The sequence below is a fragment of the Benincasa hispida genome, chromosome 5 (assembly GCF_027475165.1).
Source record: "Benincasa hispida cultivar pf3 chromosome 5, pf3_genome.v1.1, whole genome shotgun sequence".
Lineage (NCBI taxonomy): Eukaryota > Viridiplantae > Streptophyta > Magnoliopsida > Cucurbitales > Cucurbitaceae > Benincasa > Benincasa hispida.
The window spans coordinates 47,493,942-47,566,030 of record NC_143482.1 but is presented as its reverse complement, the minus strand read 5'-3'; the positions used below and the strand labels follow the sequence as shown (position 1 = coordinate 47,566,030).

General features: G+C 33.2%; 2 protein-coding genes and 1 long non-coding RNA gene across 3 annotated transcripts; 1 reads left to right on the top strand and 2 right to left on the bottom strand.

The window, feature by feature from the left end:
* Nucleotides 1–35,068: 35,068 nt before the first annotated feature.
* On the bottom strand, nt 35,069–44,863 carry LOC150036195 (uncharacterized). Its single transcript, XR_016529879.1, has 3 exons — nt 44,229–44,863; nt 42,994–44,144; nt 35,069–42,884 (listed from the first exon to the last, which is right to left on the bottom strand). It is a non-coding gene; the product is annotated as an uncharacterized LOC150036195 (long non-coding RNA).
* A 3,740-nt stretch (nt 44,864–48,603) lies between these two features.
* On the top strand, nt 48,604–49,623 carry LOC120077820 (Mitochondrial transcription termination factor family protein). The gene has a single exon (XM_039031881.2). It carries the CDS (start codon nt 48,682–48,684, stop codon nt 49,525–49,527), a length of 846 nt encoding a protein of 281 aa, XP_038887809.1. The 5' UTR covers nt 48,604–48,681; the 3' UTR covers nt 49,528–49,623.
* Nucleotides 49,624–50,185: 562 nt separating this feature from the next.
* LOC120077818 (transducin family protein / WD-40 repeat family protein) lies at nt 50,186–66,772 on the bottom strand. The gene is made up of 22 exons (XM_039031880.2): nt 66,553–66,772; nt 66,053–66,375; nt 65,594–65,697; nt 64,466–64,534; nt 63,443–63,503; nt 61,257–61,396; nt 60,229–60,418; nt 59,919–59,980; nt 59,379–59,467; nt 58,407–58,479; nt 57,725–57,784; nt 55,408–55,554; nt 55,279–55,317; nt 55,080–55,117; nt 54,226–54,312; nt 53,839–54,004; nt 53,641–53,715; nt 52,766–52,902; nt 52,223–52,299; nt 51,115–51,184; nt 50,890–50,955; nt 50,186–50,668 (listed from the first exon to the last, which is right to left on the bottom strand). The coding sequence occupies exons 1-22, from the start codon at nt 66,610–66,612 to the stop codon at nt 50,528–50,530; spliced, it is 2,274 nt and encodes a 757-aa protein (XP_038887808.1). The 5' UTR covers nt 66,613–66,772; the 3' UTR covers nt 50,186–50,527.
* Nucleotides 66,773–72,089: the final 5,317 nt, after the last annotated feature.

The window sequence follows — 72,089 nt, the reverse complement described above, 5'->3', positions numbered from 1 at the left end:
AAAATAATCAATCATCCAATGCTCTCTCGATTCAATGATGGATAATGTAAACTTTTGTTGAACCACTATAATCTTTTGCGTTTTTTTTCGTCTCTAATTTTCTTTGGTTATGTTACATGTATTATATATATTTTGATTTTTGTTCTTCACATCAAAATTCATAAGGATTTTTAAGTTTCACACGGGAAGATTTTTAAAACGAAAAATAATGGAGGGCATAAATTGATATACACTTACAAGAGTTTAAGGTTCAAATTGATACTATTATTAATTTAGGACATTTAAATTGATATAACCCATACAATCAAGGAGTATAAATTGATAGTTGTTCTAAAAATTTTGTTATGTTTTGTGTGTGTGTTTTTGTGTATGTGAGTGAATTCGAGTTACTTAGTTTTTTTTTCATTTTTTTTTTTGTGAAACATGTGTATGCCTAGTAACAAGTAATGTTGTACTCATCTACGCACCTTCATCCATTATAAATAGAAAAAATTAAAAAAATATATATCATTTTCAAAAAATTATCATATGACAATTTGAGATCGAACACTTGTGTGAACTGCACAAACATGAGTGTAACTCAAGATACACCCAGATATTTTTTTCTTAAATAACGTTGTAAGTTTTCCTATGTTCAATTTGTGTTAATTAATTTATCTCCTAATTTTAATAAAAATTTCTAGATTCATTAATTTCAACAAAAAACAAATTGTACCGATTAATCACGAGAGCCATTGAAGATATGAAATTCGGAGAATGGTAGATTTTTTTCTCTTCCAAAGCCTTATGGATAATCGAGTGTGTCAAGAAGTTATATCGCAATGGACATGAATGTAGGAGACATCCTCGATACCAAGAACTTATAAATTAGTCTTATCAATGATGAACAAAACTCTAAAGAGATCAATAATATCCTTATTGAGCAAAACCTCATGTACTTCATATATTTTATTGAAACTTCTAGTCATATAAATGTTACTCTTTTTCACGATATCGATCAACCATACATTTTTAATGTTGTTCCAAATCCTAATCATCAACTTATAAATTAGGTCAATGAGAGGAATAATATATTTTAAAAATTGAATATTTTCAAATCTTGAACTCGAAGTTTTCCCTAATACAAAAATAAATTTTGAACTTGAAATTACTCCAAGAAAAAACCTACATAATACAAAAACAAATCAGCATAAACCCTAAGCCTAATTAGCCCTATAAATACATTGTACTAAAAAAAAAAACGAGTATTCAAAGAAATCAAACCATCAATTTCAATGTGATCAAGTTATTTGCTCTTTCGTTAGTAGGAGATCCAAAGTCATCATTTTCTAGGATCCGTCCTCCACCTTTGGATCTCTATTTGTTATCTGATACTCTCACTATTGGCTTTTCTGCTTTTTCATTAGTTTATGTAATTTGAATTTCAGATCCGTATGGATGTTCTCTATGTCTCACTCTATGGTGGGTTACATTTCGTATTTGTTTTTTGTGATAATTCAAACTAAAATCATTGCAAAAGCAATCAATCGATTCCATTGTGGGATTTGATCCTTTCATTAACAACATAAAACTAATTCAATCAAGTCTCGTTTTCTTCTAGGTTGATCGAGTTTCACCAATGTGAATGACCTGAGGTGAAAAATGATATACTTGCAACTAAATTTGAAACAATATATATATATGAAATTGATTAAAAGTTGCCATATGGTCAATTTCCCTATAAAAATTATAGACCACCCTCATTTAACTAGCGTCTCAATTAATTTTAAGGATTAACAAATAACATATCCTTGCATAAATCATATGACCCAAAAATAGATTTCCATCAAGTTATAACTCATATTTTCTAGAGTATATACCACTTTTATCTTAGTCATGTCTATCATATTATTTCGTGCTTTATGTACACTTTTTTAATCTGAGAAAATGTGGAAAAATAACTTTTTGATCCTTATGTTTTTGAATGTGTGCATTTGGTATCTAAGGTTTTTTTAAATTGGTCATTTTAGTCACTAAATTTTTAAGAATAAATTTAAAAGGTTTTTCGACTGATAAATATATTAAATTTAAATATAAAATTGATTAAACAAGCGATGTGGCAAAATGACTTGATAATATATATATATATATTTAATCTTGTCCACCTCTCTCTCCATCCTCTCTCTCCTCCCTCTCCACCTTCTCTCTTTTTATATAATTTCTCCCTCCAAATGCAAAATTTTTTCCTAGTTTGCTGCTCCTCCTCTGTAATTTCTCCCACACTGCACTTGTTTTTCAATTTCAAACTCAGGAAGACCTTTGTCAAATCTTTATTCTACAAAAAAAGATATATATGTATACAGTATATTGAATCATATGAATGAATTTAAATCTTATTTGTTTTCCTTTATCTCTTATATTTTTCTTTCTTCTTTAAAAACCATTGCATTTAGATTAGATCTTATTTGAATTGTTGGAACTGCTCCTGAAATTGAAAGTTGAGTGCATTTGAAGTTGGAATTGGAAAATGTGAGATTCAGATTTTGACAATGAACCAAACCCTAGTGGAAGCAGCCATTATCAACCCGAATGGGTCATACCAAAAAGAGAGAAGATGGAGAGAGGAGAGAGAGATGAGGGAGAAAGAGGGAAGAAAGAAGAGACAGGCCACTAAGATTATATATATATAACACATACCAAGTCTATCTTATCACATCATCTATTTAATCAATTTTATATTTAAATTTAATAGATTTATTAATTATTGGTTTCAAGCAAACAAACCAAACTCATGAAAATAAGAGAAGCTTTGCAAGAACAAAACAAATTAAACAATACCGAAGAGAAAGGAAGAAGGAGAAGATAGGATTTATAGTGGGTCAACCAAATAAGGTCTACGTCCACTGACAGGATTTATAGTTACTTTTATTAGGTAATTTTGCTGCTTACTGAGAATCCACAGAACAATAACAATGAGATAACTCGATATTTTCCTGATTTTGGCAAAGGATCCAATTACTTCTTTCAACATAAAGAAGACCTTCGCATCAACTTATTCAGATTCACGTCATCTCACCTTTTCAACTTCTTTGTGATTACTCTCATATCACGTTCTTCAGCTTCGTCTTGGGATTTTATATAAAGCAAAAATGACAATCACGCACTTAGCTCTTTGACGCGCTTTCAGCTGATTCCCTAAAACAAAATTTGTTAGGAAGACACGTGATAATATTCTGTTAGTTTGTAAATCATCCCATAGAAATAACGAGGCTAGCATCTAGAAAAAAGTCAAATTAAGCTATCACCCTTTCACAAACCTCTACCATGATAGCTTATGTTAACTCAAGCAGCAAAGATACCCAACAATAGTGACCACCACAATCAAACTTCATCAGATCGGGTAAATTTTGAGAGTTTTAAGACAACTGTCAAACTTACCCAATGGAAATGGCTTCATAAAAAGGCATCTGCAACATTATCAATAGAACTAACATTTTCCAAAGTGAATTTTTCTTGGTTAAGGACATCTCTAAGGAAATGATAACGAATATCTATGTGCTTAATTCTATTATGAAAAGTCTGGTTTTTAGATAGATACACAATACTCTAGCTATCACATAATACTCTAATAGGATTGTTATCATGTATTAATTCATTTGTAATCTCTTTTAGCCAAGTGGCTTCTTTAATCGCATTAGTCACTACAATGTATTCAAACTAAGTTGTTGATAAAACAACAATAGATTGAAGAGAGATTTTCCAACTTACCAAGTTCCCAAGATAAGAAAATACATATCCTGATAGTGACCTTCTCTTATCAGTATCTATTGCTTAATCAGCATTACATACCCTATCAAGTGACTTTGATTAACATCGTCTTGAGTATACAAAAGACCTACTGAAGATGTGGCTTTTACATACCTCAAAATCTACTTGATAGCATTCCAATGGTCTTTTATGGAATTTGCCATGAAGCACTACAGGAAAAGAAGGATCTCCCGACACTTAAATCCGTCGTCGGGAGAGACAAAGGACACGTCGAGAGTTAGGAAGAATTCCCGACGACATATACTATTCGTCAGGAGATTAGAATTATCTCCTGACGGTGGAACATTACCCATTGAGAGTTATGTGAACTTCTGACGAGTTATTTATTCGTCGGGAGTTCCTACGGAGTTCCTTAGGAACTCCCAACGACCCTTGATAGCCGTCAAGAGATCTGGTATAAAAACCAGATCCGGCAAAAGACAGATCGACTGCTTTTCTTCTTCCCCCAAATTGAAACCCTAGGCGATACTGAGTTAGTTCCGCCGCCGTCGTTCGCTGCCGATAAAGAGATAGTGCCATCGTCGTCATTTGCCGCCAATAGAAGATAAAAAAGAATATCCTTAAAAGGGAATTTCAAAATTTTCTCTCATCTTTGTGTTTTGGAAAATCCAAGATAAAAAATAGCAAGAAAACAAGTTTTAGTTCTTGAATATACATATTATGATTGAAAGTTTGCTTTGATTATTTTGGTGGCATAATCAAAATCAAAATCCAAATACACCTTTGTAGGAAGTTGAAGAGCTATTTTTTTTTTTCTGTTTTTACTTTTTATTATAATTATTTTTTTGTACAGAGGTTAATTTCTTTTGATTGTGATCTCATAAATATCATTTTTTTGTAATTTTAATGTGTTTGTATAGGGGATTCAAGTTGCCTAATGGATGATATAATTTTTTGTTACTTGAATCAATAATGATATAGTTCGTTGTCTTGCAAAAGAGGCCTTTAATAGTGGATGTCCTAGAATATTGGTTCTTTCAATATAAAATTAGACATATTGGTTCGTTCAATTTTGTTTTCAGTATAACCCATTTAAAAAATCATCGAATAATGCTTCGTTGTATCTATATTTTTTTAAAAAATTATTTATGGTTTCTCTCTAATGAATTTACATTTATGTATGGTTTCTCTCAATTTAAAAATTATTACTACATTATGTATGGATTTTGCTTGACAATTTGAATTTTAATTCACCTCCTTTCTCCTACCATTCAACAATCAATATTTTCAACAAATAGTGGATCCAATTTCTTGTAAAAGACATCTTTGAACCTTGTTGTTTTGTTGGATAAATAGAATATTAGACATTAGGTTTCAATTTTACGTACTCTTTTTCCCTTTTCACCTTCAATAGTTTTATGGAACATGAATATCAATAGTTTTTTTTGCCTATTTTATGATGCATTTCTACTGATTAATAGTAGGAGGGAATTGAAGATACAATGGACTATTGTGGATGAAGAGAGAGAGTTGAGAAGACATTTCATTATTTTTTTTTTAATTAATTTAAAGGCCCTCCAAGTTTTATGAGTAGTCTTTGTCCTTTGTCCTCTAATACAGATTATTTTTTTAGATTACAAGTTGGTCAGAAAAAGATTTATTTTTAAGGATGAATAAAGAATGGATCAAACTAAGAAATAAGTTATCAATGGAGTATAAAGAAGAAGTATCACAGTTTTTAGATTTGGCGAAGTTTCATGTTAATGATTTTAGACGAATAAGATGTCCATGCAAGAATTGTATGAATTCAATTTGAAAAAAATTAGATATCGTGGAGCGACATCTATTAACATATGGAATATCTCCCTCATACTGTGAATGGGTGTATCATGGAGAGCCAGTAAACTTATCTAGAGGTTTTGAAAGTCATACAACTCATTCAATACACATTGTTGAAGTAGATAGTATAGAGGGTAATGTTGTCGAAGAAAATGAGATGTTGAATCTTATAAACGATCTACAAGTTCCAATTGAAAATGAAGATGCAAATGAAGAAGGAATTAAGAATGAAATGTCCTCTAATGGTCAAGAAAGAGATACCATGAATTTATTCGAGGATTTAATGACCGAAGCACATAATGAACTATACCCTGGTTGTTCTTAATTTTCGTCTTTGAACTTTTTAATGAATTTGATGCATATCAAAGTTCTCAACGGTTGGAGTAACAAATCGTTTGACATGTTACTGGAATTGTTAAAAGCAACGTTTTCAACTGGCACCGTTATACCACTTCCTTTTATAAAGCTAAGCAAATATTGCGTGATTTAGGCCTAGGTTATGAGTCTATTCATGCATGCAAATATGATTGTTTATTGTATCAGAAAGAATTTACAGATTTGCAACAATGCCCTTTTTTTGTGAGTCTCGATACAAAGTTAATGATGGAAAGGGTAAAAAAAAATACCACATAAGGTATTGCGTTATTTTCCATTGATACCGAGATCAAAACGATTGTTTGCATCAAAAGAAGGTGTTTTTGACATGAGATGACATAAAGATAAGCGAGTTGAAACAGAGGATGTATTGCAACATCCAACTGATGCAGAGGGGTGAAAACATTTTGATCGTGAATTTCCTCATTTCGCTTTAGATCCCTGAAATGTTTGTTTGAGATTAACTTTAGATAGGTTCAATCCGTTTGGAAATATGAATACTTCTTATAGTATGTGGCATGTGGTGATAATTTCTTATAATTTTCCCCCCTTGAAAATACATAAAAGAAACAAACTTCTTCATGTCTTTGCTCATACCTGGTCCAAAATCTCCTAGAAAGGAAATTAATGTTTACTTGTAGCCATTGATTGAAGAGTTGAAAGAGTTATGGACTATTGGTGTGCGAACTTATGGTTCTGTGCTGGTGAGTTTTTTCAACTATATGCCACCTTATTATGGACTATTAATGACTTCCTTGCGTACGGTGACCTATCTGGGTGGAGTACAAAAGGTTATCCAACATGTCCCATATGCAAAAAAGATAATTCGTCCTTCAAGATAAAAGGGAAAATATCATTTATAGGACATCGATATTATCTTCCAGAGAATCATAGTTGGTGCGGAAGTAGGCAACATGATGGAAAAATTGAACATGGACCTCCTCCAGTCGTAATGAATGGAGAAGAGATCTTACAACAAATAAATATGTTGAACTTTTATGTGCTTAGCAAACATCCATTGAAACAAGATAAAAAAAGAAAACGAATTATAAACTGGACTAAGAAAAGTATTTTTTTTCCAACTTCCATATTGGTCTAGACTATTGTTACAACATAAATTGGATGTAATGCATATTGAAAAAACATATGCGATAATTTGGTGGACACAGTATTAAATATTGAAGGAAAGATAAAGGATACAACGAGCGCTCGATTAGACTTACAAGATTTGAAGATAAGAAAGAACCTATACTTGATACAGGTCGATAATAGATTTGTAAAACCACATGCAGTGTACAAATTAACTAATAGTGAATGGATTTCGTTTTGTAAGTATTTGAAATTAGTAAAATTTTCTGATGTGTCTAACATATCACGATGTGTGAATGAGAAAGATGGAAAAATATCAGGACTGCAAACACACGATTGTCATGTGTTGCTTCATAGACTACTCCCTATTGGTATTCGAGCATACCTATCGAAGAACGTATCCACTTCTATTGTTGAATTGTGTACATGCTTTCATGACTTATGTGCAAAAACAATATGTGTAAGTGATTTGAACAGATTACAAGTAGACATCATAGTCATACTTTGTAAATTAGAGAAAATATTCCCGCCTGCCTTCTTCGATGTAATGGTATACCTTGTTGTTCATCTACCATATGAAATCAAAGTGGTGGGTCTGGTTAGTTACAGTTGGATGTATCCTATTAAAAGAAGTTTACGGACATTAAAACAATTTGTACATAACAAAACATGTCCTGAAGGGTCTATAGTGTAAGTGATTTGAACAGATTACAAGTAGACATCATAGTCATACTTTGTAAGTTGGAGAAAATATTCTCGCATGCCTTCTTCGATGTAATAGTATACCTTGCTGTTCATCTACCATATGAAAACAAAGTGGTGGGTCTAGTAAGTTACAGTTGGATGTATCCTATTAAAAGAAGTTTACGAACATTAAAACAATTTGTACGGAACAAAACATGTCTTGAGGAGTCTACAGCGGAAGCATATGTAATGATTGAATCATGGAACTTTTGCTCACGATATCTAAGTGGGATTGGAATGAGATTCAATAGAGATGAACGAAATGATAATAACATTCTTGATTATGAGATATTTGATGAATTTGAATTACTTAGGCAGAGGGTATGACCATTAGAGGCATCAACTTTACGGACACTATCGGCGGAGGAAAAACGTATCGCACATTGGTACATTCAGCAATTGTAAAGAAATAACAGATTATAGAAAATACGTTTCAAACTTTATAAATTTCTAAGTTCTAAGATAAATTCTTTGATATAACTTTCAAATGATCAATTTTCTAGGCAACACTTGAGGTTAATTCGTTGTGAAGCTCAAAGCGCCTCTGATTTATATATTAGACATCAACACAAATTTCCAGATTGGTTCAGATGATATGTATACATAGTATTGGAAATTGAGAGGTAATTCATTTTTTACAGTAATTTTTAATGTATAATTAATTATCAGGTTCTGCAATGACACGAGAGAGAAGATCTCTTCGATGATCTCTTTTCACTTACAATGGGACCTTTGTCTAGAGTGCGCTCTTACAATGGATGCATTGTTAATGGGGTAAGATTTCACACTGTAGAGCGTGATAATCATTGAGCTACAAAAAATAGTGGAGTTCTAGTGGTCAGGGAGATCAGTGGGAACCAAAGTGTGGATAACAATTTCTACGGTGTCATATACAAAATATTAGATTTCCAATATGCGAACAGAAGACGTGTTTTTATGCTAAAGTGTAGATGGTTACTTTATACAGAGTTGCGTTGATCCTATAGTTGTGGAAAGACAAATTATTTGACATGGCGATGATGACTTCATAAACGGTGATGACTTCATAAATGATGATGAGAACAATTATCTCCCAATAACAGTACAAGTGTTGATGAATAATTTGATTGAGATGATGATGATGAGTAATCATGTATCTACTCAATTCTCTTTCTCTATTTACACGTATTTCATATTAATTTTATACTGTTTTGTCTTTTTTGTTTATTCCAGGAGTAAGAGATATATCTAGGCAACACGGGATCTTCTATGAGTGACACTTTAGGTTAGTATATTTTGAAATATATTCAGTTGATTGAAATACATCCTAAACTGTTTTAAGTTTTTTATTCCTTAGATAGTAGCTCAGCATCCACTCAGAGGAAATGCGAGCATTTGCAGAACATCGAGTTGGAAAAATACGTCAAAAAACATGGGAGAATTCCAATCGTGATAAATTAGGAGGAGATGAAGCTAATTTCTCAACATTCAGTACGATTTAGTAATGCGATTGGTATCGCCGTTAGATCTGCATTTCCAGTACGATGTCGTACTTTTGCTGAGGTTCCAAACAAGTTTATAGAATTGACTAATAGTCAATTGTTGGTAAGTTATAAGTTTATTCTTTTAGAGTCAATTGTAGGCTAAGAGTCATGAACATCATATATGCTAATTATTCCTTTATTCTTTTATAGCCTCATTTCATGCTTGATTTATCCAGTCAACCACTCAATTATTTTATAGAAAATAAAATGCAAAACTCCTTCAAAGAATTTAGAGCAGATTTGCATAGACATTACAAGAAATGTAGCAATCCTCAACAAGCACGTGCCGATTTGCCTAGCTGACTTAAGAATAGACTAGAAGATTGGTATTTTTTTGTGTGACCACTTCGAGAGTGAAGCGTTTCAGGTTAGAATAATTTAAGGCGCGTATCATTTACTTTATTTACTATTATAAAATATCTTTTTATTTTTTTCTTTGTTTGAATGTAGGAAATTTTAGAGACGAACAGGAAGAATAGAGAGAAATTACCGTTTGACCACGTAGGCAGATTAAAGTCGTTCTTGCAAATTCAATCAGAGCTATAGGAAAAGGAAGGTCGAGAAATGGGACGTGTTTACCTATTTAGGGAAACACACTCTAAAGGTGGCAAGTTCGTGAATCAGGCAGCTGAAAATGCACATGTAACCATTTTTGTTTTACTTTTGTCTTGTTTTTCACTTCTAAGTTCAATTGCTCGTACTTACACATTGAATTAATATGTCCAAAATCAAATGTTAGAATTACAATCCAACCCCAATCTAGAAGATTTCCAACCACTAATAGGGGATGAAATCTGTGAGACGATTTTGGATAAATGACCCAGATATTCAAAAGGCGTAGGTTGGGGCCTTAAACCTAAGTCAAGAAGGGGTAGCAGGTCATCGAGTTCATTATCTACTCGAGGAACAGATAGGGAGGTAAGGGAATTGAGAGTCAATTTTGAACAGCCTCAATCGAGGATTAAGGAACTTGAAGACGTTAAAAAACAAATGAGAGAGGATCATGCAAGACAAATGGAAGAAATGAAAAAAAAAATAATTGAAAACATGATACGATCATAGAGAGGAGGGCCACCGAATTAGGTATGATTACTTCATTATTTAGTTGTCTAATATGATGCTATCCTACAGTTATGGTAACAAAGTAGTTATGTCTTACTAGTAGTTTTATGATAAAGAATGGTTGGCTATCCTGCAGTTATGGTAGCCAAGCAACTGGATTTTGATGTGTTTTTTGCAGTTATTATGTGTTTGTCTATTAGCATCAGGAATGTCATGGGGGTGGATAGAGTTTGGTTATACTTGTTTTGCTCGTTTTACCATTGAACTTGGAGTTTTTGTGTGTTTATGGATGTTTATGAAGTTTGAACATGTTGTGGGGGATGGGTCAAGTTTGGTTTAGATTGTTTTGGGGGGAAAGTTTGAGTTTGTTGTGTGTTCGTTGATATTAATGAAGTTTGAATGTTGGGGGGTGGGTAGAGTTCAGTTATAATCATTTTGGAGTTGAACTTGTAGGGTTTTTGTGTGTTTTTTTTTTTTTTAATTTTATGAGCGTCGGGAATGTCATGAAGGGTGGGTAGAGTTTAGTTATACTCGTTTTTCTATTAAACTTAGAATTTTTGTGTGTTTATGGATGTTTATGAAGTTTGAACATATTGTCGGGGATGGGTCGAGTTTGGTTTAGATTGTTTTAGGGGGAAAGTTTGAGTTTTTTGTGTGTTCATTGATGTTTATGAAATTTGAATGTCGTGGGGGTGTATAGAGTCAAGTTCAGGCTTGGGGACGGGGTGTGGATTCCCTCCCCATCCCCAACTGTAGACTTGATTTAAATCCCTGATTTGACCTCATCCTCCAAGTCAAGAGATGTATAATCATCCGCTGGGAAGATATATTTCAAGAAGAGGAATCTAATATCACATTTCCCATTATTCATTATAAAATACTTCAGCAAATTAACATTTCAATTATGAAGAGAACCACTAAATTTGGAGTGATTAATTAGGGTGTACCAAGATTTAGAAACACACTTAAATCGAACTAAAGACTAATAAAGAATAATACAAAATCCTTTGAATGTGCGTGTAACTTCTAAAAATATATATAAAGTAACTTAATGTGTGTGTTTTTCATGTTTAAAAACTTCTAAAATTATATTTTTTGGATTATTTTTTATGATAATAAAATGAGCAACCTAATTTATAAATATAGCTGAAAAATGTCACTGTCTATCATTGATAAACAATAACATTTTTCTATAATTAAAAATATTTTCAGTAATTTTTTCATTTAAAACATTTACCCTATAAAGTAACCAAATGCTTTAATTAGTATTTCAAGGGACCAATTAGCTAGACAATAACCTTATTAAGTACTATAAGTAACTTTCGACATTTGTATCTAACAATATTGATGAGCAACAATAATAGTTCATACTACCATGATGCTTCTGATAAGTAAAGAAGCATGTTGCAAGATATTTTGCCTAGACATTTAAACCATTGCTCTAGAATCTCCAAAGACTGAATTTACTCTTTGTTTCTTGTTAGTTTTAGACTAGTTTAACTCAAAGCCCAAGTACATTTGACCTAATCCTTATTTAATTGGTTGGCCTGATAAAATTGAGGATTAGTAATTTGGTAATTAGTAGATTTCTTGTGGAGAATGATATTGGTGCTCCAACTACCATATTATTTGTAACCACTCCTACCATTTAAAATATTAGGAAGCAAATGCACCTATTCTAGAAAACGAGCTAAAAAAGTACTTTTTCCCCATGGACTAATATTTAAAGATTTTGAATATGTTAAAAAAACTTATAAATAAAATTATTGTAAGTTTGGAACATGTTAAACACAAGATTAGAAGTTTTGAAAGGGCTCCAAAATAGAACATTATTTTATGTTGGCTTTTACCGGTTTCTTCTGCATGAATTAAGGAAGTTGTTGCACCTAACCTAAGGTTTTTTTCAAACACATTTTGTACCCTAACTTAAGTTATTAATACATTTCTTAAAATAAAAATTATTAATGCATTTTTCATTATGCACTAAAAGAAGAAAAAACACAAGTTAGAAAGAAAAGTTCATAGTCATTAGGATCCATGCTTCGCTTCGTTTTGCCCTGGGCGTGGCCTCCATTCGGAAAGTATTTGCATGGGTAAATAACAAGGTGAATAGGGGAAGTTGTTCATAGTAAGTGGGAGAAGAAAGTGTGTCAACACATCCTACAGTCTCCTCCATTAGGTTGTACTGTGAGATCCTCATGTTCTTCCTACATGTCGTCCTAGAGTGACCACCTATTTGGAAAGCCGTCACATGGGGTCGGAACAACGCAAACTTCAGAAATGAACAAGGTCTTTTAGGTCCATTCTCAGCACTGTCTTTTCATTCAGTAGGACAAACCTCTAGGATCTGAAAATGAGGGGATACACTTACAAGAATTACTAAGTATTAGTAAGTTCTTGACCAAACGAGTGATAACTAAATGCTATAAGAACAAGAGTTATTCTAGTATTAGTGTTTAGTCAAGAATGTCTTGGTTCAGTGAAGGAGTTATTGACTACCCTCGATAGCGGTTATTCTGACTCACTGAAGTATCGTTGCAAAATTAATAAATTATATGGGTACATTATTAATTTTTCTAAAATCTGATTGGATTTAAGCAATTCACTAATAGAACTTGTTTATTTTTCAATTCAACTACTCGCTTCTGAAAACTTAAATAGAGACAACTATGCAACTTGGATATCAAATTTAAACATGATACTAGTACTCGATGATCTTAGGTTCGTTTTAACAGAGGAATGTCCTCCAAATCACGACTCGTCAACAAACCGAAATGTTCAAAAATCTTATGACAGATGGATTAGGGCCAATGATAAGGCACGAGTATATATCTTAGCGAGCATATCTGATGTTCTGACTAAGAAACACGAGAGCATGGTCACCGTTAAGGAGATCATGGATTCGTTGCAGGAAATGTTTGGACAACCATCCTCATCTGTTAGACATGATGCTCTCAAATATTTTTACAACTCCCGCATGAAGCAAGGAACTTCTGTTAGAGAACATGTTCTGGTTATGATGGTCGACTTCAATGTATTAGATGTAAAAACGATATTGTCATTGATGAGAAAGGTCAGATTAGTTTCATTATGGAGTCTAGTTTCATTATGGAGTCTCTTCTAAATATTTTCCTAGAGTTTCACACAAATGAGATGATGAACAAGATTGAGTACAATTTTACTACTCTTTTAAATGAGCTCCAAACATACCATTCTCTTATGAAGACTATGGGACAATAAAGGGAAACAAATGTTGTTACCTCAAAGAAGTTCCAAAATGCATCATCATCAAAAACTAAGTCTGGACCTTCCACTTCAAATAATAAGAGTATTCAAATAAAAAAAAAGGGAGAAGGAAAAGGTAAGGCTTATAAAACCCGTAAAGGCAATGAAAAAGCTGCAGGCAAAGGAAAGTGTTTCACTACAATGAAGATGTGACCTAGAAACGTAACCGTCCAAAATAATTTGTTAAGAAGAAAGCTGAAGAAGTAAAACAAGGTGAATATGATTCATTCATTGTTGAAACATGCTTAGTGGAAAATGATAACTCTATCTGGGTACTAGATTCAGGGGCCACTAACCATATTTGTATTTGTTATCAAGAAACTATTTCCTAGCGGTAGCTTAGTGAAAACAAGACAACTCTCAAAGTTGAAATGAGAGAAGTAGTCTCGGCTCAAGCAGTGGGAGACTTAAAGTTATCTTTTGGGGGATAGATTCATTTTAGTACAAAATTTACTTTTAGTTCCTAATATGAGAAGGAATCTAATATTTATCTTTTGTTTATTAGAACAAATGTACAAAGTGTTTTTTTAAAGTTAAAGAAGTGTTTGTTAGCTTAAGAGGTATTCAAATTTTTTATGCAAAACTTGAAAATAACTTATATGTGTTAAGACTAACCAAGGCAAAAGCTATTTTAAATACTGAGATGTTTAAAACAACTTAAACTCAAAATAAAAGGCAACAGGTTTCTCCCAGTACTTATCTTTGGCACTTGAGACTTGGCCACATTTATCTCAATAGGATTGGGAGATTGGTTAATATCGGACTCCTAAGTCAGTTAGAAGATAGCTCTTTCCCTCCATGTAAGTCCCGTCTTGAGGGTAAGATGAACAAAATATCTTTTACAGGAAAAGGTCTTAGAGCCAAAGAACCTTTAAAACTCGTGCATTTAGATCTTTGTGGTCTGATGAATGTCAAAGCACGAGGAGGGTATGAATATTTCATCAGTTTTATTGATGATTAGTTAAATTATGGCTATGTTTATCTAATGCATCACAAGTCTGAAGCCTTTAAAAGGTTCAAAAGGAGTATAAGGCAGAGCTTAAGAACCTATTAGGTAAAACAATTAAAACGCTTCGATCAGATCGAGGTGAAGTATATATGGACTTGAGATTTAAGGATTATTTGATAGAACATAGAATCCAATCTCAACTCTCAGCATCTGATACGCCTCAGCAGGATGTTGTATTAGAAAGGAGAAATTGAACCCTGTTAGACATGGTTCGTTCAATGATGAGCTATGCTCAATTGCCTGATTCGTTTTGAAGATATGCAGTAGAAACTGTTGTATACATTTTGAACATGGTTCATTCAAAAAGTATTTCTGAAACATAATATGAGTTTTGGAGAGGGTGTAAAGGTAGTTTATGTCACTTCAAAATTTGGGGGTCATCTAGTGAGTCTAGGACTACGAGTTATATAAATTTAAGGCAAATGAAAGAAGCCATGAGTATGTGATGCCCTAGTTTATTGTATTTATATTTTTCACGTGGATGTTTGTTGGGTTTTATGTAAATGATATGTAAATGAACCCACTGGAGTTTTAGTCCAAGTGGGAGTTTGTTGGGTTTTATGTCCTAAAACTCATGGTTTATAAACAATTCTATTTTACAATAATGTTGTTATTGAGGTTTATTCAGTAAAGATGTTATTGAATATATGAATTACATTTAAAAACCCTAAATCCAATAAACTAAGAATCTCTAGCGATAGCATGAATACTTGAACTCTATGTGGAGATATAAAAGTGGATCAAGTTCAAGTAATAGCCAAAATGATCTATAATATAGGGATAAGGGTGAGTACCTTATCCTAGAGACACTACGGATGCGACCCACTTTGTATTTAACAAAAACGATATGATCCTGAATCATTTATGTGAAGACATGCTAGTGGGGATGTCCTATGATATGAGTTTGCATAAGATCGGAACGAGAAATAGTCACTTTTTACTTTATAACACCATTTACTATTAAGACTGACTATTTCAATACGATGAACTAGGTAACTCGATCTTAATCTTGAGCTAACTATGAACTCCTATTTATTCAAGATTATCCATTAATCTGTATGGGTAAGACTGGGTAGAATAGCTAGAGACATAGTCCTGCAAGATGGAACTCACTCCTACCCGATTTTAAGGATAATATATAGGTTGTTCTTTTTAAGTGCTGACTCTGGGTCTTGAACAAAGAGCCCCACCCTCTTATTGGCCCAAGAGGGATTCGGTTTAATGGTTGGACCACAAACTAATTGTTCATTAGAGGATCAGTGAAACTTATGGAACAATATGTAATTACAGTGGAACGAGGGGATTGAAGAATCATTATCTCACTAGTAATTTTATGGTGTTTTTCTATGATCATCAATAATGTAGTGGTCGAATAGAGCTTTCCCTCATACACTCAACAACGAACAGGTTAGAATTAATAATTGAAAGGTTTCTTCCATTGGGTTTCAATTTTTATTTTTTTCGTTTATATTTGTTTCTATGCGAATTGATTCGTTGTGATTAGTTCTGAGGAAGCGATTGTGTTTTTGAAAGCGTTGATGGTGCTATCTTGTGGGTACTCCTAGTGGTACTTTTTTATGTTTTGCTGAAATTTCTCCAGCTACTTTAGGGGGATTTTTAATCAAACTTGTGGGTGGAAGTAACCATATGATGTTCTTTTTGGTAGATGCTGGAGTTTGTATGCAAAAATTAATCGATCTCTTTTTCTTCTCTTTGCTTATGAGATGTTATGAACATGTTCCTTTTCTTAACTGACACAACTTTTGTTTAGCCTGGAAGTTTGGGAAATCGAAGCACGAGTGAATTAAGAAATAATAGAAGCACAAGTGAATTGTTTAAGTATAGAAAATCAAATATGGTTACATGATTGATATTTGATTCATGTCTGAAATCTATTTGATTGTCATGTGATTGCTATCTGATTTCTATATGATTGTCATGTGATTTTCATCAAATATTAAGTACTTTACAATTTCTATTGATTATTATGTGATTGCTATCTGATTACTATCTGATTGTCATGTGAATTTCATTAGATATTAAGTACTTTATGATTTCTATTTGATTGTTATGTGACTGCTATCTGATTGATATTTTATTGTTATCTGATTGTCATGTGATTTTCATTAGCTATTAAGTACTTTGTGATTTCTATTCAATTGTTATATGATTATTTAGTACTTGTATTATAAAGGTGAATGATGCTATATTGCCTCCGATTGTTTACCGTCAAGTAGGAAGACCTTGGAAGTAAAGGATTCCTTCCATTGGTGAATTGGCAAAGCATACGGAGTGTAGTCATTGTAAACACGTAGACCATAATAGAAAAACATGTAAATATGCATATGTTTGAACAACTCTATTGTGTATATCAAAAATATTTTTGTTATCTTTTTCATATGAGTACAACAATGAAATTTTTAGTAGTTTTAGGTATATTAGTTGATTGATTTAATAATTTTTTTTGTATATCAATGATGTATCAATACTAAATAAACATTAATCACAAACATGTACTTTGCAACATTTCGAACCAACTAATGCTTTTAATTTTGTAGTCGGTATCATGATCTCTCTTCACAAACTACTTAGTATATCATTGTGATAGGTTGTTAAGTGATATTCAATAAGTGATTGCTAATAATAAACCCAATATATTATGCACACAAATTTGGTAGATTGCTAAGTGATACTATACCCAATAAGTGAATCAGATAACAATCAAATGATATAGTAGAAGTTCATGTTGGGTGTAAATTTATATTTAAAACGGTCCATTGATTATATTTAAAATGGTCCATTGATTATATTTAAAACGGTCCATTGATTATTTTTAAAACGGTCCGTTGATCATTTTTAAAATGGTCCATTGATTAATTTTTAAAACGATCCGTTGATTAATTTTAAAACAATCCGTTTCGATGTTGAAGGCCATAAAAGGCGAGGCCTTCAGCAGTTCGTGAAACAGAGAATTCATTTTATAAATTCCCACTTCAATTTCCTCTCTTTCTTCATCTTAGCTTTCCGAGCAGTGAGTTTAGAAAGGATGTACGTTCCGGTCAGAAACGGTGCATTTCCGATCGGTTTTTATTTGGCTGTTTTATCCTGGGGACGACGTGGCAATTTTTAGACATGTTTGCACACTTGGGCAGAGTCGCGAAATGTCTTAAAGAGAGCGAGCTCCGCGACTCAGCCTATAACAAGTTTCTGTTTTACAGGTTTTGCTCTTCGTTTGACCGCCATGTCTTGACGATTTACAGTTCGTCGTTCTGAAGGTCCTGCCGTTTCCACATCTTCAATGGCCTTCAGTAGCAATAATAAGATATCTAACCTCAACCGTCCATTTCAGTTTGAAGGAGCTAACTTCAAGTGGTGGAAGCAAAAGATGTTGTTCTTTCTCACCATCAAGAAAGTTTCCGAAACTTGTACCAACGTTAAGCAGATCGTCTCTTTAGAAGAATCAACTACAGATAAAAGAAGCTGCTGACTGGGAGGAGAAAGACTTTCTATGTAAGAATTTCATTTTAAATGGTTTGACTGATGATTTGTATGGCTACTACAGTACAATGAAGATAGCAAAGGAGGTATGGGATGCCTTGCAAAAGAAGTATGACACCGAGGAGGCCGGATCGAAGAAATATGTAATTAGCCATTATCTCAAGTTCCAGATGACGGATGACAAATCTGTGGAGGCCCAATCCCATGAACTCTAGAAGATAGCCCACGAGATAATTACTGAAGGTATGCCTCTAGACGAACAATTCCAAGTTGTTGTTATTATTAATAAACTGCCCCCCTTGTGGAAAGACTTTAAGAACACTTTGAGGCATAAGACCAATGAGTTCTCCTTGGAAAGTCTTATAAGCCTGCTAAGGATCGAGGAGGAAGCCCGGAAGCAGGACTAGAGGGAGGAGGTGAATGTAGTACCTAGGAAACCCTCCTCTACCGTGGTAAAACCTGACCAAAAACCTAAGGGGACAAAGAGGAAAGGTCACAACCGTGGCTTTAGCAACCAGAACCAACAGAAAAAATAGAAGCTCCCTTCAGGAGAAACGGTACAGTTCCTTTTCTTTAATTGTAATAAACCTGGGCACATAGCTAGGAACTGTAGGAACAGACGTCGTCCTGCTGGTCAGGTGAATCTGACAGAAGAACCGTTAGTCACCATGATCACAGAAGTAAATGTGATCGGTGGTTGTAAAGGGTAGTGGATAGACACTGGCATGACGCGCCATGTCTATAACAACCTTAGTCTATTTAAAACTTATACCGAAACTAAGGATAAGAATATTCTGTTGGGAGATCACCACTCCACGAAAGTTGCTGGAATCGACGAGGTGGAACTGAAGTTTACCTCTAGGAAGACCCTCACGTTGAAGGACGTTCTGCACACTCCGGAGATAAGAAAGAATTTGGTTTCGAGCTATCTCCTCAACAAAGTCGGGTTTACTCAAACTATAGGGGCAGGCCTATCACAATCTATTAGTTCAAAAACATAAGCAATAACATGTTTATCTGCACACTCCGGAGGTAAGAAAGAATTTGGTTTAGATCGTGTTTTGTATGAGTCAATATCAAGGACTCAATTCCTATCGATGAAAAGAAAAGCCAAAAAACAAAAACTCAGCAAAGTTCAAAATTCCATCAATCCAAACAAATATCACAAAAAACTGTGTCCTTAGAGTTAGACTTTTTCTATAAATACTTCAAGAAAAGATAACAATGAATACAAAACAACGATAACTAGCATGAGAAGTAACATGATGTAGTCCTCAAACATCACAATGTATTAGTTCAAAAACATAAGCAACAACATGTTTATTTGATGCAAAAGACAAATGCTTTTGGTCTAGCCAGTGGGCATACATCACAAGTAGTTGGCAAATATGAAACATTGTCCAAAACATACCATTAGGCGATGAGTATCTAAGTTTCTGTAAACATGAAAAATGATTTAATTCATTATGCAGATGCCGTTTATTGTTGAGATGTATTAAATCAGAAATTAGTACTTGTGATGAGAAAAGCATTAAACTTAGAAACTTAGATACTTGTCGTTTATTTGGTAAACTTATAACTTCTCATGCAGTTATAACTTCATGCAGACATTAGTATCTAAGTTTCTGTAAATATTGTCCAAAAATGATTTGACTAATAAACTACTTGTGATGTATTAAATCATCACAAGTAGTTGACAAATATGAAAAATATGTAATCAAACCAACCAAAATATATCAGGATAAATTAGTTGAGAAAATATGATTTAATTCAGAGAAATAAAGAAGTGAAAAGGCTCACTGGGTAATGTAGAAGAAGTTGAATCAGGAAATGCTGACAAGATGTTGGAAGTTTTGGAGGAATCAGTAGGTACAAACAAAGGAAGAACAGAAGAATGAGGATAATGATGATGGGGCTGTTCAACAAAAAACTTAGAAATCTTAGTAGAATGTTGTTGTTCCTCTGACTCCCTCTGTTTTCTATATTTTATATTTGCCAAACAGATTCACGGACATGGGCGTGAATGAGATCGACGGACACGGGCACGGCGTGAAGGAGATCGGCGGACGAGCGAAGAAGGGTGAAGGACGGGCGAGCGAGATAGGATTTGGGCGTAAGAGAGAAGGAGGTGGCGCACAAAAATCGGATATAGGGTTTCATTATTTAATAAAATAAGGAAAAAAATAAAAATTACACCTTTAATGTCGGTTTTAAACTGACATTAAAGCCCATCTTCAATGTCGGTTTAAAACAGACATTAAAGATTCGTTTTTTTTAAAACCGACATTATATATTCAATTTCACTTTTTTCAACCTATATTAAAGTCCGAATTTCTTCTAGTGTTTGACAAAATCATTCAAGGCTATAGCTAGATCGATTTGAGGAATGAGACATAAACAACTAAAAATAAGTAAAACAAAAATATGCCAAAGTTTTTTCTCCATCATAGTATTTAATTAATTTGACTGGTTTCTTAGGTATAAATAATACTAGAACTATTCATGTATTCTCTAAACCCTTGTCTGGAAAGCCAGTAATCGTATTTGTAAGAAAGGAAACCTAATTAATATTTTGAAATAGATTTGGATTGTTGTAGGTCGCCATACGTTACTTTTCTCGTTCTCTCTCTTGATTTTTAATCTTTGAGGTTGAAAAATTTACATTATTAAATATAAAAGCTGGACTTATTTAAAGTTAAGTTTTTAGCTTATTTTATATAAGAGAGATTCAACCATAGATTTCATTACTATATATAAAAGCTCGACTTATTTGGAATATGAAATGTTCATCCAAAATTAAATACGTTTATTGAATAAAAATTTTGAATCAATCACAAATTGTCACTTCACTTCTCATATTAATGACTAAATTACAAATAATCAGATTTAAGACTAGTTAACGTTGACATGTGTACCAAATTACAATTGAAAACATGAGTTGGAAAATTCCAATGTTTCCATGTGTTTTCATCGTGACCATTAGATCGAATAAAATAATGAAAAATTTAGTCCTATAACACTAATTACACTTTCATTTGGAAAAATAACTAACATGAAATTGTTTTGAATTATAACAAAATGTATGGGATGCACGTGTATTCATATTTGATCAATCAAAAAATGCCCTTAGCTCATTTAATTGCACAATAACTAATCCAACAATTTCATTAATTATATTGTAACCAATTCATCAAAGACACAATTTTGGTTGTTTCGGTTTGTTTTCAAATATTTAGCGTGGATAGATTTCTTTTTTCCACACTACAAAAAATCTGGATATTAAAGGGTTCTAATGTCGGTTGACAAGGGACATTAAAGATAGTATTATAAAAGGTCTTTAATGTCGGTTGTCTTTAATGGTCAGGCAGATATTTTGGCATTAAGTTCGACTTTTAGTTTGAAAACCCTCCAAATTCATATCTAGAGAACTATCTTCAAATTTTGAACTTAAATTTTGCATATTATATCACTTTTCGTAAATCTCTTTTTTTGTTTACTAACTAAATCGTACAATTTTAAGATTGTTTTTTTCAGTCAATATCTTTATTATAATTTTCTTTTTAAATAATTTGTAAATTATTTTTAACATTATCTTTAATAGAATTTTGTTTGAAACATGGAAAAGGATAGATCTATCTCGTTTCTCGCTGGTTCTTTTTATTTTTAAATTTGGCTTTATCATTATATTTACTATAATTTCGTTTTAAACATGAAATATAGTATTTAGTTCATAATTACTTGTCTTTATCAATGAGATCGGCCTCATATTTCATTAAAATTAGACTACAAAATGACCATAGTCAACTCTTAATTAAGTGTTCATTGACTCTTTATTATTCTTAAACTCTCCTACTACTAAAGGCAATCAACGATTAAGGATTCTGTTCAATGGTATGTGGGACGAAAGAATAACTATCATGACTTCCAAACGGTTGAAATTTTTGTCGCTACAAACATAAATGTGGATCATTTTGTCGATTTGATCCAATCTAAACTTTTTGCTATTTTGAATATAGTACTTCTTGTTTAACCATATATCATGATGGTTGCAATACTTCTAACACTATTAGGATCATGAAGGACAAAGATGCATTTAATTTCACTGTAGATGCCCCGAATAGCTCCTTTAATTGCACTATAATTAATCCAACAACTCGGTTAATTCATCAAATTCATCAAATTCACAACTCGGGCTCTATCGATTTCACATTCCGATAGTCAACGTGAATTAACTTCATCTTTCTGTGCGAATATATTGGCATAAATCTCAGTTCTTAATTTGAAAATTCTTCAAATTTATATTTAAAGAATTTTCGATCTTCAAATTTTGATTTGAATTTTTAACTCTCGTATTATCTTACGTTTTCTAAATTTGACTTCTTAATTTCATTCTGTTTGAATTAATTTGAGAGATTTATTGAAAGATTTGAATTGAATGAGGAGAAGAAGAAAATTTTGACTTTGACTAGGCCAAAGTCAAATTTAGGTTAAGATTTTATATGTATGTCTTTATGTGAGTGTTGCATTTTGTTTGATGTGATGAATATTCTTTTGTCGCCCTAAATCTTAATTAAGATGAACATGTTACTCTAGACGCAATGTTTTCTCTAACTAGAACCAAGTGCAAGCCTAATCAAAGCACTCTCCATGAGATCCGAGTTCGATCACAGGAATGTATGTAAAAGGTGATGAAATGATTGTTTAATCTTCATGCAGTGGTTTGCTTTTCAAGTATGCAATGAAAGTAATGTTCACTAACTAATGGGTTACTTATAGAATTGATAGAAGCAGCACACGTTAAGAATGGATAAAATATCAATGATTAGACAAGGTTTTATAAAGGTCCATTAACATCTTTCTAAATAGTGCATAAGTCATGCGTTCATGTGATAAACTCTTAAAGTAATGAACTTCACCTTTGAGTGTTTTAAGCCACATTCCCTATTTCTAGGAGGCATGCTATGAGTTTTTTTAATGCAAAATGTTAATTTTATCTCTAAGGTCACTTTTATCCTTGTTTAACGAGCTCCACAATCTTGTACTTTCTCAAGTATTTGATTGTTTCCTACTCAGACCAATCTCTCAATTTTATCTCAGTAACTCATTTTGCATGCTTAAACAAGATGAATGCATACTTATGCACAACTTAGTAAAATATCAGTTTATCTTTCGCAACCCATTAAGAATTTAGTTTCTCATGTTGATGAAAAGAGACATGGATGGATAGGATATGGAAGGAAGTGTATTCATATTAAGAAGAAATAGTTTTTCAATCTCTACAAACTTAATACAAATGAAGTTGACAATAAGAATGTAATGAAAACTGGAATTGAAAGTGTCAAGCTGCAGGTTTCAATCTCTTGCTCCCTTTGCATTTAATTCCATCCCCTACTACGCCAGCTACCCGCATCACTGGTTCATTGGTTTTGCTGCTACTGTATCAAATCAGTTGCCCACTTGCATCTTTTGATTTAACTTTCACTACCCATGCGTTTATCATCTTCTATCTCTTCGTCGCGTGGTGCTTTTTTGTATTCAAGATTAGGAGCTGAGCTGATCAATGCATTCAAGGCTGCAGCTTTTACTCTTTTGGCCGTTTTGCTTGATTTCATTCAAATTCTATGTCCAATAATGATAAATTTTATAATTTTCAAGATTATGAGCTTTGTAAATGAAACCCACTCAAAATATGCATAATTTGCCTTAGATTTAGGATGGCTTTTAATATGATTTTATAAGAATTGATGTGTTTGCTAGTGATTTTTAGGTTTTATATTCGAAAATAGAATTATACTCAAAAGGAGCCAAAAAGGATCAAATTATGCCTCTAGAAGTCAAAACCAAGCAATGGATCAAAGAGAGTGAAGAGAAGAGAGGAAAATGTCAAAGAAATTAAAGGCAGGGCAGCATAATGCAAGCGTTGCGACGTTGCCTCGTTACTCTAAAAGTAGTAGCTACCCTAATTGGAGCGTTGTTATGCCTTAGCATAGCATTGCTACACTATGACTTGTGAGGACAAGAATCACGCGCATTCGAGGAAGCGTAACAAGGAGTGTTGCTACAAGCAGCATAGTCTTACGCTATGACAACCAAAAGCTAGCATCGCTAGGTTACAATTGAGCATTATGATATTGCCTTTCCATAATTAAAAAATCTGTAATTTTTGGGAATATTTTATGCCCTAATTTTGCATCTTCTATATATTTAGATTGAAGGGATCAGATCTTACATCAGAAGCATTGTGAGCGCCTTGTATCTCGCGAATCGATTTTTACATAAATAAAACACTTAAGTAAAACTCAATATGTATAGAATAAACATGTAAATAGCATGTTGTAGGAAAAAGTTAGAACTATTCTCACCTTTGTAGATTCCCAAGTTCCAAGAACGATCCTCTCGAAGTTCCAACGAACAACTCCTCCAACGATCTTGAATACAAACGTTTTCTTGAACAATCTTGAATATGACCATGAAAGTAACCTCGTTATTTTCAAGGATTCCAATAGAAAGATAGGTGGTATCCAACTATTGGAAGAGAGTCAGGAGTTATAGAGAGTAGAGAGGTTTTTCCCTTGTGCACAATTAATTAAATAACATTTATTTAATTAATTAGCACAATTATGTTGGGTTGTATGTCCTGAAAACTCACGGTTTGTAATATTAAACATATTCTATTTGCAATAAAGATGTTATTGACCATTTGTTCAGTAAAACTGTTATTGAATATGTAAATTGCACTTGTAAAGACTAAATCCAATAACTAAGATCCATGACTATTACATGAGTATATGGAGACATAAAGATGGATCAAGTTCGAGTAAATATCCAAAACGGTCTATAGTATACGAATAAGGTTGGGTATCTTATTCTGATAACACTATCGGATGCGACTCACTTTGTATTTAGTACAAACGATGTGATCTTGAATAATTCATATGGAGACATGTAAGTGGAGGCATCCTATGCAAAGAGTTTGTATAATACCGAAGCAAGAAATAAGTCACTCTTACTTTATAACGTTGTTTATTGTTTAAGACTAAATATTTTAAATCGATGACCTAAGTAACCCGACCTTAATCCTGAGCTAACTATGGACTCTTGTTTATTCATGATTATCCTTAGATTTGCATATGAGGGTTGGCTCAATAGCGTCGGCTCAATAAGACTCCCATTTTAGGGGTAAGACCGGGTAGATAGTTAAGGACATAGGGTGTAATACTCCTACCTACTTTTTAGGGATAGCAGAAAGGTTGTTCTCTTAAGTACTGATTTCAGGTCTTGAACAAGAGGCCCTATCCTCTCACTGGCCCGAGAGGGACTCGGTTTGGTGATTGGATCATAAATCAATTATTCATTAGAGGATCAATGGAACTTAAGAAGCAAGATGTAATCTTGGGGGTAAAATAGTATGTGACCCAGCCGTTATTACAAACAAACTATAAAGGGTCAACTTACTAATTATGGTTAAATCAAGTGGACAGAAATACATCTACAGTGAGGGGAATGCAACTACTGGACTTTAGTGGAGTGACTCGATAGTTAATGAATATTGATTAATTTGGTTTAAAGAGTTTAGCCAATTAATCTCGAATCGTTGGAGCCCATGTAGGTTCATTATGTCTCCCTACTAGCTCACAAATAGATTAAACCTTTGATTAGAGTGATGAGTTTAAATTTGAAATGTCAAATTCAAATTAAAGAAATTAATAATTATATATGATATAATTACATGTTTAATTATCGAATTAAATGAAATTAGAGATAATTAAATTTGATTTAAATATTAATTACATGAATAGAGATTCTGATTGTGGAATTGGTGTTTTATATATTTAAATTGGATATTAAATTATTAATCAACTAAAATTTTTAATTGATTAATCAAATTTTATTTAAAATTTCAAAATTGAATTTTATGAAAATTTAAATAATAAAATAATAAAATAAGTTTTATTTTGGAAATTTAAATTAAAATTTGTAAAAGCTGTTTTTTAATAAAATTGATTTAAAATCAATTTTTTCAATTGTGAGTGGGTTTATCCCACTTTTGACTAAAACACATAAAATTCCACTCAAAATCAATAGGAGGTGGTGTCAACTTCTTGATCAATTTGAATGCAAGCAGAATGTTGTTGGTGTCATTGTTGAAGAGTGTTCTTCAACTTTGAAGAACCAGCCCTTCTCCTCATCAAAATTTTCTTTAATTTCAACTCATTTTGGATCCCAAAATTCAATCTAAGGTCCTAGAGAATTGTAGGGAATATCAAGTGATGGTCTACAATGTTTTGCTGAGGAGATTCAAGCTCAATTTGAAGATTAAAAAAGTTCTTCAAAGGTATGTATTCTGAAACCCTACTTTATTTGATGAATATACTTACTTGCTAAAATTGATGAATTAGAGTGCTAAATGATCCTGAATTCTTTCGCTAATTGCATGCTAACTCCATCAAATTAAATAATACATACTTAATTAATTAGCACATTAATTAAATATCTATTTATACATTAAATCTAATTTAACCTATATATATTTAATTACCATAAGCATCATCTGTATATGTGCAATACCTCTCTATTAATCAATTCTTTACGAATCTAATTCACTTGATTAATTATTTGGATCTTATTCAAATGTTTCTTTCAGACTTAATTTGAATTATAGATCATATCCATAATCAATTACATATTAATCATATTAATATATAATTTACTCAAATTGATTTGAACAACTCAAAATGTCCCTATTTACTATCCTTTAGTGAGCTAACAATGGGATTGTAAATCAGAAGCTCAAATGATATGAGATTAATTGGCTAAACTCATTAACCAAGTTAATCAATATTCGTTAATTGTGGGTACACTCTACTAAAGACCCACACCTGCACTCTTCTCACTACAAATATATTTCTGTGTCTACGGATATAGACCAATAACAATAAGTTAGTTCTACACGAGTGTTCCAATGGTTTTGGGTTACCTCTGACTCCTTAAGTACTAATGGTCTCAAATCAACAACCTATTTATGGTCCAATAAATAAACAAAAACCCTCTCAGGCCAATAAGAGGGTAGGGCTATTTGTTCAAGTTCTAGAAACACCATTTAAGGAAACACTCATCTACTTACCCTAAAGGCAAGAAATAGTGAACTCCATCTTTTATTATTATGTTCCTAGCTCTCCACTTGGCCTTGTCCCCAAAATGGTAGGCATATTGAGTCGGCGAACTGGTCACGCTCACCCATACAAATCAAAGGATAATCCTCAGTGAACAGGAGTTCATAATATATTCATGACTAAGACTAAGTTGCCTAGGTCATCCTATTTAAACAGGAACCTAACTAGTTAACGATGCTACATCTAGTGGTTACTATTTCATAGTTACTATTCCACAGTCCAATCTTATGCAAACTCATTACATAGGTTACCCCCACTCGCGTGTCACATATACGAATGCATTGGATCATTGTGCTTGTATCAAATACATAGTGGGGTGTATCCATAGTGTTACCCGGATAAGGTACCCAACCTTATCCCTATACTATAGACCCTTTAGGTTGTATCTTGAATATTGATCCATATATGTCTCCACATATAGTTCAAGACTCTAAGGCATCTTTTGATGTTAGTGTATTGGATTTAGGGTTATTAAGACAAAATAGAATACAACACAATCAATAACATTATTGAATCAACATCAATAACTCTATATTAATGATGGTCAATGGATAACACTTACTTACTATCTACGAGTTTTAGGACATATAACCCAACATGGATGTCTCCAAACACAAGAGGGACAAAATTTAACCAAAACTCATACCTAAAAGAGTGAGTTTTTGCCCAAAATAGTGGAGCATGAAGAATTATTATGGAAGACAGTTCAAATTTTTGACGTGCTAACAAAAAGAATAGTGATGATTTCTACCAAAGGAGGAGCATTATGGACGAGATTTTCTCTGGTTGTTTACTTTTCTCTACTTGCATGTTATCAATTTTGTATACAAATGTGTTTTTGAGAAATATGAGTGGCTAAACTCTCTTGCTTTATAGTGTTGACAGATTTACCTTTGGATTTAGTTTAATATTTAGAGATTTCGTGGAATTGTAGAACACTTTATCTTTTAATGTTATTGTCATTAATTTGTATTGATTGGTCATCAATGAATGTTAGATTAAATGTTCAATTCGGTAGGTTGCATGTTTAATCAGACTTATAACATTGAATTTCTATTAACCTATCACATGCGTAGTTAGGAAGATAGTAAAAATTGTTGACGACAATGTTTAATGTCATGAGTCTTAATTTGATATCACAATGTTAGTTACCATTTAGGAATGCATAAGAAAGAATTTTTTTCGAAAGTTAATAATTCGGATATTAGTTTCTAGACATAGGTAAATTGTTTTGCATAATTCCATGTCTAATCTAAATATCATCTAATGAAGTTTGTCATGAAATCAACATCCTAAAACTCTCTTTTATTCTGACATCTACATTCAGATTTTCTCGTTATTTAGTTTTCTCACAATTGAATAAAAAATCACTCAAATCTATTTTTCCAATTCCTTTGCTAAAAACGACACTGTTCTAAATAGATAAGTAGCAATTCTTCATTGATCCTTGAGGCCGATACTAGGCCTTTCACGTCATTTTAAATACTATAACTTGACCGCGTCAAGTTTTTAGCGCTATTGACAAGGATCAAATAATGGTGTGTGCTTAGATTCAAGAATTGGATAAATTTTAGATTAAGACCTATTTTGGTAGTAATCTTGTTGGAGTTTTCTCTAGTGTAGGACCCGTGATAAAGGCACTACTTTTCTACCTCTTGATCCCAAGATTGAACGTACGTTTAGGAGAAATCTTAGGGACACGCAAGAAAAGGAATAAGAAGAAGAGATGGTCGAGGAAGCGAAGAACGCTATTAGAGAGTATTTCCAACGACTCTTTTCCATAGTCCATCCTATGATCGTGAATGCATCTATAAATGAAAAAAACTTTGAGTTGAAACTGGGGTTGATTCAAATGGCGAAGGACATTGCTTTTAAAGGATGCCCTACTGAAGATCTTCATAAGCATCTAAGATCATTCTTCAACAATTGTGGGACGGTAAAAATTAATGGAGTTTGTAACGATGCCATAAGAATGAGATTATTTCCTTTGTCTTTGTAGGGTCGAGCTAAGGATTGACTTGAAACAATTCCACCAGAGAGCATTGGAACAAGGGATGAACTAGCTCAAGTCTTTTTGAACAAGTACTTTCCACCCACCAAATCCTCTAAATTGAGATTTGAGAGTGTAGATTTCTCTCAACACCCTAATGAACATATATATGAATGTTGGAAAAGATACAAGGACCTATTGAGGAGATGTCCATAGCATGGATATCCGAATTGGTTATAAATTCAATTCTTCTAATACTAAATTCATCCTAGATGCTACTATTTGGGGATCATTCTTTGGAAAAACTACTACTGAGAGTGAGACTGTCAATTATGTTGATAGAGGACGTTATAGAGGTCAATCACTGAATTTACCATTAATAGCTTCTCAAGTAGCCATGGTAGCTGAATCTCAACAAATTTGAGAAACACAAGAGAGTGAGACTGTCAATTATGTTGATAGAGGACATTATAGAGACCACCAATAAATTCCTACTCATTATCCTCATAGCTTAATAAACCATGAGAATTTTTCCAATGCTAATAATAAGAATATTTTGCAGGCACCCCCTGATTTCTCTATTGCAGATTCATCAACTATAACTTTGTGATGGAGTGTTAAAATTTGTGATGGAGTCTAGAAAGAAAACTATAACTTTTGAGAACACAATTCAGGCTCATGGGAAGGAAATTAAGAACAAGGAGGTGTATCTTAGTCAAATTTCCACTTCCCTTTAAACAATGCTAAAAGGCAAATTCCCAAGTTGTCCTAAGAACAATCCAAAAAATGAATGTAAGGCCCTACCATTAAGGAGTGAAAAAAAGCTTGTCACTCGTTTGATAGATGACAAGGATGATGATCCACTTGAACAAGAAGTGGAAGAGCTCAATGATGTACCTAGTGAAATACAGGAACCTGAGGAAGTTGCTAAAGAAGAGCAACCAAAGTAGAATGTAAGTGAACCAGAATCATCTTCAGGTATGTCTTTTAACCCTGTACCTTTTGTGTCTAATAATATTCCCTATCCACAAAGGTTCCAGAAAAAGAACTTAGATGAGCAATTTTTCAAGTTTCTAGAGAATTTTAAGAAAGTGCATATTAATATTCCATTCTTAGAAGCTTTAGAAAAAATGTTTAAATATGTGAAATTCATGAAAGATATTCAGTCAAAGAAGAATAGATTTAAGAAATATGAGATGATTGGTCTGACTAGAAAGTGTAGTGTTGTGCTACATAAAAAGTTGCCATAAAAGCACAAAGATCCAGGAAGTTTTATTATCTCTTGCACTATTGGTTCATTGACTCTTGCTAGATCTTTGTGTGATCTTGGTGCTTCCATTAATTTGATGCCTTTATTTATTTTCAGGAAGCTCAATGTTAGAAAAGTGCGACCCACTATGATCTCTTTATAGCTAGCTGACAAATATTTGACATATCCTAGAGGTATTGTTCAAGATATTTTAGTTAAGTTGGCAAGTTTATTTTTCCTGTAGATTTTGTGGTACTAGACATGGAGAAGAATTCTGAAATTTCTACCATCTTGGGGCGTTCATTCTAAGACACTGGAAGAGCTTTAATTTATGTCCAAAAAGTTGAATTAATCTGAGAATGAATGTTAAAAAGGTAGCCTTTAATATTTATAGGTTGTTGAAACATCATGATGAGGTTAGTTCTTGCAATATGATAGATGTGATTGATAGGACTATTGAGGAACATGATAACGTCTTACTTGCTAGAGATTATTTAGAACAGAGCATTGTAGATTTTGGTTATGTTGATGCTAGCACATGTTTGGATGACATTTCTCTGTATGCTAAATGGTTAGATAGTCTACAAGTTTGTAACAAAAGATATAAGCCCATGCCTCTTGAGTCTTGGTATGTTGTGAGTGAGATAGAGAAATCTGTTGTGGAGTTGAAATAATTCCCTACTCATGTGAACTATGCATTCTTAGACGATTCTTCTTCTTTTCCTATTATTAGTTCTACTGATCTGAATGAACGTGAAGAAGAGAAATCATTGAGAATCTTAAGGGACAATAAATTTGCTACTGGTTGGTCTATTGAGGATCTTAAGGGGATTAGTCCATCAATCTATATGCATAGAATACTGATGGAAGATTTCTTTACTCCTTCAATAGAACATCAGAGAAGACTAAATCCCACCATGAAGGATGTGGTTAAAAAGGAAAACTTTTGAATGCATTGATTATTTATGTTATTTCTGACCGTTCTTGGATGAGCCCTATGTGAGTTGTTCATAAGAAAGTTGGTAAGACTGTGATTCAGAATGATAAAGATGAATTCATATCCACTAGATTAGGGTTGTCAACGGGGTATGGGCATGGGCGGGGTGGAGTTCCTCGTCCCTGTCTCCACCATTTGAAGGCGGGGATGGGGGCGGGGATTCCCCATCGGGGAAACAGGTCCGCATAGGGATTCATTCCCTTTTTACCCTTTTATTTCTCCATGGAGAGTTTTTTTAAAAAACAAAATCCTAAAAATCTCTTTGGTTTGGATTTGGACAAGTTGGACTAGAATGGGCTAAATGAAAAATTAGGCTAAATAAAAAGTTTAAATTACTTTATATATATATATAGAAAAATATATTAAAAAACTAATCGGGGCGGGGTCGGGGTCAGGAGGGGACGAAGCGGGGATACCCTCCCCATCCCTGATTAGGGTTCCCAGTTTTACCCCATTCTTGGTCAAACCGAGGATTTGGGGCGGGAAGTCGATCCCGTGGGGAATTTTTCCATCTCTATTCTCAAACCTTATGGCATTTTAATCCAAATTACTTAGGCCAAGAATTAAACTAATGTTGTTTAGTTTGGGTCACTATTTTTTTTTTATTATTGCTCACAAAGACTAATATTATGATGTGTTTTACTTATTTGTTCAAATTGTCGTTTTATCTATTTTGTAGGCCAAGAATTAATATCGTTGAAGGAATCATTAGGACACTCCTCGTTTATCAGCAACTTATTTTTAGTCATTTTATCCATTTTGTAGTTCACTTATTTCGAATTCTATTCTTGTGTATAACTTAGTATGTATACTATACTTGTTCAATGTATAATATATATACATTGATATGTAGGGATTTTTTGTCGAAACCATATGGAGTTGATTTAGATGAAAAATATTTTATCTTTGTTTTGGAGTTAAATTATCATTGAATTCCTCTTTTATGACTTATTGCGGGTTTTGTGAAGTAATTAGGAATTTGTTTTGTGCATGTACAATTAACAAAGAAATATTATCACGTGCATAAGCATCTTTTTTTTCAGTAAAAAACTATGACAAACATTTCATAACAAACAGTTATCAATAAAAAGTAAATGAAAACCGACATTAAAGATGATGTTCAATGTTGGTTGAAACCGACATTGAAGATAGTATTCAATATCGGATGAAAACAGACATTGAAGATAATTAGCATTGAAATCTTGACCATCTATAATATCAGTTTTAAAATGACATTAAATACCTTTTATGACATGATCTTTGTTGTCGATTTTCAAACGACATTGTACCCCTATAATATCAGTTTTAAACCGACATTAAAGTCTAGTTTTGTAGTAGCTAGTGTCATCAACGTGGTTTTCTACCTGCTTTTCATTCTACCTACTACACTTAATCAATTGGATCAGACTTCTCCAAGTTGTTTTGGGCCTGCAAATTCGAATTAAAGCCCAACAATACATTTCCAATACATGTATTTCTATATTCTAAATCCATGCACATCTAATTACATGCAATTGTCCAAATACATGAATGATATGTACACATGTACTTCATTTATTTTGTGTCTTTTGGGATATGTCTCTTGAGTACTATGTAAATGGTTCATTTCCCTCATTTGTAATCAAGCAAATCAAATCAATGGATGTAAATTGAGGTTATAAAGAAAGTGAATTTCAAGATAACAATATTCTTCTCTTGTGTGTTCTCGAGTGTTATAAGAGAACAACTTTCTTCTCTTCGATGTTTGTGAGATTTGAAGTGAATTTTAGAGTGATCTCATCAATGCTTCCAACAGTTTCAAGTTTACTTCCCCCTCTTCTCTCGGTTTTCATCTCCCTCATTCTCTCGGTCTTGATCTCTCTCCCATGGTGATCTAAAGAAAGGGAATTTTGGAGCAGCTTTAGCCTTTCTTCAACTGGAACCAACAAAAAGATGGTATTATTGGTTGATTACTCCATTTGAGAATTGGAGAGGGAAGGGTAAACTCTCCTAGAAGCCCCTGGACATGCCTAATTGGCCATAGAAACGAATAGGAACGGTTTTAAATTTTTAACAAAGGCAACATGAATGGAGTTTTTGACATTCCTAAATTGCCATCGTCATTGCCATTGGTGATAGAAGAAGGCCGCTCATTACTCTTAGATGCCATGAAAGAATACAGAAGAGGAATTTGAAGGAGTGAAAGCAAGAATAATCAAAGTGATCTAATGGATATTAGTAGCTCTCTCAACGAATGGAGGTGAAAAATTAAAAAGAAGAATAATTTTAGAAAATGAATTTAGGGTTTTGGATGTTTGAAATTTTTTGGGAAATCTCTTAGGTTTTGGTCATTTTAGTGTATCGCTCATATTTCTAAACATACTTACATAACTACTTTTTGATATAATCAAATAGTAATCAGACAACAATCTGTATCCTTGTTAATCAATATCATTAACAATCCGAGTAAGTGAATTCTAGAGATAGATTGATTTAAATGTTGAGACATTTGTAGTGGAGATTTTTTCCAATTTCGATTGTTGGAAATATTTAAAAATAACGGTTGAAAATTTGCAATATTACTATAGTTTGTTATATACTAAACGTGTTTTTATTCACGTTTTTTGCTTATAATTCAAAACAATCCCATGTTTTACTATTTTTCCAAATGAAAGTATAATTAGTACTAAGTGAAGAAATTTTTCAATTAGTTACCCTACATTTCTAGTCATTTTGAGAGGAAAACATCGTTCAATTAAACAACAAATAAAAGATCAAATAGTCTTAAGAATTTGGTTAGTAGATTTTATTTAATTTTGAGAGGAAGCATAGTGTAAATTTCACCCAAACCTTATTTAATTTGTTGGTTAGATAAAATTGATTCGGCTTAAGAATTTGGTTAGTAGATTTTATTCCTCGTGGAGAATGAAACGGACACTCAAACTACTATTTTACTTGTAATGATTCAGTCCTAAAGAATCCAAAAAATAATTACGTTAATCATGATTTCACTCTCATACTTTTTTATGAACAATGAGAAATAATCTAGAAATTAAAACAACATTATTGAACCAAGTATTGACAAATATATTTAAATATACCAAAGCAGTACATAGTCGCAGCCCGCAAATTTAAACTACAAATCTGGTCTAAATGTGTCACACCCCGCACAAGATTACCCTCCTAACCTGGATGGATGGTGACTGCAGCAGTTACCCACCCTTTTGCTGGCACTTACTGCCTATCTTACCTGTTAAATTTTGCTCAACCCTGAGTACATACATATTAACTCAAAACTTAACACATTTACATTACAGGGTTTCGCAGCATTATTTATACATGGATATTACAACTTAGTGATCCCTATTAAGAATACTAGTCTCTAGACAAACACATGTGTACTAACTAATACAGGTCTTCAAATACGCTTCCTTCAACCTGTTCCTTTGAGTGGCAGAGCAGCAGCAGAAAAGTCTTTTGGGAACTGACCGCTACCTGAAAGCAAAACATTTGAAAACATGAGCTAAAAGCCCAGTGAGTGACTTAATAAAACATAAATCTAATGCTTAAACTGAAAGCTCAAAAACATAATACTAGAACTAAAATATCCCAAGCAAACATGTACATAAAACCTTTAAAACCATTGTATCTGAAACCTGAATCTTAGCTGAGAATGAATATTCATTGCTCTAATTTCCAGTGCCAAGCCATGGCCAGATGAGACCTCTACTTCGATCTCTTCATACTGAACTATGGCTAGGAGAGATCCCTATGTCGATTTCTTTAAATATACCGATGGGCATCTCGAGCAACTTCCTCTAAACATTAACATGGATAACTACTCTTAAACACCATTAAACATCATTATTCCCTAGTTGAGAACGAGCATACATCACTGTAGCTCCCAACGTCTGTTATCAACCACGACACTCATGTTTTGGCCTCTCTTTGCTGGTTTATGGCCTAGGAGACCCATACTTCGGCCTCTCCTTCAGAACTACCTACGTGCACGTGGAGGTTTCTATGTACACCTTAGGTACATTTATTCAGATATCTTTCTTACCTTCAATATTCCTTTTCATTATGTTTAGGAATACCTACACATGTACTTTGGCAATCTTAGGTATTTAAACATAGTACATCAAGCTTCATTCAACCTTAGTTTTAACCCTAACGCATGCTTCATACTTTGTAAAATAAGTTGGCTTAAATCGTGTTGAACTAGATTATAAAAACCATTAGTATGCGTTAGAAATGGAATACATACTTGGAAAACTCACATATTAGTAACATCATGCGTTGATCATACTTTCAATCATAGAAATAAGTTGCTTGGAATCACATAAAATTTAGCATGAGAATAACCTTGCTCAATCCCTCGACGTCGTATTACTTACGTGCACGTGTTCAAAACTGAGTACCGTCATACCTTAGGTACTTATCTAGGATACTTTCTCATTGTCCTTCAGTATCCTTAAGATACCTTCTCATTGTCCTTTAGTATCCGTCGTATAACTAGTTATAAGCATTTAGCTGAAAACTAAGGCTTAATACTCAAATCATCATACTAGCTCATCCATCATACTAGTTCATCATAAAAATTGAGTTACTAAAACATGCTGAAAGTATTTGGACAAGATAACATATTTAAATCATGACAATTTCCATGGAAATTATGCTTTATTTAACATGAGAAATAGCTTTAAACATAAGTTGCTTGGCACTTCATTTAAACACTTAGCATGAGAAATAACTTCAAAGAAATCATAGTTTCTAAATCATTAAAACATTAAATCATCAAATAGTCACTCACAGCTCGTCGGGGCTCTTAACGGGTTATACGCCTCTCCTAGCTCTTCTTGGCCTGAAAGGACATAATTCCCAACAAATTCCTTAAAATTCTTAGCAGAATACCTCAAATAGTTGATTTACTAGTAGAAATTTCCTCAACAAAATCACATTGCTAGCGAGACAACCATTATGAATGAATTCATCCTCATGAGCAAGATCAAGCATTTCTTTAACAAACTTCAATCTAGCGATACTCACCATACCAACGAGATTTAGCCCAATTTCTAGCGAGATTTCCTTCTTGAGTGAGATCCTCATCACAAAATCAGCTAGATTATCATCCTAAGTGAGATCCTCATCCTCCTCATCTCACTCTCACTCTTCCCGGTGAGCTGTTTGCTTGTTCTTCCCAAGCAGCTGTCTGCTTCTGCACAGACTCTCTATTTCAACTTCAAACATTCATAACTCAAAATCCTGAACTCTTTTTAAGAAACTTTCTTCTACAATCTTGTTTAAAATTGAGTTAAATTTCTTACGTCAAAATTTCAACCGAAAAGTTTTTATGGTTTGGCCTGAAGCTTTCAATCTTCACCTCGAGCCCTGATTAATCTGAGAGCCTGCCTCTTCTGCAAATTCCTCACTTTTTGTGTTTTTTCTCCTGCAATCTTTCTTCAGTAAGACAATTTCGAAAACTAGATTCTCTCAGCTTTCAAATGGCACCGATTTCACTAAATTTGCTCATGTAGATTGCCGAAACCAAGTTTTCGAAATTCCTCTTCCTTTTAATCTTCCTGTCGCCTCTCGAGTTCAAGAATTAACCGCCACGTCACCCCATAATTAGTGCCTCCATCCCAAACCAATAAGTGAGCTTCCCTATTTAATATGTTCTTCTTTTTCTTTTCCACAACTCCTATAAATAACATGGATTTTCACTTATTAGATATTTAATATATCATTCCTTTGGCTAAACATACTTGTCTAGGAAATTTAGAATTTGGGTTTTACATTTACCTCCCCTTTAAAAGAAATTTCGTCCCCGAAATTTGCTCGGAATTATTTATAACTAGAGTTTTATTACATCCTTTGGTCGTAAACTTTACAAGCCTCTTCTTTTCTTTCTTATTTTCTCTTTTTTTTTTTTACTACGCTTTCGCTGCGCTACTCTAATATTAACTTTGTTCATGATAAATAATACTAGTACGTATGAACAACTTGGTCATCATAGTTCACTGTATTTGTCACATCCTCTGGTGACTCTTCCATTCTCCACCGAGTCATAGTATTCATTTATTACTAGGGTGGTCCTTTTCCATTTCTCAGCAATACCACTGGATAATTCTTTTCCAGTTGTCACACCTTTGAATTAATTGCTAGCTGTAAAATCAATATTTAGGTCAACTAGACTTCTCGACCTAATCAAGGGCACTCTTCTTAGAATGTCCTTTCTATCCATACTTGGGAGAAAACATATTTTCTACTATAACATTTCCCAACTATGGCTTACCATACTGTATACATAAGGTTTTCTTAATTGTACTAGTCCCTAGCTCAGTCACAATTCAAACTTCAAGCTATTACCTGGAACATCAACAGATGTGGACCTTTTCCTTTTTGTCTTCTGCTGACCATTTTGTTCCTTATTTTTATACTCAATGTATCACTGGTACATTTCGAGCTCACTGTTGCTCATCTTTTCGTTCCTCTTAGGATTAATCTGACTAGGACTTCCTCTAGATTACACCCTTTCCTCTGAATTCACTAGAATAGACTTCACGTTTGCCACTAACCTCTGAGCAAACCTGCTATACATTCTATTTCTAGTGAAAATTCTATGTTTACCTGTGTGGCTTCTGACTTCCACTCAGGTACCAATAGTGGATTGAGTAATCCTGTCGGCCTCTGTCCTTCAGGTTTCACTTGTTGACAAATCAGACATCACATAGTACTTTTCTTATTTTGCTAGACTATGCCTTAGTCTAGTAGTCTAGAGTGGCCGTTCTGCTCACTCCTTATCATTCTTTACTGCGTTACTACTTAACCGGGAAGGAATCATTTTGTTCACTTCCTAAAACATAATTTGCATCCTTAGTTGAGAGAGAACCTTTACTCAATTCCTTTCCATGTCCTTATCATTCTTTACTGCGTTACTACTTAATCGAGAAGGAACCATTTTGTTCACTTCCTAAAACATAATTTGCATCCTTAGTTGAGAGATAACCTCAACGTCAATCTATAGTTAGTGTGGAGTGATCTCGAAACTACCAATAACAACTTTTCTTTCATCATGTGATTCTCGTTTAAGTACCGTCATACCTTAGGTACTACTGCTCAAATACCTTCTCCGTTTACTTCAGTATCGAGCTGCTCGGATACCTTCTCCATGTTCTTCAGTATCGAGCTATTTAATTTCTAAGACTGAGCTTCAGTACCTTCTCCGTGTACTTCAGTACGGAGCCACTCATACTCAACTTGCATATTCTTATCTCTCAACGACTTAGTTGCCCAAAAGCATTCTATACTAACGCATCTCTCGTAGCATCTGCAAAACTATCCTCAAATGATTCCCGTGATCTTCCCCACTGCTTGAATACACCAATATGTCATCGACGAAGATTATCATGAACTGATCCAAGTAGGGATGGAATATCCTATTCATCAAGTCCATAAATACTGTAGGGGCATTCGTTAGTCCAAATGGCATTACTAGGAAATCGTAATGTCCATACCTCATCCTGAATGCAGTTTTTGGAACATCTGCCTCTAACTTCAACTGGTGGTAACCTGATCTCAAATCTATTTTAGAGAAAATCGTGGCTCCCTTTAACTGATCAAAGAGATTACCTATATCAGGCAATGGGTAATTGTTCCTGATCATCACCTTGTCCAACTACTTATAATCTATGCATAACTGAGAGTACCGTCTTTCTTCTTGATAGAAGATCGGCGCTTCCTAAGGTGACACATTGGATCTGATGTAACCCTTATTTATTAATTCATGTAACTGAACTTTCAACTTCTTAATTTCTTCTGGCACCATCCTTAATGGTACCTAAAAAATAGATATTGTACTTGGAATTAAATCGATAATAAACTCAACTTCACTGTCAGGTTGTAAATCTGATAACTTTTCAGGGAAAACACCCAAGAACTCTTGTACAACTGGTACATCCTCAGGTTTCAGTTTCTCATCCTACAAAACCGTCACATGGGCTAAATAGGCTTCGCATCTTTTACTTAGCAGCTTCCTAGCCTTCACTACTGTTATTAAGCCTTCTGAAACATTCCTTTGCTTCCTACAAATACTGTCTCTTGCCTACCGAATCTCTCGAACATTATCTATTCTTAAAACAATTCATACGGTTGTAATATTTATTCGGGAAATCCATGCTCTAGAGTGACACCAATTCCAGGAAACCTAACGAAATCACTTCATAACTATAATTATCAACAACTACCCCAGAGCCTGTAAAACTCTTATACTATTACAACCTCTCCACAGCATAATAATAACTACTTAGGGACATGCTCTCTACAATTTTCCCTACAAGAAGTGCAACATGCTAGATAACAATAAAGGTATAGCACCATAAGCAACTATTTCATAAATATACTGGTACATAAAGTTACTTTACCATTCACAACATTAGGTGACTTCTCTGCCTCCTTGTAGGACACTTCATAAAACCTGCCCTGCCGCTGAGGTCGTCTTGTTTCCTTTCTCGTTTTTCTTCTCTTGAATCCCTTCCTCGGCTCCTGAGCTACTAGGCTTATCTATCGTCTGTAAAGTCATTCTGTGTTCTACCTGAACTCTTCGACCTGGTTGGGTATTCCTTCTTGAAATGTCCTGCCTGTCCGCACTGGAGACATATGTTTTTCCTTCTGTAACATGTTCCTCGGAGATGCTTACCACAATTCGTACGTAAGGGTTTCTTACCCATACTAGCTACCAGCTCAGTAGGATGCCAAAACCTTGATCTATCACTCATACTAACCACAAGTCTTGGCTTCTTCCTTCCTACACTATGCTGACTTGTAGCTCTCTGTCCTTTATCAATACCTATTAGGTCATTCTCAATACCGTACTTCCTTTCCGAATTTGCCAGAATTGATTTGACACTTTCTGTCAACCCCTTAGCGATCCTGTTAAATATTATATCCTCTGACTGAGGATCTGTTCCTGTCTGCGGAATCCTCGACTCCCCATCTGAAGTCGTTTTCTGATTTACCGGGTCTTTACTTTTACGTTCACTAAAATTTGGATTCCCTTGAATCTTGGAACTTCTAAAGGTAGGGTCAGGGTTCCTGTTGTCTGTCTGCTTGCTCTGCTTGCCATTTTTCTTGACATCTTCTTTTTACTTAAGTAGTACACATGTTAAGGACTCAGGACTCAGACTTATATATATAAACTTTTCCCCTCTCTTTCCAAAATCTTTTGCTCTGATACCAACTTGTCACACTCCGCACCAAATTACCCTCCTAACCTGGATGGAATGGTGACTGCAGCAGTTACCAACCCTTTTGCTGGCACTTACTGTCTATCTTACCTGTTAAATTTTGCTCAAACCCTGAATACATACATATTAACTCAAAACTTAACACATTTACATTACAGGGTTTCGCAACATTGTTTATACATGGATATTACAACTTAGTGAGCCCCATCAAAAATACTAGTCTCTAGACAGACACATGTGTACTAACTAATACAGGTCTTCAAATACGCTTCCTTCAACCTATTCCTTTGAGTGGCAGAGCAGCAGCAGAAAAGTCTTTTGGGAACTAACCACTACTTGAAAGGAAAACATTTGAAAAAATGAGTTAGAAGCCCAGTGAGTGACTTAATAAAATATAAATCTCATGTTTAAACTGAAAACTCGAAAACATAATACTGGAACTAAAATATACCAAGCAAACGTGTACATAAAACCTTTAAAATCATTGTATCTAAAACCTGAATCTTAGCTGAGAAAATACATTCATCGCTCTAATTCCCAGTGCCAAGACATGGCCAGATGAGACCTCTACTTCGATCTCTTCATACTGAACTATGGCTAGGAGAGATCCCTATGTCGATTTCTTTAAATGTACCGATGTGCATCTCAAGCAACTTCCTCTAAACATTAATATGGATAACTACTCTTAAACACCATTAAAAATCATTATTCCCTAGTTGAGAACGAGCATACATCGCTCTAGCTCCCAACGTCTGTTATCGATCACGAAACTCATGCTTTGGCCTCTCTTTGTTGTTTATGGCCTAGGAGACCCATACTTCGGCCTCTCCTTTAGAACTACCTACGTGCACTGGAGGTTTCTATGTACCATCAAAACCTTAGGTACATTTATTCAGATACCTTTCTTACCTTCAATATTCCTTTTCATTATGTTTAGAAATACCCACGCATGTACTTTGGCAATTTTAGGTATTTAAACATAGTACATCAAGCTTCATTCAACCTTAGTTTTAACCCTTACTTATGCTTCATACTTTGTAAAATAAGTTGACTTAAATCGTGTTGAACTAGCTTGTAAAAACCATTAGCATGCGTTAGACATGGAATACATACTTGGAAAACTCACACATTAGTAACATCATGCGTTGATCATGCTTTCAATCATAGAAATAAGTTGCTTGGAATCACATAAAATTTAGTATGAGAATAACCTTGCTCAATCCCTCGACGTCGTTTTACTTACATGCACGTGCTCATAACTGAGTACCGTCATACCTTAAGTACTTATCTAGGATACTTTCTTATAGTCCTTCAGTATCCTTAGGATACCTTCTCATTGTCCTTCAGTATCCATCGTATAACTAGTTATAAGCATTTAGCTTAAAACTAAGGCTTAATACTTAAATCATCATACTAACTCATCCATCATACTAGCTCATCATAAAAATTGAGTTACTAAAACATGCTGAAAGTATTTAGACAAGATAACATATTTAAATCATGTCAATTTCCATGGAAATCATGCTTTACTTAGCAAGAGAAATAGCTTCAAACATAAGTTGCTTGGCACTTCATTTAAACACTTAGCATGAGAAATAACTTCAAAGAAATCATAGTTTATAAATCATTAAAACATTAAATCATCAAATAGTCACTCATAGCTCGTCGGGGCTCTTAACGGATTATACGCCTCTCCTAGCTCTTCTTGGCCTGAAAGGACATAATTCCCAGTTAAATTCCTTAGAATTCTTAGCAAAATACCTCAAATAGTTCATTTACTAGTAGAACTTTCCTCAACAAAATCACATTGCTAGCGATACAACTATTATGAGTGAATTCATTTTCATAAGCGAGATCCTCATGAGCGAGATCAAGCATTTCTTTAATAAACTTCAATCTAGCGATACTCACCATACCAACGAGATTCAACCCAATTTCTAGCGAGATTTCCTTCTTGAGCGAGATCCTCATCACAAAATCAGCGAGATTATCATCCTGAGCGAGATCCTCATCCTCCTCATCTCGCTCTCGCTCTTCACGGTGAGCTGTTTTCTTGTTCTTCCCAAGCAGCTTTCTGCTTCTGTACAGACTCTCTATTTTTAATTTCAAACATTCATAACTCAAAATCCTAAACTCTTTTCAAGAAACTTCCTTCTACAAACTTGTTTAAAATTGAGTTACTTTCTTACCTCAAAATTTCAGCGGAAAAGTCCTTATGGTTTGGCCTGGAGCTTCCAATCTTCACTTCAAGCGCTGATTAATCTGAAATTTTGCCTCTTCTGCAGATTCCTCACTTTTTGTTCTTCTTCTCCTACAATCTTTCTTCGGCAAGACAACCTCGAAAACTAGATTCTCCCAGCTTTCAAATGGCACCGATTTCACTAAATTTGCTCATGTAGATTGCCGAAACCAAGCTTTCGAAGTTCCTCTTCCTTTTAATCTTCCTGCCGCCTCCCGAGTTCAAGGATTAACCGCCACATCACCCCATAATTAGTGCCTTCAGTCCAAACCAATAAGTGAGCTTCCCTATTTAATATGCTCTTCTTTTCCTTTTTCCACAACTCCTATAAATAACATGGATTTTCACTTATTAGATATTTAATATATCATTTCTTTGGCTAAACATACTTGTCTAGAAAATTTAGAATTCGGGTTTTACAAAATGGTACTCCTGTTTCTAGTAGTCACTTAGTTCCCTCAATGAAAAATTTTACAGTGTACATGAGTACTGGCATCTAATGGATTCGTCATAATGTGAAAACCTGGCCACTTGACATGTTTAGATAAATCAGCCCCTAAACCTGTATTGTTGAATTCTCCATAAAATAACAAGTTTAGAGGAGATTTTGCCAACCAAACTAACCACCCTGCTGGATTGACCATAGAGTCTAGAAATGACTACGTAAAAACTACCGTCGAATAGTCTCTCCAAGGCCAACCAAGATAAACATCAAAGTTATGTTTATCTCTTAATCCAAATTCAGGAGAGGCCATCACTCTGCAATTTTGGAACAAGAAGCCACTTTTTTTATATTTATTGTTTTTAGATTGTGCAGTCACGGTGATAGTACTATTTGGTAGGCGTGCATATACCTTGCAGTCCTGAAACAAAACATGTGCATTTCCAAATATGAAATCTACCGTTTCATATACTTCACAATCTTTGAAAAATATATTCGCTCCATTTACATAAAGCGTTTCTTGGAAACCAAGAAATATACACTTGTAGTATACTGTATAGTTCACTCTGTCATTGAGGAGGGCAACTGCTTGGCCATTTTCAGGTCCAACGGAATTTTGAAAAGTTATAGATTGTGCCACAAATGATTTCCACCCACAACTGCAAAATTCAACATAATAATTAATATTTGAAATGAATGAATTGAAAGAAGACAAGAAAAATGGAGATGTAGCTCTAACTTACTGAAAGTGGCAGACTGGTCGGTTACAAAATCAGTGCAATTGCTCCTATTATCAACGATGACAGTGGTGGTAGCATTGTCCCCTATTAATGTGATGAATGTTTTCTCTCTTGTAAAGTCAACATGTTCTTTATATACGACAGGTTTTACGTGGATGTAAAACACAGAGTTACTATTATTTGGTGCAGTAGTTATAGCGGCACCTATACTTGCAAAATCCCCATTTCTGTCCAACGATACTGTTGCATAATGCTACAAACAAGTGCAATGAAGTTTAAGCAAAAAAATGCAAGAAGTTGGAGAAATAATATTGCCATCTTAACAATACGTTGGGAGAAATCAAAAAGAAATTAAAGAGATAAGAAAGCTTAAAATTCTAATGCAAAATAACTCACGAGCATGAAATTAAACTTATGGAGACAAATATTATTTATAGAGGGAAGAAATTAAAGGGTCATACATTAAGATTACTTCATACGTTATTTTGTTTCCAACAATGGAATTATTCTTTTATCCATTGCAAAAATCATTTCAAACAAACCACTGCATATTTAGAATCATCTCAGAATGATTTCTTCACCAAAAAAATAAAAGTGGAAAACCACATATTCACTTCATAATTACATCACAAAAGAGGAAAAAACATATTATTGAAGAAAACACAAAAGAGGAAAAATAAACCAACATTTACTTCATCTTCCCTTAATTTCTTTACTATATTTGAATAATTTCTACATTTGAGAGATAGGTATTATTGTGACAAATTTGATGATATTTGAGCAGTTCCTTCTGGTTCACATTATTCAAGCACCTGACGTTATTATCTTATTTCAGCACTATAGAAATATATATTATTTTTAAAAAAAAAAAGAAAAAGAAAAAAAAAGTGGATGTTATTTTGTCCTTTTTGTTCGACTTTCTTTTTTAAATACGGAAAAAGCAACCAACAATTATTACATCTCCAACTTCTCCAATTATGTACTAATTAAAGAAGAGAAATCGGAGGAAATAGTACAATCAAATGTGTCTTTTGATTTTTGCTAAAAACAAACGAAAATAATGGTTTTTTTTTTTTTTTTTTGGATAAAAATGCGTCACATATATTTTGTTAATCCCCAAATTATTCCGGGTATAATTGACCAACACTTTTTCAAGAACTATATAATTGCTATACCATGTATAAATTCTCAATAAAGATACACGGTAAATGGAATGTCTACTATGAGACCGTATATCAATTCTCAATAGAAATACAGTGTAAATTGAATCGTAGGTGTTAGATTTTTCTCCCATTTTAAAATTTTATTGGCGATTTTATATATGTTTTGATTTGATTTAACTACTTTTCGAAGATATTCAGAATTAATCAATCTTTAATTTGTTTATCACTATTTTGATTTTAATTTATAATATATCTTTAGATTTTATATTATTTTATTCATTTTTTATTATTTTAAATTCGTATTAAAATATTTTATCCTGATCAAGGTTTTACTTAATATTTTATACATATTATCATCTAACAAATTGTATATTTCAGTTAAATTTTATATTTTTTGTATTTTTTTAATCACCTTTATTCATTATTATACCATTAATTTGTCTTTTTGACAAACAAATAAGTATTCACTTTTACTTTTTGCTATGTCTCTACAACGAATTAGGCTACTTTCGCAAGTTTTGTGGTTGTTGAAATTATAAAATACAGAATAATTGTCGAAGTTTAAATGAAAATGAAATTATGAACACTGTAACTGCAAATAAACGAGCTCCCTTACTGATTTTTCTCTTTCGAATTATGTTTGATTTTATATTTTATTATCAAATTAGATTTTATCTAATTACTTATCGAATTAATCACAATAAATAAAAACTTCCTTATTTTTCTCGACAACTTATATTTGAATTTATCTTTTATTATCAAATTTGATTTTATCTAACCAACTTTCGATTTGTTTAATGTTTGTTACAAATTTAATTGTATCTAAATATTTTTTCATTATTTTATATATATTATTATCAAATTAATTTGATTTTTTCATGTTTTTGATGTTTTCAATTTTTCATATAGAAACACATACAAATGACTTGTTGTACTTAAAAAGGAAAATATAAATGGAAATTAAACTTTAAATGTTTGAAACTTATATATATATATATATATGTATGTGTATTAGTTCAGTTTATTATTATTGTTGTGGTGGATGTGTTGTTGTTGAATCTCATCTTCTTCAATTAGTCATCCCTAAAATCTCTTTTTTTTCCTTCTCAATCTCATGTCTGCAATCGTTGGTTCCGCAACTCCTTCTTGAATTCCATCGTCTTGGCTAGCTTTTGATGACCACCCTCGCTAGGTTGCCGACCTTTCTCGCTCGCACACATGTTCCTACTTTTGTTTCTACGTTGAATATTGTTTTCAACCATAACTTTTTGAGATTGATAGTGTTTAAAAGTTTGTTTTCAACAATGACTTTTTGAGATTGATAGTGTTTAAAAGTTTGTTTTCAAGATGTTATGAGCAAAATGGTCACATAGAATGAAGACGACGAAACTCTCTATAACTAGTTTGGTGTCAGACACAATCATATTTCCAATAGCCACATCGTTCTGAAGTTGGAATTCCTTCAAATACACGCGTTCTATAGGCAGCCGGAAGCATTAAAGACCATATTGGGTGATTTTTAATTTTTGCTTATGGAATATTTAGATATTGTGCATTTGTGGTTCTAGAATGTTTAATTAGAATATATTTATGGTATTCGAGTTGTTTTTTAAGCAGTGTATCTTTGTTTGTACTTAATTTTGTTGTCTTTAGAGTAATTTTATCATTTACTAATTAGTATTTTCTATTATATAAATTTTTTTTACTATTTTTATAATTTTGAAACCTTTTTACCATTTTTCCAAATGAAACTTTAAAATTTGCTATTTTTATTATCCACACTTAAAGAAAGTGGAAGTCATCTTGGGTTGTTTTAGTTGGGCATACATCAACAAAATTACACTTCAATTGTGGCAAAAAGGACCTTTAATTGGCAATCTCTAAATTGGAATAATCAGATCATAAATTATATTATCATTTGGAAAAATAGCAAAAGGTGGAGTAATTTTGAATTATAGCAAAACGCATGGAGATCACGTGAGTCAAACTTTGGAAATCCTAAAACGCCCTTATCGTCTCTTTTAATTGCAGTGTAATTAATTCGACATCTAGACTATAATTAATTCAACTATATATCCAGCAGACTTTTGATTATTTCAAGCAGATAATCATCTTTAAATCTTGCGATTTTAGCCGTTATGAATTTATGTATCGAACTTAATATTTGTTTTGAATTTTCAAATCTTCTACGACAACAAATTTTAAAATCTTCGTTTGAAATTTAAATTATCATATTACATTAATTATCCCAACTAAAATTTATTTTTTTTATTATACTTTCTATTAAACGTAATCAAAATTCACAGTTTTAAAATATTTTTTAATATTGTCCTTTTGTTTCAAAATTAAAATATTAGAATCCAACACGTAGCCCTAGCTTTCTTCATCTTGTCGACGTTTTATGGCTGCAGAAATCCTTAGAATCTTGGAAGACAAAGATGTGAAATCCTAATTTGATTAGAATCGTGGAAGACATTTGACGACAAGTCTAAGTCTCTTTTTTCCAAGGTGATGGCCAAGCATATAGACGGTGTTGGTATTAACTTGTCGCCTTGGGGTCTTATACCCACCTTGATTGATTCGATCAAGGAAGGAAGTACCATCCGATTTTTAATTGGGATTTTTCACACGCTAATCTAAATCGGTTTTCTTCGTGAATGCAATTATTTAAATAAAGTTTTTATTGGTCCAACCCTCACTTTCTAAACTAATATTTTGGTTTAGAACCAAGGAAAAAATATTGTTGCATAATTTTGGATAAATTCAACATCTTGGTTGAGTGATTTTCAGTTGCAATATATTTATTTTTAAATTTAGTGTATTTGTTGGGCGTAGTTTGGAAACTAATTACACATGAACCATATTATATTAATAATTAAACAGTAATATATTATAAGAAGATATAAAATGAATCCTAACTACTTTTTAAAATAAATCTATTAAAAATATTTTATCCAAATTATTAGAAAATATCTATTTTAAATTTTTTAAAATTCACACACGACCAACATGAGCGTAACTAGGGTGCAGACTCGGGTTCAAAGATTTAATTCTCTACCTCATCCTTTAATTACGATATCTTTATAAAAAAAAAACATTATATTTAATTTAAAAAATAAATCATTTAAAAAAAAAAAAAAAAAAACTTAATAATGACTTGAAATTAGAAATTTTTGCCATTTAAAATAATTTTCTTTCACGAAATCAACTAGTTTAATCATTATAATTTAATTTACCTTTATCTTTGGAAGCCACGATGAAGCCACAGCCATTGACGCTAAAACCTTGTGAAAATGAAAAACCCAGCCATGGCGGTTGGAGCTGCAGCTCCATTCACCACCGTCTCTTCCTTCTCTCACTTCAAAACTCCCACTACCAGATCTCGCCTTCATCTTCCTCCTCCATTCATCAACTTCCGCACCCCACATCAACAAAACCTCCGTTACCTCAAATCCCTCCACATCATCGATTCCCAAACCAGATTCCACTCACCCGACGCCATCGATCAAATCCTCACCACCGTCCATTTCCTCAAATCCAAGGGCTTCTCCGACTCTGATTTCCCCAGACTCGCCTTCCTCTGCCCTCAACTCTTCACTCCCAACTTCGATCCCACCGACATTGCACCCGTCTTCCACTTCCTCGCCGCCGATCTATCCGCTTCTGTCCAAGAATCGCGCGGACTGATCCTCCGGTGCCCTAGGATTCTGTTATCCGACGTCGAGTTGTGTCTGAAGCCGACGCATAAGTTCCTGAAGCAATTAGGGATCGAGAATCTGAAATCGCCGAGTAATTTGAATTCGCACCTGCTGAACACTAGAGTGGAGAAGCTAAGAAGCAAAATCAGATTCATGCAGGAGATCGGATTCTCGCACGAGGAGGCGGCGAAGATTTGCGGGAGAATGCCGGCAATGTTCGGTTACAGTGTGGAGGAGAATTTAAAGCCTAAGTATGAGTATTTGGTGAAGGAGATGGAGAGGGATTTGGAGGAATTGAAGGGGTTTCCTCAGTATTTTGGGTTCAGCTTGGAAGCACGAATTATGCCTCGTCATTTGCATTTGAAACAAAGGAATCTCCGAATTCCTCTTAATAGAATGCTGTTGTGGAGTGATAACAGGTTTTACTCTAAATGGAAATAAAACATAAACATTATTCACAATGATGATTTGTAATATAATATGTATTCTTCATTTATTTATAATTCATGATGCAGTGGAATCGGCTCCTTTATGGAAGATGGATTAATTCATAAATGTAAAATGTATATATATATCACTTATATCACCAATGTCAGCCTTTTCAAATGTATTTAAAATGATCAGCTTTAAAGATGATCCCTAAACAAGAAGAGAATATAACAATCTTTTCCATATAAGAGGAGATTTTAATGATCGTTCTTGTTATTTCTATCGAATACATGATGAAAGAATAGCTTTGCCATTTAAATGGCAAATGTTGAAGGTTATGTGATAGTTATCTCATTAATAATCAAATATTGATCTAATGGTGAAGAGTAAGTTTAGTAGTTCTAAACAAGAGTCAAAACCATTGGCTTAAAAAAACAAATTCTTGATGGCAATTCTGTAATTTAATTATGTATGAACAAATAATTTCCTTGTTTTTTGTTTATATTCTTTCTCTATAAATTTTAGAATATACCCCAATTTAAACTTTACTTGGCACTGTACTTGGAGACTTCTTCCTCGAAGTAAGAGAAGAAGTAGGAGATATGGCCCTCTTTTGAGAGAATGTGGTTGGGAGCAGAACTGGGGGAGTGAAGGGGAATAGAAAGTGCGCTTTGAATGAACTGGCTTTCATTTCATTTTTTATTGAGCAAATTCAAACACTTTTGAAACTTTACTATCGTATCCCCTTTTTCAATATCCCACTAAAAAGCAAGCATTATGAAACTTTGCATTTTACGGGGGTATAAAATGAGGGGCTCATCAAGACAATCGTCTATTACTCTTGAACAAAAGGGTCCCAGCAGCCTTCTAACCCACAGTTGAAACGAGCATCTCAATGAGCTTGGTTTTTTATCTAGTTTATCTCCCGTCGTTGCCATCTATTGACTCAATTGGTCAAAACTATGGCAAAAAGTGAAAAGCAGAACTAGTGATCTAATCTCAGTTGAACAAATCATCTTTCTTTTGTCAACAGTTCAATATCAGCTCCAACTTCAGCAATCTTGGCATCTTTAGAAGTCTTTGCTTTTCGGGCAATGCTCTCTACATCGAAGTCCAGTGCGGTTCTTTTGATATCATCACACCCTTCGAGCATCTATGAAAAAAATATAGCAAAATTACTTGAAATTTGGCCATTAGTACACAAGAGACATCAGATATATCAATCATGCTTTAGGTTCAGGTGCAAAATTTTCAGCAGATACACGGTTCAAAGTAATCAAATCAGAAGAAAGTAATTGGAATTGATCCCTGAAAACGGTTTCAACGTAAATATCGTAACAAGGAAATGTAAGTATCATAGTAATAAGAAAATACCAGAGATCCAATGGCAACCAAGGCCCTGAACTTTGAATCAGCTTCAAGATTTTCCTCTTCTGCAATCTGCCAAAAGCAATTTATGGTATCATGATGAATGGAACCAGAAAGGTTCACACAGAACACTAGTCAGACACCAAAGTTCCAAATGACCAAAATCTAAGAACTAGAGCAGAAAGAAATCAGGTTTATGTACATATAAAATTGTGTGACAGAAAAAAGTACCTCAAATGCAGCTGAAAGAACTTGACCCTGACCATCAAGATCCTTCTTCTCAATTAACAACACAGCGGAACTGACACGTTCACAAGAGAATAGAAGAAAGAGTGGAGCACTCATAGTAAGCAATCAACCTATGCATTACTTAAGAGGAAAATAATATAGTAAATCCAACCATGACAACTGATCATGAAGAAGATGAAGATGAAAAACCTAGGTTTCATCAGAAAAATAAAAGAGACGACAAAACATATATCAAAATATGGTTTTTCAAAAACTCTCCGTAACTATCCAAGATCCTACATCATTTCCAACTTTTAATATAAAAAGAAGTTTACGTTTCATCATAATAATCAATAAGAGACATTTCTCTTTCTCATACCTTTGTAATTATATCAACTTTTTAAAAGAGACTATATTTTAGCCTCAAGATTTACGCTTTCTTTGAACCATAAGAAGCTTATGCCTCTGTAGAAACGCCCTGAAGCTTAAAATCTCTACGTGCTAAGCCTCGTTTAATGATTAAAAAAATAATAGTGGTTTGTCAAATTCTTCAAAAGTATTAAAGTTTGAGTTGTGACAATATGAACTAGGAATACCTTTACTGTTGTGCTTTAAAAATATTGGAAACAATTTATAGTATAAATCAATCTTATTAATGATAGTAGGTGTAGTAGTAGTAATGAGGATATTATAAATCCTTTTAAATTTTTTTTATTAAGTGAAAACTATGAGGTGAATTTCCTTTCCACTTTTACATGATTATCATGTTTAGTTGTAATTGGTCATACCGATTTAGGATTTGCAAAATGTTTTTAATCCATTATTTGAGGCTTACATCTTACCTCTTCAAGTGGAAAAGCCTCAAGGCCGCCTTTAGGCTTTTAAAACGCTGAATTATTTTCAATTGAATAATAGATTTCATTTTCATTTTTGGGCAAGGGACCAGCGTAGATTATTTTCAATTAGAAACAGAAAGGGGGATATTTCTCATGATAAACAATGGAAGTGGATCACCCAATAAGCTATAAACCTAATGATCACTTAAGTTCCACTTGATCCAAGATAACAAACCAAAAAGCATAAATATATATATATTTAAAAATAGACTTACTTGAGAATCAGTGTTGAAAAAGACAGTTGTACGGCCTTATTAGCAGATGAGTAACAACTTGAAAATGCATCAAGAATCTGCAGAATTATTTTACATGAGTAGTTAAGATGCAGAATTTAAGGAAACACCCCACTAAAGCGCATAACAAATCTATCACAGAAGCACAATGATCAATATTGAGTTTTCAGTTTTCATTTCTTTCCAAGTCTCAGATGTAAGGTTGACAACCAGTGACACATATTAGTTTAAACTTGGCAAACAAGACAAACTATTATTTAACAACAAAAAAACAAGGAAAAAAAAAAGAAAAACAGAACCTATCGGAACGTGAAGTAGTGAACAAACTACACGAGAAGATTGTTCTTAGACCCCTTTTTCATCGGAGAGTAGACAACTTGTCCCTTTGTTCTAAAGTCGTTCTTTTCTTTGGTTGGCTTTGGTCCTTTTTCTTTTAGGATCTCTTGTTTCTTATATCTTAAATATATATCTAAACTACACAAGTATTTCAAACAGGCAAAATAAAATTAAGTTTAAAATTCAAACCTCACTATGATGTTTCTGCAGCCAGTTGTAATACCCTGAATTCTTGAATAGATTAGCTATGAGCCGTATGCTTGTCAAAAGATTTGCAGCAATCACTGGAGCCGTTGTAACCTTCTGAATCAGTTCCAGAAGAAAACCTGCCAAAACTCAAGGCAAATATCATCATTAGGAAGAAATACTACAATGGAAAAAACGCATGGGGTCCTACTTGAAATTTCTCATCATTTCTTCAAAATAAGGGTTTGTTTGGCAAAACTAGTTTCTTGAAGTTGACCAAATAAGGAAAAAAAACGCTTGGAAATTCTTTAAAATCATGTATTTGTTTACGGTTTCCTAAATTCATTTTCAAAATGCAGAAGTTCTAAAGAGTTTCTTTTTCAACAAATTAAACAGTTCAGTTAAAGTTACTTTACTATTAATCTTAAAATATTTTTTTTTTAGAAATTCTTATTCACAAAATGGTGTATGTTATCAAAACTACAGTCCCCTAGGCCCTACCAATCCAAAAGGAAAAATAAGAAACTAAGGTAACAAGTGTTTGGAGTTATTGATAATTTTTCAATATCAAATAATTGGTCCCAAAAATAGTTTCTGCAATTTTAAAATCAAACACAACCAAATACATTCACGTACACATTTTTTTTTTTAGTTTTCACTCTTCCTTAATTAGATATCGAACCTGTGTCCAATTCATCCACCATTTTTAAATAAATAAGTTGCTGGACAAGGATATAAAATATGCATGACATAATTTTCAAAATATAGTTCTATCAAAAAAGAAAATTTTTAATTAGTGAATCTGATTCTTGGTATGGGTTACTACGAATTTTGAAAGGAGGGAAAAACGCAGAGCAGCCATGTCTTCATGTAATTACCATCAGAATCAATAAACTTCAAAAGCAGTATTGCTCCATCAGGGTGCAGAACAATCATCCGTAGTATGTCAATAACTGCAGAACAGCATAAGAAAAACCAGCATTTAAAATAAAAAGTTATGGGTTAAATACTAATCACTTTTTTAGCCCCATGGACTAAGTATGAAGGAGACAGAGAGGGGAAAAGAACACAATTACTCGGAAACAATGATTCACGAGGCCATGATCTGAGCAAATTCAATAACAATACAACATCAGCATCTGCAAATTTGGTAGAATGATAATGTGATGTATCCTTCAAAATTTTAACAATAGCACCGAGTCTTGAAACCTCAAGTTCTTGCAAAGCATAGTTCTTCTTTTCCTTCAAAAAGAAACAAATATGATTAGAGAAAATAGATAAAATAAAATAAGCATGAAAAATTTTTAAGAAACGATACTTAAAGAAGGAACAGGTATGCCTTCAAGTAATGAGATTGTGTTTGATTAGCCAGAGAGTTATAGCAAATGTGTGTAGAACGCTTGATACAAATTAGTACACCGTTGTTAGAAAGAAAAAAAGATGGCCAATAAAAAGTAGCCTACCGAATCAGCAAGCAATGCATTGTTGAACTCAACAATCTTTTTTAGTATCCCATCAAACTGTGCAACATCGAACACAAGGACTCCTTTCTGGAAAAGAATGATTTGCAGGGGAAAAAAAACATAACAAAACAAATAAGTAAACTATACAAGAAAAACTGGCCAAACTACTTTAAAGATATAAGTACTATAACCAGCAACACATTGTACAATGTACTTGAGAACTTTATAATTTGTTAATATAAAGATAAATCACTATCTAAAAGATCTATTTTGAACTAAGTTGTTTCTTTTTTAAAAGAAAGGGGAAACATTAATTAATCAAAGAGAAGATTTACGAAATAAGGAGGTGTTACAAAAAGGGATCCCAATTGGCATTAATTTGACTCAGATCATAATTACAAAAGTCCGGTGAAACAGACCACCAAGAAGACGCAAACAACCTGTTTTGAACTAAGTTGAAATTCATAACCAAACAATGACTACACAACATGAGAACAAATGATAGACCTAAATAACCTCATTTAACTTGAATTAATAAACCAAATTAGAAATCTCAGCTAATAAGCCAGATGGATAAAAGTGAAGATGAAAAAAATAGAAGAGGGTTATTACTACGCACCAACTAGCATATAATAATAACTTATATCTGCTCTTGTGATCTCCAGCGTTTTTATTCTCAAAATGAAACATACTTTCTTAAATTAGGATTTTGGGGCCATACAAAGGCTTACTTAAAACGCACCCAATTGATGATCCTTAATGGCAAAGAGAGATGAGCATCCAATCAAGTGAACATTTCTAGGTGTGGTGTATAAATTAAATGATCATAATCCCCAAGTGACATAATAGCATACCTTAGGGATATGCTTGAAAATAGGTTTGCGTGATTCAGCTGTTAAAGAAAATGAATATGCAAAGATCAGAGGCTCAGAATTCTTAAAGATTACCAAAGATAGAACGATTTAATATAAACTTGATTTTGATTCTTCACACTATACCTCCTCCTAAACTACAAAAAAACATGGAGCAGTTGGCATTAGAAAAAGTGCGTACCTGAAACATTTGAAGGCCCACCGGGCACATAAGCACTAGCTGGTACCCAAAGAAAAAAAACAGAGAGATCAGTTTCAAATTCAAACTAGATAATGGTTCACATAAGTAATGTCATGGAAGGCTACTCACAGCCAGTATAAGGATCACGAAAGGATGGATCAAGGACAACATTCTTTTTTCCAGAATTTTGGAGTATGAAGTCGACCACCTGTTGCCGATAGACGAGAGGAAGATCCTCCTTGAGAAGCCACTTATCAGCAGTGGTATATGGATCATCTGGAAAAGTTTCATAGTTAGTTTAATACTAATCATCAATATAACCGGTACTTTTGCCTTCTTTTCTTAGGTTTTCATGTGGGCGAGTGCCATGAAATCCCAAATGGTAGAAATAAGTCCATCAAGGAGTGGCCTGCCCCTACTACTATTACAAAAATTCAGAGTTTCTTTGGGCATGCAGAATTTCTCGGATAATTCATTGGAAGTTCAGTAGTGCTGCTCCCATTAGAAATTGCTCGACAATGAGTAAATTCAAATGAGGCAACACTAAACATGACAGCTATGAGCCTTTAAAAGAGAAACTACGCACTCCCACATCTAGATCTACATGATTTTTCTAAAGCATTATTGTTTAACATATATACTTCAAAAATTTGGATAGGATACTAAGTCATAAGAAGGTGTCCTACAAAATTTTTCAGTGAAAGCTAAGTGAAGCTACAACAAAATGTCACCAATGAACAACAATCATATACATTGGTTAGGGCTCTGAGCAGTGTGAACACAACTTAATAGATAAGAAGTTGTCCTCTTTTCATGCATCAGTCAGAAAAATTTTTGAACTCCCAAAAAAAATGATCGTCAAATAATTGATGCAAGATGTCATATATTTCGAATACATTTTATCCTTTAACAAGAAAGGAAAATTTTTCATTGAATAAATATAAAGAGACTAATGTTAGAGTTTGAATTTGAAAATATAACTTCATAATTAACCATCGAATAAGGACTAGTTAAGAAGCACATACACTTTAGTCTAACTAGTGTGTCCGTGTCTAGCATGTGTTAGACACTTAGACACTAAACACTTGTACAAAGTAAATATAGATCTGACATTTATTAGATACGTATCGAACACTTGATTTTGAATAAATTTTAAGAGTAAAATACTCACTTCTTAGCATATAATTATTGACTACGAATTTCCTTCTTGTATAAAAATTATATACATACTTTTTTAATGTATATTTTAATAAACGTGTTTTTGTTATGTCCGTGTCTAACATTTTTTAAAAATATTGTGTCACTATGTCCATGTTCGGTTGTGTCATATCCATGTCTTGTATTTGTATCTGTGCTTCTTAGAGGACTAAAAAACATGTCACTGAATAGAATTAATCTTTTCATGTCTAAAGGATTGATGTTAAGGTATTTGGTCGTCAGAAAAAACAATAAGGTGATGCCTCCAACCTTTTTTTTATCAAATTTAGGCCGATTGGTAATGAGTTCAACAATACAGGCTACCATATAGAAAAAAGGCACCTATCCCAAGCAATAGTACATTCCTAGTGCATCAGTGCAGTTTATTAAGGGAGTTAGGAGGATTGGCAGCTAATCTAAGTAACGAAAAATGGGGCACCCTATATGATGGATGAGAGAATTGTCCCAGAAATATAGCTCAAAGGATTTTCTTGCGACTCTCAAGTGTTCAATAACCAAGACAAGAGACTAATCCTTTATTTATTGAAATAAGAAACTTCTCATTGATATAATGAAGAGCAAATGTTGAGGGATACCAACTCCCAAAGTAAGAAAAAGAAAAAGAAAAATACAAATCAGTAGATACACTGTGAAGTAAATTGACTAACCCTTTATTTGTAGAGAATTTAATGACAAATTAAGTATTTGAACAAACTAAAAAGAATTTAACTAAAACTACTAAACTGACTCACTACATCAGTTTCCTCCCTGCTAAAGGTTGTGATAAGAGAATCAGATAAATTTTGAAGAACACGATGCTTTCTATTTTTTAGACTCGTTCTCTCAACCTACAGTGACCTTTAGAAGTGTATTTTGGGGGATAATCACCCAACCATGAATTTGAAAGCCTTCCAATTTCATTTTTTTATTATTATTTAAATATCTATAGTATCTAGGCTAGTTTGCACGCACCTCAGACTTATCTCACAAGACGAGCCTAATCCTACAATATTTGGATGCCAAGGAAACTCGTAGGATATCCAATCCTAAGTAGGTGACCACTATAGACTGAATTCTTTCTCTCTAAGTCCTTTATTAAAGTCATGACTCTTATTGAATTTGAAAGCCTTCCAATTCCATTTTATTTGAGTTAAACTTGAACCATATTAAGTATTGTGACAGCAAAATTGATTATTTCAAAATAAATGGAAAATAAAGTTACAAAAAAAGAAAAAATAATAATAATCACCTGCTAAATTGTAAGGCAGTTTGCGAATAGGTTCACCATCTCCAATGTCAACATCAAATACTGAGCAACAATTTGAGAAAGCGGTTAAATGAAAATATGGTAAAGGCAGACAAAGTTGAATCGTGTCATTGAAGAAATAAATGAAAATGCGGTTAAAGATGATTTCTTAGGATTTGCAATCCACATTTTGTTTTATGTTTTCAGATTCACCGAGTCGATTGGATTCAACAAATATTCATTTAGCAGATTTGTTTTTTAAAATTGTTTTAGATTTTGTAACAATGTTTTTATGTTTTTAGTGTATCTATATTATGAATTTGAAACCTCAAAATGCAATATTACAATATAAGAGATAAAACTTTCATATATATAGTATTACATGCTATGAACTAAATTAAGATATGTATAATATAACATATTATAATCTATATGGTATTGTAAAATAATAATTAGACAAAATTAATAACATTAAGTTAGATGACTATTTTTATGGTTTATAAACATACTATCAAACACATTTTGAATGCCATATAAAATTGGATCTAGTTACTAAATTTGCCAAAACACATTCAAAAACACTACAAACATAAAATGTTATTTTCTATTGAATTCCTTATTTTCAATTAATGTTTTCAGATCACTGCGAATGAAATTAATATTAGTAGATTAAAAGAATGCTGACCATAATCATATTCAACTCCATTAAGAACAGGTTTCCTCCCGCCATCATCAGGTCCATCAACAACTTCACCAATCTACAAATTAAAGAATATACATAAACGATGCTCCAATTTTTATAAAATAATTCAGATGCCAGAAAAGCCCATATGCACCAAGTTCAGATATAGAACCTGCTTCTTACTGAAAAATAATAATTACGGGACTTGCTAGAAGGGTATGCAATATTCGAAGTAAATGAATAATTACAAAATGCTCATTTCCTCGATCTGAAGAACAGCAAAAAAGAAAAGAAGGATAAAAATAAAAAATATATAAAACAGGCTTGCTTTTTGAAATTCTGAAAGAAAACAAAAAGGACTTACAAAGGAACAGCCAAGACGGGAGCCAAAAGAAAAAATAAAGTCCTGACAAGCCAAAAGAAGGGCTCCCAAAAAAAATAATAAAAAACCAAGAGGATAATTTTTAAACAAATGGCAACAGAAGCTAAAAGAAAGGTGTAAACTTGACACGAGCCTGCAACTACTCCCACGAACTCTCAAACCCGCTAAAAATTTCCTCATTCCTCTCAGGACACCAGTCTTAACTGGCCAGCTTTTCTCTTCGATTGTTAGTTCAATTTTTGTCATCCATATAACTATGCTTTACTTGCCGTTGCATCTTTAATGTTCATGCTTCAATTTTTGAAATTGTATTGCATTTACTTTTTCTCCTCTGTGGAGTTGTGGAGTTTTGTATCTATTGAGCTTTAGTCTCTCTTTTCTTTCAATCAATGAAAAGTTGTGACATGTTCAAAAACAAATTTCCTCATTTCTCTCAAGCCAAATATTCCATAAAAGAAAAGAAGAATCTCCTCTATCATAAGACAACACAAATCACATAATTTGCCAAAGACATGAGGAGTTGTGGACAATAAGTTTACAAAAGGAAACAGATGTACATTGCTCAAATACAGACACTCCAAAACTAAATTTACCTTATCCCATTTGTAATCCTTTAAATTCCATGAATAAGCAACACCATTATCTCCCTCTCTGATAACTTTTGTCTGTCCATTGCTGGTTCCTGATGTCAGGATGATTAGATTATATTAGAAATCCTACCAATGCCGTTGAATACCAAAACTACTCAAATGGTTTAGGCTCAAGGGGATTGAAATTGGTTCTATATTTTTTAACTACAAACTAGCAAGATATTCTAGCTTGTACAAACAATTCATTACACTATTGTATACTTAATATGAAACCAAAATTTTTATCTAGCACTAAGAATGTACAATACATAATCCAAAATGTGAAATTTGAACATTCACTTGCGATGCAAAAGTACAGTGAACTTCATGAAACTAACAAGTCATGGAGAAAATAACTCAGGTATTATCCACATTTGCAATTATAAAAACCTCCCACCCATCCACTTTGCAACAAAGATTCATGAAATTAAAGGAAAAAAGACAAAAGGTAGAGAACTGGATAACATCTTGGTTTCTTATTAAAATGGAATATTGTAACCAGACCTGGAATTTGTAAAGCATCCATCCCAGGTAATTCTTCCAGTTTCAATCCTCCAACCCTCTTCCTGTCACAAGTAAATTAGAGAGAACTTATGAAATACAAGACAGACAGTCAACATAGCAATAAAAGTGCACGACATCATGATGGACAAACAAATAAATTAAAGGTGTATATAAGTCGCTATATTAATACTGAGAATCATACGGGACGCAGAGCTACAGAATAAATTATATACTGACATTATTGGAACTTCCTCTTTGTGTGTGTGTGTGTGTGGGTGGATGGTGGGTGGTGGCAGCAGTTCAGGGGTACCTCTTCAACTTATACTGAGACAGTCTGGAAGCAAATGACTCCAATTCTTGGGGCTCTGCAATTCTTTCCTGATCTGCAGTCCACACACGTACTACTCCGTCTGAACAAGCTGTGACAATATCTCCATTTTCCAAAAACTTGGCATCCCAAACACAACCAGGATGCTCAATGCTCTGGACACAAGTTCCATCTGCAACACAAATAATCCAACTTCGTGATACTAATATGCTATTTTTATAAAAGAAATACTCCTATGATGCTGGATTATTCCAACAACCCCAAACATCAGCAATTTCAATAGCACACTAAAAATCATAAATCAACATATCATTTTTTCCAACAAGGACCACGCTATTCATGGATAAGTAATAAGTTGAAAATTGAAAGTAAAAATCACAAAGCTTAAAGGATCGAATATTGCATTAAACTACATATCTGTTAAGAATTCCTACAAAACTCCACCTTGATTTAAGTTTATTAAAAAAGAGAACAGTTTATAAATTCACTATCTAGAACTATTGTGTTTTTAGCCAATTAAATTAACAGTTTATAAAAAATAATAATACAATAAACAGTTTTCATATTTAAAATCAAGTTATAAGAAATAAACAACTCACTATCTAAAGAAATCCAATTCATCACAGAAAATTTAGCCAACTTCAACACCTTTTTCACCTTTCCTTTGCCTTTCCACTGAAACTTTAGTCATTTCTTCCCAACCAAATGCTCCATAGAACAGACTTAAAAGTATGTATATATAAAGGAACACTTATCATCAATACATGAAAGGTTCAACCGACAAACTCAATTTGGGCACAATGGAGGGTCTTAAACGAAGCTCAGAGGATAAGAATTATCAATTAGGTTTTATTCTTTTAGATTGCAGTCCTTTTTTGTAGCTTTACTGGGATCCTTTTGTTGAATTTTTCTTATCCCTTAGTATATTTTTAAATTTTCTTATTAAAAATGAAAGGAAAAATAAAGAAGGAAAAAAAGACTAGTAAACTCCTATAGATAGAAGTAGTAACCTTTCCATATCTTTGCTGAACAATCTTCACTCCCACTAACAATGAGTCCGGAAGCATGTGAACCCACTGAATACACGATGGAAGTATGACCAACCATCTCCATCAATGTTTCACCACTTCGAGCCCATAACCTAATAGAACTGCCAGAATGGAAAAGAAAATCAAATTCAATATCCTAAATTCATTCAATATTCTAATATAAAGAATATAACAGATGTTCCTCCAAAGGTTCTACAGATTCAGAGAAGGCAATAGAAATCATTCATTTTATGGTCATTTAATATTTCAGCAACAATCTATAGAATTTATTGCTCTATTTCTTTCCTACTAAAGAAGTGAAATTATTTGATATGATTCAAGAATATAGAAACAAAGAGAAAGTTTTCCTATTAAAACGCCCGTGAAATAAGGTGTCCAATTCAAAAATCAAAATAACAAAACAACAAAAAAATGATCCTATTTTCTTTTCTTTCTTTTTTTTTCTCTCTCTTTGGATCCACAAAATTAATGAGATAATGAATTGTTTGAACAAACCATCAAGGGTTGACCTAGTGATAAAAAGGAGACATAACCTCAATAAATGGTCAAGAGGTCAAGGGTTCAATCCATGGTGGTCACCTACCTAGGAATTAATTTTCTACGAGTTTCCTTGACACCCAAATGTTGTAGGGTCGGGTGGGTTGTCCCATGAGATTAGTCTAGATGCACATAAGCTGACTCCAACACTCACGGATATAAAAAAAAATGAATTATTTGAACAAAGGAATGGTCCTTTCTAACTTATATACAGGTAACAAAAATTAAATTGAAGGAATAGTCTGAAATTTCCCATTTAAGAACCCCAAAGAAGCCAGAAAATGGGCTTTATACTAAGCTGATTGTCTATCCTCTACATCCAAGATCCTACGGTTCCTCTCAATATTATTCTTCACAATATATCATTGTTAGCAATCCCCAATGAGCAAAGACTAAAGTCTTCTCAGGCTCCTTAGGATGCCAAACTCTTCTAATTGGATAAACATAAATATATCTTAGATGAGAAGCAACCTTGGATAGCCTTGCTTCCTCAGTATATAAACATAAATTATTTCTTGTATTCAATCAAAAATAAAATATAAGGTAGTTGTGAAATTAATTCCAAAAATTTCTACAAAGGCATGTTGGAGAGTTGTTTTTGTTTAAATATTTAGTTTTTTTGAAGGTTGGAATTACTTTGTAACTTTTCACATATCCATCAAAAGTTATGATTCTTATTCTGAAAGAACGAAATTAGTTCCTAAAGGCGGGTATGATTAGCTGACATGGCATTTTGGATTGGCCATGTACGGTTGTATTCCTCAATGTGCATGATAATCAAACCCAAACTACCTCAAAGGAATTATTTTGTACAGTAACTTCACCTTAACCAACTTGCAACATAAATTATCTAGGGGGTTCATGGTTGGGTTAAGAAACTTTTGGACCGAACCCAACTAGTCCTTTTTATCATAAAGTCGACAACTCAAAATATTTTTTATGTCAATTGGCGTGCTATTTTCTAAGCTTTAAGGGAAGAAACTTCATATAAATGTATGCTTGGTCAGAACCCTATCATTTAGCCTCAATTTTCACAGTCTAGAGGGATAGAACTGAAAGAGATAACTTTATTTCCTTAAAATTAGTCCCCAACTGTTAATCTATGATTAACTTTTGCTATAGAAAAAAATTAGTCCTTATATCTTTCTTCTAGAAATTTGATAAACATATTCACCGGGTGTTTTTTCTTTGAAAAAAAATGTTTATCATATGTTTGTCAGTGTCAAATAAAAATAACTTCAAACTAGAGATCACGACTAATTTTAGGACTTATTGAAAGTTATAGGAACTAAAATGAAATAAGTCCTCATGTCAGGGACCAAAATGGTAATTAAACTTATATTCAATTTCATAACTCATTTGACTGAAAATACTATTTTGACAAGAAAAAAAAAAATAAAAAAAAATAATATAGTGTATCCTTGAAACATGCAGCTTTTTAGCTGTTTATTGGAGCATAATCTGACGGATTTTGATTTATCCAATCTATTAATAAATAGGTGCAAGTTCTTTATTTAAAAAAAATTATAACTTAAAAAAAAAACAATAAAAAAGAATAAGAAATACAAAGAAGAATAAGAATATACACTGATAAATAGGTATAGGTTTACCCATCGTGAGATGCGGAGAGCACTCCCAGATCGGACATCACTGATAAACTTCGAACAGTATCTATAGAATGTAAACAAAACGCATAAACTCATGTTACTTGCATGATCAACTTTTCCAGCTAACAGAAGTATAAACGAGAATGGTATAAATATAACAATCGACACAAAAAAATCATGGGCTACATAGAAAAACAAAATATACTCGATAGTTTTGTCCACGATCTTTTAAAACTCTTAAAATATTATGAAGACTTTGGAGTTCATGATTTAGTATATAACTTTAAGAAATAGCCAAAAATTCAAGATTAAAATAGTCATTTCTACAATTGATCTTTCAAGTTGAGCTTCATGTCCTAATACAAAAGCAGTGAATTACAGATAAATTAACAAATAGCTGCTTCCACAAAATAAGAAGGAATATATGTCAATTATAGGTGGATGACGAATGGCATGACATGAGTTCAATTTATTAAACATTATAACTGAAAGAGTGGTGGAGTCAGCTAAAAAAAAGTAGGTTAAAAAATAAACACATGTTTTTTTTAATGAAAAAACCACTTTCATTGAGAAAAAAATGAAAGAACACAACGACATACAAAAAACCAAGCCCACAAAAAGGAGGGATACTATTTACAAGAAGAGCTCCAACTAAGTAGAATCAAAAAAATAAACACATATTTTAGAGCAATCTCTAGTCATAAAAAACCTCAGTCTCTTCCCCAGTTAAAAAAAAAACATCAGATCAAATACCCCATGGCAATCCTTATAACATTTTTCCTGCAGTTAAACCCCTTAAAATCCAAAATCCTGACGTAAAGAGGCGTTTGTCACATCTTATACGGAAAAATCAAATTTCATCAATATACTCAAGCTAAGAACACCATAAAAATAATGTATCATATGTGGAAGAAAAAAAAGTGAGGGTACCATTCTCCCCCAATGATATAAGATAAAAAATCCACCATTTGCAACTTCAAAATCAAATGCATACACATGTACCCATGAGGGGGATGGAGGGAGTACCTGTATGTCCTAAAAATGTCTTTAAACATGATTTCCCTCTCCAAAGCTTCAAAGTTGCATCACTTGAACCTAGACAAGAACAGACCCAATATCATATGTCAGAGCCTAAGACGAAGTCAAATACTTTTGAACGTGCTCAGGCCATACAAAAGAGGTAATAAAGTAAATAACTTATATTAAACGAATTTTCATATGCAAGAACCGAAGCACAAATGACAAATACAATAACTTCTCGACAGTTCTAATTTAGGTAAACACACAAAAGAGCCCTCTTGCATTAAAAAAATGTCAGTCTGTAACAGAACCAACGAAGGACATAGTTGAGGCAATAGGGAGTCATCTCTTCTCTTCTCTTTTTGGCAAAAACTTTTCTAACCTTTGGTTCATTACAACATCCCCTAATAAAGAAAAAAAATAGAAGAAGATTTGTCTCCACCGATCTCAGAGTTCAAACACCCATCTACCAAGATCCTTAATCTAAGATGAAGCATTTGTCTCTAATCTTTTTTTGGCAGCGATGAGTGACACCCAAGTAGACGTGCCCTCGGCCAAAAAACTTCGGGCGCAACTTGATTCTTATCTTGGGTGATCCCAAAAACAAAATGACCTAGCACGAACCAATTAGATAGGAAAGGTGAGAATGGTCACCTTCTCGCTTCCTCTCTTGGATGGAGAGTACTAACTCATTCCAAGAATTCCTCGGATGTTTTCTCTTTAAAGGCCATCAAAATTATTTTCCTTGTGGATCTTTGTGACAAATTAAAATATATATCAAAATCATTAACAAAGATCAATTTTAGACAAATAATAACTATGATGATAAGTGAGGTAAACGCTAAACGGTAGTTCAATAATGTCAAATGTAGATTGCACCAATATCATATGGTTCGAAACATAACATAAATGTTGCTCGATCAAGGCTCAATTGTAATGAAAGCACTGCAATTGTAATCCCAGTATTAATCTCTTTTCATTAAATCAATGGAAAATTTTGTTTCCTTTCAAAAAAAAAAAAAAACGTAATGGAAGCGTTGACGAATTTGAAACCAGGATATACAAAGGGAGAATGGGGCAAAGCTTATCTAAATTATAACTCAAACAAACTCCAGTCCCTATTTGAAGTAGTACCTGTGACCAGTTCGCCTGATGGAAGCTTTATAACTGATTGAATTGCAGCATTATGAGCACCCCAAAACTCCATCACTTGGCCATTTCTCCATCTCCTTAAAGTACTGGAGTAAAGAAGCCAATATCACACGTTTTGCCTTGTATAAAGTAAGTAAAAGGCCACAAACACTAAGCAGAAAACCTAGTACACCCAAAATATTTGTGCACTAATGGAAAATCAGCTTCAATTTTGGTGAAAATCAAATTTAGAAGCTAATCCATGCATGTTAAAACCCACATTAAAACACCTTCCAAGTAAATCATGCAAGAACCTCGACATTTCAGACTCAGTATGTTGATATAGATCTCACCTAAACGATTGAAAAAAAACAACCAAATCTTATAATGCTACACTTTGCAACACCTTGCAAATTCTACTCCTAAACCCAGAGGAAGATCACAACTAGGGAACTAAATTACCAGTCAACAGAGGATGACACAATGTCACCATTATCCATCGTAATGCCAGTAACCTGCTGCTGATGGCCCTTAAGCGTCTGCACCTTCTCACCCGTCCTCAAGTCCCAAACAATGACGAGTGTATCCATTCCACCAGACACAATTCCACCCTCCGGGTACTCCTCATCCGGCGAAATCCAAGCCAAAGGACCCACAAAACTCGTATGCCCTAGCAGGATTTTCGATTCTACATACTTCCGTCCATCCAAATTCCAAAACCTCACAGTTTTGTCCCTCGACGAAGTGGCAATCCCTTCATTTCCACACACGCAAATTCCACGAACCTAATTATACAAGTTCAGTAAGATTTAAGGTCAGACTCTACCTCCAACAAACGCGCAATTCAAATCAAATCGACATTGTTAAGAGAAGATTGTGCAAGCAAATGCTGGAGTTCGACATTGTTGCAAACTGAGAAAGCAATTAACAGGTGAAAGAGAATAGAGTAATTCATCTCTTACGTCGTCTTCATGGCCAGTGAGTTCGCACCGCAATTTGTAATCATTGAAGCCCGTCTCCATAGCAGCCTGAGACGGACGCGGGAGGAATCAGAGTTGGCTTGGTAAGGAAGAAGTCTCTTCAACTACACAATAACTTTTCACAAACCCAGTTCTCTCTTTCCCTTATTTATATAGTTGCCCCATGTTTAGGAAGGCTTTTCCTTTTTCTTCATTTCTTTTTATTTCTAAGTAATAAATTACAAAAGTATATATATATAAAAAAAAAAAAAAATTGGCAAATATCCATTTACTCATCCAAACTTTGAGATTCAATTAAAACCTTAAAATAATACTTGTAGCAACTTAAACTCTAAATTTTTATAAATGTTGATATTTATTTCTAGATTTAGTTTAACTAATATCTTATGAAATTTATGATTTAAATTAATTAAATTAAAAAAAATTCATAAGTAAGCTAGTTTAGACTCTTCATTACGATTAGTTTTGAAAATCATTCATGCATTAATCTTCAAACATGTATAGACTTTTTCAACTGTCGATTTTATAAAATTGATTATTAGAGTAAATCTACATATGATTCTCAAAGAAAATTTTGACTAAGAGTCTAAATTGATTTTTATAAATGTTTAAGTTTTAATTGATATAATTATAAGTTTTACACAAGACTTTCCAAACAAACTATAATAAAGGGTGTAAATTAATACACTTACAAAAATTCAGGATTTAAATTGATACAAAGCTTTTGGTCGATAAGGGTTAAGGAAGGGGATTGGAATAAGGAAAGGGATTCGAACCACAAAACTTTTGGTCGTTAACACATAAGTTGAGCTCAGCTCACTTTGGCATTAAATTACAAGTTAAGTTAAACGGTTTTGGTTTGATCCCATTAGGTTAAAAAATGATTTTGGTCCTTGATCTTTAAAACAAGTAACCCTCTTAATAAACCGTCTAATTTCTATACTTTCAATTTTGTAACAATTGTACTAAAAATATTAATAATTTAGGCCACGTTTAGATTAACTTTAAAAAAAAAAATTGTTTTCCAGAAAGTCATTTCATTTAAACATGTTATGAAATTGACAATTAAAGAATACAAAAAGACGTAAAAAGAATCAACATATAGATATACGTGGTTCACTTACAGTGTGTTAGAGACGTCCATGGGACAGCAAGAGAACAATATTATTAGAGACAATGTTTTCTGAATACACAAATGGTGCCTCTAGGATTAGAGAGTTTATATAGCGCACTACTCTAAATCTTAGAGTCATAATCGTAAATAACCACAAATAAGTAAATATGCTAAATATGAATTATGAATAGGTTTTGGGGGTATTACCCCCGAACCCCAACCAGGACGCGCTGCCCTTGGACCCCGACTAACTGACCAGGCAACGAGATCCCCATACTTGGTTGTTCAAAGTGTCAGCTAACAAATTCAAGGCATTCCACAAAACACTTTTGATAAGAGAATTATTTAAAATAAAAAATCGCTCATGTATTTGGCAACTCTTTCTCAGTATTGTTTTTATTACAAGTTTGGATTTGTTATATACTAAAAAATGTTTTTATTAATGTTAAATTACTATGAAAGTTGACTATAAAATACTATGAACTAATAATTTAAAATAATGGTCGGTGGACTTGGCTGTCGGTGGTGGTGGTTGGAGGTTGTCAGCAGCAAGGATAGTCAGGATAACATGGTGGAAGTGAGATAGATGACTTTTGGGTATTTTGATAATATAAAATAAATTAGAGAGAGATTAACTATTAAACATTTCAAAGTCATTTTTCTAAAAGTTGATTTCAAGTCTTTATTCTAAAACAACTTATTTTATAAACTCATTTTCACAAAATCTATTTTGATTGTTGCCAAATACTAGAAATTTTTCGAAAATGACTTGTTTTCTAAATTGAATACATGAAAAGGTATTCCAAATGCACCCTTGATCCTTAAACTAAACCTTTGTAACATGATCATCCCATGGAGAAAATATCCATCGTAATTAAGCGTTAACTTCTATTATTTAATAATTTAACCTTCATAATTTATAAATAAAGTTGTTATCAGTTTATCAATCTACATAGGTAAGAAATTTCATTAAGTATTAACACTAAACATCATTCAATGTTAACAATATTCTTTATCATATGGTATGAATTGTTATAAAATTGAAAGTACACTTATTATTAAATTGAAGCTTACAAACTAAGTCATTACAATCTAAAGTTGAACGATAAAATTGTGATACTTCCATGAAAGTTGAAAGGCTAACGTGGGAAAACCAAATTTTGTATGTACTTGAATTACCATTTACTCCATTGTAAAGACGGTATGAGAGGATCCAAAATTGTAACCTCCTATTGCTTGAGATCTGATAGCATGCAACAACCAGTTGTAAGAAAGAGAAAGGGAGGAGAAAGATATATAGAAGGTGTGCAGTGAGGGTAGTGGTAGATCACTAAGTAACTACGTTTTACTTAACTCGATCCAAGCAATGTCCAAAGACACCCATGCCTTTCTTGGTTGGACCAATCAGCCATTTCACAAGTCTCTCTCTTTTATATACCTGAAATATAAATCAATTTGATTCAAATATGGGAAAAATCAATGTGAAATAAAAATTGTTGTCCAAAAAGATAGAAAAAGTTATTATGTATTTAATAAATTTTCTCATATCCTCTCGTTCTCTCATGACATCACAATCAAATATATATTTAGAAATAAAGTACCAACGATAGTGTTTTTGTAATTTAATTTAATTAAAGAATGATCATATTTTTATTCCATTGCTCTTTTTGAAAATACATAACCATTTGTGTTTTGTAAGTTTGAGGAAAAGAAATCAAATAAAATGTACAAAAATTGGTTTCACCAATTATAAAATCAAGAATTCAAGTGTATTTTGAATTTAATATATGAGGTTAACATTCATTTTTAGATTTCAAGATATTTCTTTAACGAATAGAAAATTGTAATATTTTTACCAATGACACAATTAAAATGTATAGATTGTGTTGTTTTTATCCTAAACCTTAAATTCAAATTTCAAACCATACACCATACATTCTATTGGGTGAAAATTTAGATTTCAAAATAAGAGGGAACCAACCTGTTAGAGAATCCCACATTGGTAAACTCTCGTAGATGATAAATGACGAATCGTTAAGCTATCTATTGGGGTTGATGCCCTAACCTCTCGTAGGATCCTGTAGTTTGTAAACACCTGTATGAGCAAACGCTTGTGATGTAATAATATGATATATTTTCTTCACTGTTATCTATGAAACATGAGATGTTTTATTTGCATTTACTACAAACCAATAAACTAAGATCCCTGGTTGTCGTTGTAACTTAAGCATATATGTGGAGATATACAAGTGAATCATGTCTTAAGTGATAACCAAAATGGTCTGTAGTATATAGATATAGGAAGGAAACCTTATCCTGGTGACACTACGAATACGACCCGCTTTGTAGATAGTTACAAGTGTTGTGACGTGCTACAGATGGTTTGATCCTGATCATTCGTGTGGAGACATGCGAGCGGGGGTGTCCTATACAAAGGAGTTTATATAAGACCGGACCACGAAGTGTTTAGTCTCGTTGTATAACGTCGTTCATGACAGTGACTTCACTTCACTAGGATGACTATAGGTAACATGGCCTTAATCCTGAGTGAATTGAAAACTCTTGCCTTTGAGGGCGGTCATTTGATTTGCATGAGTGTGAGTGGCCAAATTGCCGACTCAAACTTACCACTTTGGGATTCATCTGATTGGGGAACTGAGAACTCAGCTACACAAGGTAGAATTTACTCCTTCCCCGAAGCGTAGATAGATTGCTCCCTTAAGGGCTGATTTCGAGGCTTGAATGATAAGTTAGTTATTGTATTTATTTATAATAAAACAATTATGAGATAATTATAGGCGGTTTCTTCTTTAACCATAATTTGTTAGAAGATGCATAACTAGTTTGTATCTTTGTGAATGCTTGTAATTCTGTCACAATGAGTTTAGAACAATCTTGCTTCCACTCATAGGTTCTCTTTGATAAGAGATCCTTCAATTGGTATCAGAGCCAAGTTCTGATATTCCAAATCCATTGATGTATAGAATAGCATTTACATTCTTAGCAGATGTAAGCATGTCTGCATTATGTTTAAGTGTTAAATAAGTTTGTGGATGTGGATTAATGGAGTTTCTGGGATGGTTGCCTTTGGTTATTTAATTCTTTTACATTCAAAGTTAATTGTAAAGGCCCCTGTGTTTTTGAGCATATTAACTTGCTATCGAGTCTGTAATTCAAAGTGTTTGAGTCAGCGTGAGTCGCTCATGATGAAGCTTCAAAGCAAGGAATTGTGAATAACTTCGAGGAAGAAGAAGACCAAACGTTGGTTAGATTGTGTAAACGATTGGGGTAAGCGATCGTTGAGTATGGGATACTCGGCAGCAAGGTAAACACACGCGCACTAAACGATCGTGTAGCTCAGCAAGTTTCATCGCTTAGTCATTGACTACACGATCGCAGGGTACATGTTACTTAAGCGTTTGTTCTTCGATCGTCTAGATGATCATACCTCACAACATAGTCGTCGTCTAAATGATTGTTTAGACTTTCACTGTTTTAAATTAGTGCGCTAAACGATTGAGTGGTCTCATGCTTCATTGTATTGTAAATGGTACTCGATCGTAGCTAAGCGATCGTGGTTACTCCCCCAATTTACTAAACGATCAAGGAAGACATCGCTCGGGGGGTTCAAGACCTGGTTCACTTGTGAACCGGTTTGCTCGATGGATTTATGTGATAGATAGAATTTAATTTCCGATTTTGAGGCTAATCATTCTGGTCCATTAGTCCTATGAATGTACATAAGGTGTATGTTTTATTATATGGCATATGGTATGCCATATAATTGAAATCCCACCTAAGGTTATGCATTGGTCATGCATCATCTCTATATTTTAAGAGTTATGATATAGTAGTTAGCATGATTAAATTACATAAGAGCATGTCCATGTATCATATAATATAAGAGTTATATTATGCATGCATCATCTTTATATTATAAATGTTATAATATAAGGGTGTATGGAAGCATGTATGCTTAGTTCATTACCAAGTATATAAGAGTTATATATAGTAATGAATGGACATTGCACGAAGCATGACACATAGGTTAAATTTATAAGAGTTATAAATAACTAGTTATGCACAACAATGTGAATGGTTTTGGTTGTTTCTTTTATAAGAGTTATAAGGGAAATTAGAACTAAAATCGATAAGAAAAACATGCATGTGAACTTAGGCTTGAATCATGGTTTTAGAAGAGTTTTAAAATTTGGTGGAGATAAACCTAAGATCACGGTTCTAATGAGATTAGCAACCTAAGGTTTAATCTTTTGATCAGTTTAATAGGATTAAATTGACTAATAAAAGATTAAATATATAGCAAATCTATCTATAAGGGACCTTTTGTCTAAGGCGAGTTCTGTCTAGGCTGGGTTACTTAAGCTGATGGAAACGAAACACCCCT

What these genes read in the sequence shown, in the direction of transcription:
- LOC120077820 (XM_039031881.2), top strand. Translation starts at nt 48,682, where the DNA reads ATGAAAAACCCAGCCATGGCGGTTGGAGCTGCAGCTCCATTCACCACC.
- LOC120077818 (XM_039031880.2), bottom strand. Translation starts at nt 66,612, where the DNA reads ATGGAGACGGGCTTCAATGATTACAAATTGCGGTGCGAACTCACTGGC. An exon ending in GTGTCATCCTCTGTTGACTG is followed by an intron (nt 65,698 to 66,052) that starts GTAATTTAGTTC and finishes TCTTTACTCCAG; the next exon opens with TACTTTAAGGAGATGGAGAA. An exon ending in AGGATTACAAATGGGATAAG is followed by an intron (nt 58,480 to 59,378) that starts GTAAATTTAGTT and finishes TTTAATTTGTAG; the next exon opens with ATTGGTGAAGTTGTTGATGG.